Source organism: Coturnix japonica, chromosome 2, assembly GCF_001577835.2.
Source record: "Coturnix japonica isolate 7356 chromosome 2, Coturnix japonica 2.1, whole genome shotgun sequence".
Lineage (NCBI taxonomy): Eukaryota > Metazoa > Chordata > Aves > Galliformes > Phasianidae > Coturnix > Coturnix japonica.
Window position 1 is genome coordinate 60,813,958 of NC_029517.1, and position 72,089 is coordinate 60,886,046.

Sequence of the window (72,089 nt, forward strand, 5' to 3'; positions counted from 1 at the left end):
ATACCTATGTAAATCTTGTTATATTCTGCAAGGATTTACAAAAAAGACAAAACTCATCATTTGCAAATTAACAAAATGAACACATAATGAGGAAGAAATTGGGAGCCAACCATTTCCAAGAGCACTTATTTTTTGATGTTGAAAATTTACTTAAGCGTCTTATACATTATGCTTACCCAGGATCTTGACCACAGGCTGTAGCTGTGCTGTTTCAACCTCCAAAGTTCACTTGGTTGTGTTTAGAAGTTGGGTTTGATGTTAGCTACTTGCTGTCCTAGTTCCTGGATAACCTAGCAATGTCCTCAAAATGTGGAACGTGTGCTTTGTGAAGTTTTGCTACCCATTCTGTGCAGGATGGAGGTGGGTTCATCCCTGGGAGGGTCTGGGTGAACACCTGAGACTGGAACACTGAAAACAAGCATCCTAGACAATTGCATCAAGACGTTATGATACTCCTGTTATTTTAATGTGCAGCCAGCTGAGGCCAGCTAAAAAGTAAAGCACAGCTTTTAAATACCCTGAAGCACTGATTGGGCTGCTGGGCGCGTCCTCCAAGCTCCAGTGAAATGAAAAGAAACTACAGGTGCACAGTACCTCACGAATAAAGCCCTACTGAACAATTTGTACAGTCACTATTGTCACTGCAGAATCCCTGAAGGAAAGTTAATGCTCTGAATCCAAATTACACTGGTGTAAGAGATCGATTAACAGTACACAAAGGGCAGCACATCAGGCACTGGCTAAGGGACCAATAGCATCACATGCAAAAAACAAAATAGGCAGCTGATGAGAGCCAGTTGTGGTTTTGGAATCACACAAACACTTAATGTAGCTGTGGCATTTTTTCAGATTGTAATTTCCTCTTCACTGTTATTATAGTCCTTGAAAAGGGATGACAGCCCACTACCTTCAAAAAATGTTCTCTGTAAATAATAATTGCTTATTTGAATCTTTAACCTGCTGTGTTGCATAATTGCTGAAACACACTGAAAAAATTATTGAATATATTCCTGAGCAAATATAATACGGCCATCTTTTGAAGGAAAAAAAAATAAATCTTGCTAATATTACTAGCTGTATGCTTATAGTTTTGCCTGCCAAGATAATGAGGAAAATTGTACACAAGCTACTCTTCAATTACATATTGGGGAATAATTGATTTTTTTCCCTGTCTGTCATGATTTTGCCCAGAAGTAGAGTACAATTTACAGTCTTATTCTGTACTGTTTAGCTGTTGGTAGAAGTTTCAAAACTGTGTAGCAAGGCGTTTTGTTTCTTCTACATTTCTTTTTCCTTTGTGCTTTACTGTTGGTATTTTTAGTATAGGATCACAGAAAAAAGAGAGAGAAAAAAGCAAATGCTTTACTGCAACAATTAGAATGGTATGCCCAACCTGCACCACAAACTGACAACACCATTGTACCTGAGTAAATGTTGAAAAATGTTAAACTTGAGATATGGTTAGATTTTTCCCTATGAAAACTAATTCAAGCTTTAATAGAGAAAATAATAATTATGTATATATATATATTTTTTATATATATATATATAGTCATTAGCTTTACAGAGGTGGCTTTACTTGTCTTTGATGGTCTTTCCTTTTGAATGGCAAATGTCATTTTTTTAATGGGAAGTGTGTTATAACCAGCATTTAAAAGCAAAATTAGCTTGAATGAAATCAGGAAGTCATGTTGTCTTTTTCTGAACTTCATTTATCTCACACTTTTTCTCCTTTGAGGGTCAGAAGAACTGAAATCCTTTTGTTACAAATAAAAAACAGACTGAAAATCCAACCTACTACATGGGGCCTGTTATTCGCAGAGGCCCTTATATTTCCTAGCACAACGATTCTTGTTCTCTAAGCAGACTTCTGAGGCATCCATTGAAGCTGAAAAGAAGGTGTTCTGAACTGAGAATGCAGCCTCAAAATAATATGTAAACAATTTCTGTCTGAGATATTCAGTTAATCAGTCCTTCATATTTTGAATTGTATGTAGCTAATGTATTTATAACCAGTCCTCTCTTAGTCTTCCCAAAGTCCTTTGTAGAGAAAATAATCTTGCAAATATTTTTTCCTATAATTACTTTGAAAAACAAGCACTTGGAGGAAAATATCAGAATACTGTATTTTACTATAGTTTAACATTTGTGATAGTGATAATAAAGTGGTTGTAATGCTATTTAAAGACAACTTAAAAATTACCAGAATTTGCCCTTCAAATGATAACCAAATACATAACATAAATTTTCTGGATTAGTTAGATTAAAATGCAGCCACTGGCAGATATGTTTTCAATACTGTAAATGGGAGTGGGAGAGAATATTTTAAGAGAGTTATATTGTGAAAACTACTTAAATAATTTTAGAGAACATCTTTAAAAGAAGGTTGTACTTAAAGGTCACTGTTGTTACCTTATCAAAAGGTTATTTATTCCTAAATGTGCAAAACATTGCTGTGCTAGCTACGCTTCTCACATGTTGAACACTTGCTTTGATTAGCAGCTGTATATTGATAAGTAGTCCCTGAGGTAATGTGATGCCCTGAGGGATGAGATTTCAGAGAAACAGATTAAATCCAATTAAGAAACCATTTACCTGCCAGCTGTTAGTGCACAGCGGTTTCTGAGGCCGTGATCTGCCGTTAGCTTGGTGTGAATCAGTTTATTAGCTCGTTTGGATGTTTGGAGTCTCTTCTACCTGCTGTTTCTGAATATTTCCTCTGGTGGTATATTCTTAATCATGCTTATTTTCCAGTTCTCTTCCCCATATTGAAATAGCTAAGAGAAATTGAGTGAGGGCCAACTGAAAAAACTGCTACAAGTAATGAGGTATGTGTATGCTGTCCTGCCATCATGGTTAAAGTACAGCATATTCTTTGGCCACCTGCACTCTTCTTTGCCATGGAAGAACAACGTAAAAAATTATTGGTCCCTCCCCACCTCTTTGTAATAGTCAAAGAATGTTACTGCAGCAAATAAGTTCTCAGTGACTGATAGACTGCATGTGTTAGACTCATAAAGCCAGGAGAAAACTTTGACAAATATATAGATAAAAATGTTTATTCATTTGAAAATAATAAAAAAAAAAATTAACAGGCTATGCAGAAATATATATATATACATATATATATGTCTCTTTGATATGGAACAATTTAACTGGTTATGTTACAACTTAAAGTAGGAAGACAATTTCAAATAGAAGTGTTGTGGTTTAATCTGGAAGCCGCTCAGAACCACTTAGCCATTTGCACACTCCCCTCCACACTGGGGGGTGTGGGAGAGAATTGTAAGCGAACAAAGAAGTAAAACCTGTAGGTTTAGATTAAAACAAACAAAAAACACCCTATCTACTATGACAGAAAAGGAAGAGAAATAACAGTCACGATAATTACAGATTTACAAAACAAGGGATGCACAACACATTGCTCACCACCCACCAACCGATACCCAGCAAAGCTCTGAACAGCAGCCACCCCACAGCCAATTCCTTTCAATTTCATAGCTTTTTTACATGATGCTATGTGATATGGAATGGCAAGTTTAGGTCAGCTGTCCTTGTTCTGTCCCATCCCAGTTCCTTGTGCCCCTCAGCCCCTGTTACTAGCAGGACAGTGTGAGAAGTTGAAACATCCTTGGCTCTGTATAGCACTGTTCAGCAACAAGGAAAATGTCAGAGTGTTATAAACATTATTTTTTCTCTCATAGTCAAAAACAGCATAATACCAGACACTATGAAAAAAAACTAACTCTGTCCCAGCTGAAACCAGTACACTAATCTAGACATAATCTAATCAGATTTTCTCCCATTTCTCCTGAGTTATCAATATGATTATTAATGCTGATCTTCAAGTGTTACTTCTGTCTACTGCAGTTTCTCAACTGTCTTTGCCATGGGAGGATTGTATTTAACTTGTGCAAAATGCAGACTTCAGAGATGTTCAACAATCCATTTACAAAACACTGCGTGGGAGGTACAGAAAAACATTTCTTATTCATTTTGAGAATTTACAAGGCTATTATGTGTCTCTAAACTCTTCAGCAATTTTGTACCTTTTGCTGAAATTATATTTTCCTGCAACTGATGAACCAAAGTTGTGCCTTAAGAGGATCTTTTGTTAATACACTGAATTTGCATGTGACTAAAGCTTTGAGGAGATGACAACATAGCAGCCTTTTCCCTTGTTGGTTGCATGAAGTCACATATTCAACAGCTGAAAGGACTTTGTATTGCCCACAGGATGCAGGACCTGTTTTACACTCTGATAAAAGATCTGCTATGAGAGTACAGATGATGTACTGGAGGGTTGGGATTTGTATTAAACATCAGAATGAAACCAAAGAGTTGCAATTACCCATGCATTAGCAAATACTCCACAGGCTGTAAATCAGAATATTTATTACATCTGGCACCTGACCCCACTGTCTTTTCTGACAAGCAGTTTCTCGGTTCATGTTTCCTTTTAACCTTGTTTAATCTGTAAGCATTTAGATGACCTGTGACTCTATTGGTGGTGTCTGAAAATGAGCCCCCAGTCATTTTATTCCAAGTATGAAGACTAGAATTCTAAAGGGATCACAGTGAATACGTTGTCTTTTTTTCATTTCTTCTGCCTGTAGAACAGAATTTGGATTATTGTTAGGAGGGGAAGTAAAAAAGAAAAAAAACAAACCTCAGCATGATGAAAAGTTAAACCTTCTAATTTTATGATAGGAAAACAGAACACTAAAATGCCACACAGATAAGTAGTTCTTAATCACACAATCATCTAACATAAGTTATAAACGCTGTGCACAAGCTATGAAACAAGCATGTTTGTGCTGTGTTAAGAGACTTCAGTCAATCATGTTGGATACTTGTAGTGGTCTGAGCCTTCACTTCCAGAAACAGCTGTGTCTACAGAAAATGAACTTAGTATGATCATCTAAACTTATATGATTCATTTAGACATAGTTTTTTTTCTGGCAAGGTTATTTTGAATAAATTCAAGTGATGATCTGAAGGTGGCTTTTGTTTTGAGATGGGGTTGATTTAAGCCTCAAAAAGAAAAATATACATTATTTTTAGTCTAACATACCATTTCAGTGGTGTTTCTTCCCTCTAGACTTTTCATTTAAGAGATCAGGCACTCAATTTGTTAAATTTACTCATCTTTGAGGTCACTACAGTATTTTATTTTATTTTATTTTTTATGGCCAACGAGGGAGGAGGTTTGTCCTTTCTTCTCTCTTTTTTTTTTTTTCTTTTCATTTTGCTTTTTTAATATAGTTTGTGTATGACTTGAATACCAATTAAATGATTAAAGCAAAATAATTCTCTATCATCGCTGATGGCATCTGAATGAGCTGTTATTATGCAGGAAAGGGAGCCAGTCACTGCTCAAATGAGGTCAAGAAAAGCACATAGAACATTAGAAGCCGTTAGTAAAGGGACAGTGAGCAGAACTGAAAGTGGTATGCCACTGTATAAATAATGTTTTTCATGTCTTGAATATAATATGGCATTCTTGTTATTTCACGTCAGAAAGGAATTAATAGAATTTAAAAAACAAACAAACAAACAAAAAAAAACCCACAAAAAACACAAAAGCATAGATAAGAGCAGCAAAGATGATCAGAGTTGTAAGATGGATTTAACAGACTATTACACTTCATCGAGGAAAAGAGGGATATGGTAAAATGTAGTATGCTGGAAGTTGATAATGTGATATGTAACAAACAACTATCAAGCATCCTTCACAAGAGGCTGAGGGTACCAAAAGAAGTTATTGGACTTGAACTTGTCAGCTTTGAAACAAACAAACAAGCAAAACTCAGTGTGTAAAGTTGGAAAGTGTAAATGATGTGAAAGTTCAATGGCTAAAATCATGGTGAATGGAATCACTGAGTGGAATCAGATATGATGGTCTCCTTACAGCCTTGGGCTCCACAGTCTCTAAACTGATGATTTCCGCTAGATTTGACAACAACATAAAGGCAGAGCATATCTACTCTTTGTTATACACGTACTCGTGACCACTGTTAGACACAGGTTAATGGATCTTTTTATCTGCCTCAGTGGGGAAGAAACTTCTTATATTTCTCAGAATTTTAAACATTATCCCTTTAGGAATTGCCACTTGTGCCCTTAAATAAAATCACAGTTACTGCCAGCTGCTGTCTTTCAAATTGATAATGGGACTGTGATCACAGCCTTCCTTACTCCCTGAGTCCTTAACAGGAACTCTGACAATTGCCATTTGTATTTTATCTGAGATTGGACAGGTAGAGGTTGATGTGTACAAGTTTCCTTTTCCTCAAACTGACACGTATTTAATTTAGTTCTGGACTTTGTTCAGCTGCTTTGTTTTGCTGAAATGCTCTAGAGGGTGAGTCAACAGCCACAAATCTTTCCAGGTTTCTGTTCTATTTGCAAATCCTATATTTGTAAATGAAAAGGGGAAAAAAAAAAAAAAAAAGCCTTTTCTGTTCTCAGTGGGAGTGTTTGTCAGATCTTTTTTGGCAACAGCAGTAAGTAGTTTATGGTCAATTTTGTCTAACAGTGGCCTCCCATAAATAAAGATGTGGAACCTTTTACATTCACTGACTGGGGCCAAAGGGACTTATTCTTTTTGCACGCATTAACACTTCTATGTTTTAGACACTAAAAGAAAAAGATGACATTGACCAGAACTGGAGAAAGCCTGAACTATGACATGAATTTCTTTCATGCCCATTAGAAAACTTACCTCTGAGTTTGTTCTATACTTTGGCTGTCTGGTATACTCTCAGAGTCTGAGCAACTGAATGTCAGCTCAAGATTGCCTTATTTATAACACCTGTGTATTAGCAAAACCTCAGTACTGTTTAAATAGCTAATGAGATGCTAAGCTACCAAACTGAATTTATGCTCCAAGGGTTGTTTTTTGATTTTTCCACACAAAATTTTATGGTAGTCTTATATAGTATTTCTAGCCCCATCAAATGATGGATAATTATTTGTATCAGCTGCTTCTTGGAGACTTTCACATCTCAGTAGCTAGAAGAAAATATCCAATACTTTTTGTCATTTCGTTTGGATGCATAAATGAGATCTGGTCTGATGTAGTGAACAGTGTGGGTGAGTCTTGATTGTTCAGTCAAAGAACAAGAAACTGAATGTATCCGGGTTTGGTTTTTTTCTTGGAAGACCAGTAGAGGTAGAATAATCTGGCTTGTTGGAAACAATACTTAGTTGTTTCAGTCCTCTGTCCTACTGAGCTTAAACTTTGTATGGTGCAATGGATATTAATTATTTTAATGTATTGGGCACTTTTTCTGTCTCAATACATTTATTTACTTTTCTCCACCATTTTTATTTTATTTTTTTATCCAGTGGATTTCTCTGTAAGTTTAATTCCTTCTTCTTGAATGGTGAATGCTTTACCATTACTTCCTGTGGATATCCAAAAGGAACCAGTTACCACAACATTAAAAACAACCTTGTGCTTGCTTCACCCAGTGTTTTCTCAGACTATATCTTGAAAATTCTGGTTTGTTGCCTATTACTTGAATTTCTTTTGAACAGCATTTGATCAGCATCATCAGAATACTGGTAAGGATCTGGAGATGTCTTTAAGTTCTTCCTTTTACTATAAAGCTGAACCAGTTATAGTGGTGTCAGTCCTAAGAGATGCTTGTCTGTTTTGCCCTAAAATGTGGAGTACAGACCGAAAGGATGTAGAGAACAGAAGTTTTTTTACATATTTGAATCATTTTTAAGTAGTCTTTCATCCCAGATATTTTTAGTTTTATTTCCTAAATGTAATAGAACCAGGACCAATTTGTTTAACACATCATTTAGTTCCTTTAATTCCCGTTTTCACATTTCTGAATCCCTCTGATTTCCTCAATTAGATATACTTTAAGATGAGATTTATGAGTAGATGAAATACTTTAAGGCCATTTGATGCTGGATAATATTGATAGGTTGTATAAGTCTGATAGGTTATATTCAGTGTCTTTACAGAGTGTTACAATAACATGACATTGTTGATGGGAAGCAATCTGTAATAATTTTAATTCTGTTGTAACAATCTTCTTGTGATTCTGTTACAATTGATTTTCACTTGCTTGAGTTGTGTTGTAATCTCCTTTTACCCTCAAAAATGTAAATCAGATTTGCTAGAATCTTTCTGAATTCCAGACTCTATTCTGTACACTGCGTCCTATCTAGTTTGGTGCCATGAATAATATTTAATAAGCATATGCTATATTCAGTCATCAAGATTTTGAAAGTGTAGGTTGATACTATACCTGAAAAAGAGCCCTGTGAATGCACATCTTATGATGCCCTCAGTTTTGACATTGTTATTGATAACTACTTTGAGAATGATTTTTCTGACCAACTCAGAGCAGCTTGAGAGTATTTCTCTAGACGTCTTAGTACCTTCTGAGCTGGCTGATAAAAGTGTCATCTGAGGTAAATCCTTACTAAAGCCAAAATGTGTAACAGACTCCTGTGCCAAAACACAACACTCGTTTCTCTGTCAGAGAAGGAAAATTTGATTTGGCAGGGGGGTTGAACTCGATGATCTCTAGAGATCCCTTCCAACCCCTACAGTTCTGTGATTTGTTCAGTCTGTCATTAATTTCCCTATTGCTTTTTTCTACAAGGTGTTTTAAAATTTTGAATTAGCCTGAGTATTAAAATAGGAATTTAAATCAAACTTGATTCAACTTTCTTCCCTTATTTGTTTTTTTTTTTTTTAAGATATTTACTGTACTTTTCCTCATGTAGTCTTCCTGCATCTCACCCTGATCTCAGGGATCAACAATACATTCCACAGGTCCTAGGATATGCATGTGTCCTAGGACAATCTGTTCCAGTACTTATTACTCTCATGGTAAAATACTTCCAGCTTTTATCTGATCTCAACTTTCCAAGATGCAATTTATGGCTGTTGTCCCTTGTTATGTCATCTGACAGGGCTGAGCTATTGTTTGTTGGTTTAGAGAGCATTTTTCCTGCTAAAAGGATTTTTATGGGTGGAGTTTCTCTGCCCACCTTTCTTTTGGGTCTATAAGAATGTAAGTAGAGGATTTTTTCTTGATTTTTCAAAGAAGAAGATGATTTAGGAGAAAAATACCAACAACCCCTCAAATATGCGAAACTGCATGTCTATCAACTTTATTTTGTTGGATATCTGTACTGAGTGTTACTTGAACTACCAGAGGCACAAGGAATGCATTTAATGCCATGCTGTACGTCTTTGTAAGTTATTATGTTCTGAAAAATAATCCTGGTTTTATTGAGAACTTGTTCATAATTTCAGGATACAGAGGGGTTTTTTTTATGAGTGTTTTTGGTCTACCTTCATTTCTCTCAGCAATACAATTGATCCAAAGACAGCTGAGATATGTTTACTGAAGCTAAATAGGCTTTAATTTGATTTTTCACAAAGGTCTCACAAATCTTGATAAACTGGATTCATGTTGCTCTCTACTTTTCTGTATTCATCAGACAGAACCACGTAATTGAGATGTTACCCAGTTAAGTGGGAATTAAACAGTGGATAAGAAAAATACTTTCCTCCCATGATGATGGTCGTGCTAGTGCTGCCTGATTGGATCTTAGTGTTTTAAAGCATTAAAGCCCTGTTTCAGTGAAGTGCTTAAACTTGTGTATAACTTTAATCATTTGAGTAATTGCAATGATGCTCAACGTAAGAGGTGAAATTGGATTCATGTCCTGAGAGGTTTGTCTCATTTATGTACTGCTATTTGTTGTATGCAAACAGAGCTAAAATATCAGCTCAAGAGAAATCACTGTTTTGCTTGATTCCCAGCTTCCTCACATCATCAAATGGAAAGCAAATAACGAGATAGATTACAACTTGGAACTTCTTTTCATGTGCAAAGTTCACTGCCAGATCTGTAGTATTTCTGGAAAATCGCTGAGATGCTGAACTGTTTTTGGATTAAAGGGAATTTGTTTTTGAGTTCAAGCAAATATTTCTTACAGCTCTATGTATTACAATATGAGCAAGTCTTATTTCATGCAACACTAACTTGGAGATGCTTTCCTAAGTAGAACTGATTACAGTATTTGTTTTCCTTTATATAGTCAGTGTCAATAGTAAGTCATGCATAAAGTTTATTAAGCCCTGCTAATTTTTTGTCATTTTTAGGAGTTATATGTCTATGTATGTACTGTAGATGATTTGTAAAATTTTGTGCTGATAAATGAAAAAATGGATTTGAAAATATACAAAAAAATATCCAGGCGCTGTAAGGAAAGTTTTGAGTTGTGTGCAGATCTCATAGTTAAACTGTAAAAAATGACATCGGTCTTGAAATATCTGTATGTTCTACTCACAGTTTTTTATATTTGTTACATAAGCTTCAGAAATGGAGTCCTATGGGCAGTAAGGCATTGCAAGTAGTGTATAGAAGCCAGTAGCCCATGTGTAGAAGGAATATCTGTAGTTTCCTTCATCTCACATCTCTGACCTGATTCCATTTGCATTATGCAACACTGTAAGAGGAAAAAAATGGTAATCTTAAGGGCACGCTAACAGGTTTTAAAATGTTGCAAATTCAGGTGATTTTATCTTCAGAAAACCTTATTTTTTCCTAACTAATTTCCAGTTTCAGTGAAAATGAAAGAAACAGCATCAAAGTCCTTAGTGAAAAGCAAGTTTCACTCTCTATGAATTTTCAGATCCAGCAGCTATGTGAAGTATAGGATGTGTCATAAAACAACTCATCTGTCAGTCACAAACCCCATGTGTCAGAAATGCAGTTTCTTGTTCCTGTGCAAATCATGATAGACAATGGACAGTATGTGCACACTGTAAGAGGAATACAACATTTTTGTTGTTTTCTCTTATGTTCTGTCGGGGCATCTTAAGTGGCTAAGAGATAGGACTGCCAAAACTGTGATAGTTCTTAAAAAACTGAGACTAATGCAAATATTCTCTAATATCCCTCTATTTACTAACACTGGCCAGAAATGAATTTGTCACATGTTAGATGAATAAAGCAGTGACTGAAAAATAGTTTACCTGAAACATGTGGGAGAATAATAAGGTGAAGCTATCAAAATCAAGCTCTTCCAAAATGTGACCGTAAAGTTAAGGTTTCTTTCCTGACCAGAAAGTGAAGAGTTTCTGTTGAATTTACATTTAAGAAAAACCTCAGTAAAATAATAGGAAGTTTTGTATATCTACCAGCATAAAATGAAAATACCAGTACAGATCCTGGGGCTTTCACATGGAAATATGCTGCATTTTGAAGAAAAAGTTTCTGTTGTTGTTCTTGTGTCATCATCCTTTGAAGACACCACAGTTTCTGTTTCACTGGAAAGAGAAGTTCTAACGGGTCTTTAGCAAAGGTAAAATGTGAAGGACTAAGTGGGAGGAATGCAGAAAGACTACAGATGTAGGTATAAATCCAAGATGTATACAGAATCTGTGATATTCAGATACCTGATATCCAGTACACATTTAAAGAAGCAAGGCATATACAATAATCAGCTTAATCTAGAGAATTAAAACTATACATTTCTACATGCTAAGGGTGTATGAAGGAGAACCTAAAGGCAATGGGACAGATCTTCAGCTGTAGTAAATCAGGATTTCCATATGTAGATGTCATTGCTTCATGAAAGTCAGTGAAAGCAGTTAGAATCGTGATTAAGTTCTTAAACTGTAATGGTACTTACATAAAGTTAAGGTTGCCTCAGGAGCTTATGATGAAGTCAGCACATTGAAGGACCTGAGAATTAAAGGCAATTTTGATGAGCAATTTCTTCTTCACTAATGTTGTGTGCACATTGTGTACATAAAAAGACTATATATTGTACATTTTGCATAATATACATATTATCTCTACATATGTATGTTTATATTTCTCAAATCTTTTCTCTAATCCTGAGGAAGAACCAGAATTTAATTTTTTTTTCTAGTGGAATTGAAAGGTAGCTATCTATTTACTGTTAGCAGCGTTCTTCATTTTGTGGGGGGATGGATAACAAAGCCTCTCTCAGGGTAAAAAAGTCAATATTAAAATCTTGTTAATTATAGAATGAATATTTTCATAATGGTAATAGAGACATATTTATGTCATCAGCTTTTACTAAGAGAGACAAGCTTTGAAGAACATCCACAATCTTCCTCTATCTTAATCTACCAATTAAGAAGCTTATATTTGTATGCTAGTAAAATAGTTGTAGAGCTGTCCTGTGTCCTTATAGTCATTTTTTTGTTGATTTTCATGTTTTTCAGTATTGTCACTTAAAGGTTTTCCTACTTAACTTCTCCTGTTTCTTAGGAAACAGAGAATCTATTTTCTATATTCTATGGTTTTCATCCCTTTATGTGTGTATATATATATAGCCACTGTTCTTTTTTTCAAGATTTCTCTGCTGTCAAGAGCTAATAATAAACATGTCCAAGAATCAGGAAGTTCCATGTATGCCACCCAAAGTCTTATGTCTTTTTCTGCGTTGTCTCAATGTTAGGGCTAAATAGGATTTCCAGAGTTAAAAGCAATCATGGAAAGTATAAATATGAGATTTTCATACATTAGATTAATGATGCCTAATAATTAAGAGTCTGAGAGGCTCTGCAAAGGAGTATAAGCAGGGAAGAGGAGAGCAGAGGAAGGATGTTGCTTGTGCTTTCCTTACTTTGTCAGACCCAACTGTGTGGCCATAAATATTAGTCATCTTATGCTTACAGTCACTACTAGAGAACTTGAGAACCTTGAGACTGGTGTAGCTGTTAGGTTTTTTGGGGGTCTGCCTGTATCCAGAGCTAGATGGAAAACACTGTAACCATGAAAGGTAAGCAGATAACCTGGAAGGAATATCAGAATAAGGTTTTTGCAAGTACAGCATTGGAGCCTGTCAGGTTTCTTTAAAAGTACCAAGTTGTTTTTTAGACCTGAAACGATAGGTGCAAGCTTAGTCATTTCCACAGTTCATCTACTGGTCAGTATGTTCCAGTCTACTCATTAGTTCTGGGACTCTTGGTTTCAATGCCATACAATTCTCACTATTTATAGCCTTATCTTATTTTCTTTCTAATGAAAATATTCTGATTTAATAAAATATCTCTTTGGAAGTGGTTAATTCTTGCTAGATCTTGATTTTTTATAATTTTTTTCCTGTGAATGGGCATGTGTTGTCTGAATTTGTGTGCATATATATAAAAGCTGAAAGTCACTATCTTAAAGTTGAACCCAGTTTCACAACTTTTCCTGCCAAGTACAATGACAAAGATTGATGGGAAGAGATCAAACAGCCTTTGACTCCTCCATTATCGCTGACCCATCTGAAGTCAGACATTTATGGGATCTTGGAATCTCTACTCTCTTGGTGTATTTTGCAAAATGATCCTATTTGTCTTGCTATTTCTGTTAGGGCCTGCCTCTGATCCTTTAAAATATTAGTGTTCTCAAATATGCCAGGACTGATGTTCTCTGTGAGCAAAATGCACAAATGCCAGCACACGGCAGAACACGTGGCTGCTGTTGATGCTTTTTTGATAGTCAGGTTTGGAATGAGCAAAGCTAAGAGAATCAATGAGAAGAAAAGTATTTAAAAATAACTAGTAGCTATTTATTCATGATACCTGGTGGCGTCAGCAATCATCTGGAGGGGCCTTCACTTGGGATAGCTGATATACCTAGAGGAACTGAGGCTGACAGTAAGTTTTTTGATGACTTATGCTATTTCATGATGCACTTACCCTTGAAGATTCCACAGAGATGTTGATGAAACTCATTCTAAGTGCCAAATGTTGTCATTACGAAACATTTTTATTACAGCCATAGCTATTATGCACTAACATTACAAGTTAGCAGTATTTCAGTCTGTCTTCCGTAGAGGCTGAGGCCAAGAGATTCTCAGACCAAGGATCCTGGAGCAAGCTGTAACCCAATCATTCATGAGCCTTTCCTCTGCTATCCCATCCCTGACACTAACTACCTCTGCCATGCTGGAATATAGCTCAGACTAATGCCTTCTGTGGCATTTCAGTCTGATCTTGCCTTCTGCATTGTTAGTAATATATACTTCATTGACTGGGAGACAGCATAATTTCTCCCAGTCTGATTTCCAGAATACTACTGGCATTAACTTTCATTCAGTTGTCCTAATCTTCACCCTGATAACATGTGGTATTAAGAAGTATTGATATAGAATTAAAAAGAGGTGAAAATTCCAGATCTTTTTCCTTTTTAGTACTCGTTATTTTTCATTTATTTTTATTTCAATTCATTTAAAAATTCTAGCTCTTGACTTCCATGTGCTTTTTCCTGCTGCATTAAGCAGCTTTGTGCAAACCAGTATTTTTCCTTATTTAAAGTATTTGCACACTGTAATCAAACTGCCTTTCTGTCTTCTTTCTCAAATTGAACAGATTGAGATCTTTGTTTTTCACTGTAAGGCACTGTCTCCAAACTTAAACTAATTTGTCTGGTTTCTTTCTACAAATCCTTTCATTTTTCAGCAACTCCTAAGAAATGAGGATGCCAGAACTATATGCAGTACTCTTGTATAGGTTTTTACAAAAGCAATATACAAAGGTAAAATGATTTTCTGGATCCTACTCACTACCCCTTTGTTTTCTAAAAGGCCATCAACTTGGAACTCATTCCTACAGCTTTACAAAATTGCACTTTAGAATGATAGATTTTTATTTATGCAAAATGCTGTTTCAAGGTAATCAAAACTCCATGAGCTCAGATCAAATTTAGCAGCTGGATTCAGCCTAAAGGAGCAGTAAAATGTTTCAAGAGGCTGTACATTTCATTTTGACTCTTTTTTGTTTAATGGAAAATGTTTTGATTTCTCATTGGAAAACTGTCTTGAGTTTTTTAAATTATAGAAAGAAATGATTTTGAAATGTTTCTCTTGAACCATGTTTTTCTTTTAATGTAGATTCCACACATTTTCCTACACATACATTTCGTGTCCAATGCCAGACAGCACAAAATTAAACAGGCTGCAACTTTTTTCAGCTCTGCCAACCCAAATCAAGTAGGTGAGAAAATTAACTGCACAGAGTATTGGTGCAGGCTCAAGAGGAAATTTGCATCACGCTAGAAACACCGATGCTCTTAGCACATGATGCAAGGGCTACAATGCAAAAAGGCACCAAATTCCTGTTGGAACACTTGTGAGGAAAATATTCTGACTTGTTTCCAGGCCTAAACAGACAAAATGTTGTCAAAACACTTGTAAATAAAACAGCAAAAGATATTCAGGAAGCAGTCCAACCTCTAACTTGCTATTGCAACTTACTTATTCCTCTCATAGAGATGAAAGTCTAAAAACCAACAAATCAAATCAATGCATGCAATGACTTTTATAGAAGACTGTATTTTATAATAACACTCCTATGGGTAGGACATGCAGCAGCAGCATTGCTGTTGCAGGCAGTGAAGGAATTAAGGCTTTGATTATCTGAGGATGAATTTCTTTGCTTTGCGAAGACAGGTATGAGCATTAAGCAGGTGATTAACAGAACTAATAAGAACATGGGTTTTTTATTATAGATCACCTTCTGCTATCTTGTGATACTGGTAGAAAGTTAGTAGGCAAGGATGGAGAGGAAAAAGTCACCACAGGAGATCTGACTTCCTTTTCCTACCTGCTTCCCTTTACTACCCCCATTTCATCTTGGAGGGATTTCTCCTTTTCATCTTGTCATACTGCATGACGGTTAGTTTTCAGGAGCAGGAGAGGCTTGCAGAGAGGATAAAATACTCATCATATTAAAAAAATATATTTAGTTAGCGCTGTGTTTGTGTTTTTCCTACTTCAGATCCTTACTTATGAGAACTGTTTATGTTCATTACTAATGGCTTCAAAATTTAGCCCATCTTCTGAAAACTCTCTTATAGACAGGTGACCATGCTGAAGATGGTGTTCCTCTGGAACAGTGCAAAGAAGGTAAAAAAAACAGCCACTAACTTTAGAATTCTTACAATCCTTTTGTTCAACTGTAGCTTACATGCACCAGCAGACACATCATGACATGCAACTGTATAAAGCTGCCACACAGTACACTGGAGATAAGTGATGTTCCACTTGCTAGCTCTGAGGAGAGAGAAGGAGTTGGCAAAGCTGAGAGTCATTGGTAGTCTCACTGTCAGTGAGGAACAGTTGTCAAATGTGTATTTTGTGCTGCTTTAAGGCAAAGAGTCTTGGGGACTTTCTTCTCTCAAGCTTCACTCTCCTTACTCTTGGGTGTAACATTAATTTGATTTGTTTGACTTTGCCTTTGAATCCAATGGAAGAACTGAAAGCCCAGAATATTCAGTTTTCCCATACCTAACGGATACAACAAATACCCAGTTTACTAAAACAGCTTTACTATCCCTGCACAATTCTGTCCATCTCCTCCATATCTCATAGCAGAGTGCCTATTGAAGAAAGATAGCCACAGACCAGACCTAGTAATGCAAGCATTCTAGGAGGATCGCCCAGAATATTAAAACAAATGCAGGGTCATAGGGCATCCTAAGGTAAGGTTAACTAGAGGTAAGCAGCTAGATGTAAGTTTAACAAGCAAATTCAGCACTCATTTGTGTTAACTGATCAACAGTAATATAATGATGAATTCATTACAACGTGTTGTAATATGCTATTTAAAATGAAAATGTTCTGTGTCTATTATGAGCTAATTTATTATATTCTTCAAGAAACTGCTGCAAAATTAATGTTGTATCATTCTTTAGTATTATTATCAAGGAATATTAGTTTTAATGAACAAAGATAATGAAAGAAAGGAGGAAAATGCGGGAGGAAATAAAATAATTAAGCCAGTGAGTTTTAAAATTCATCACTTTTTAGTGTTCTGTGAATGAATAAATAAGTTGCAGAGTAGATTACTGTGCTTCTCCAGGAGCTAAAATCACAACAAAAACTAAGACTGAATTAAAAATTTCCACACACCTTTCCGGAAGCCTCAAAGCAGCAGCTGCCAGAAAAGGCAGAATAGCAGAGCAATCTATCTGCACCTTCCTGGGCCTTATCCTTCCTGAACTAACTGGAAGGTGATGTTTGCCCACATGGTGGATCTAGCTAAGATCTGTTTTTCTGGTGACCAGTCTTCACCAAGGTGTAAATTGATTGATTTGATCTCTGATCAAATTAATGTATAGCAGAATGCAGCCACACATCTATATCGGTATCCCTTTTATTGCCAAGGCAGCTCACTAGCTTTGTCTCAAGCAGAGTTAACTTCAGAGATAGAAGGGCCTATAATCAACTTCTGGAGGGTCTTTTTGATTTCTGGAGGCATTCTCATGTTAAATCCAGGTATCCACGTAAGCTCCAAATGTAACTAGGCTTTCTTTATTTCTTTGCCTAAGAAGAGCACAAAAAGGAAAGCAGCAGAGTATGCCCATGCAATTCATATGTTAAGCAGCAATAAATTATTCACTTCTTCACTCTGGCAGAATTTTCTGTTGCTAAGCCTGACATCTGGAGTGCTGCATGTTTTGCGAAAGGGAGCTGGGAAAGGTAAAAGGATGCTTTTATCCTAAATCAAGATGTGTGGATGTTGTTAGGTCCGATTATAAACAGACTTTTATCTCCTGCTCCAATCAATTAGCAGCTGATGTCTGCTGTGCTGTAAATGCCATGAAGCGGTAGATTTTTTAGTGATACTGAGGTACACTTAGTCATTAGTACATTCAGCACAGATTCTCCTCAAGACATCCTCTTTGCCTAGAGATGTTCCTTTTCCTATTGTGCTAAGTTATTTCTGCTCCCAAGCAGAGGTTCAGATCTTTTACTGATACAGTGATACAGCTGCCCTGAAGTTAATGGAGCAATGCTGAGCCACACCAGTTGAAGATTTGGCCAGTGGGAAACTTCGTGTTCCAGAGCTCTCTAAAAGGGAAAGATAAACTGGAGAACTCCATGAAAGGAGTATTTTAAAAAAGCAATTGTAATAATTTCCTCTATGATGCCAATCATCACACTATGTTAAAAGAGGAAAAAAAAAAAAAAAAAGGCAAGAGGTCTCTGAAATAAATCTTCTTTTTCCCCTGTGGCATTATCTTTGCTTAATCAAATGTGTCCTAAGCCTCTCTGTGAACAAAAGTTGCACACTTTGAAACTTGCTTCTTAATGCAAATCAGCTTGCTTGTTTTCAGCTTCATAATCCTTTCCACAGCAACAGCCTATCAGGATGTCACAGGCAGAAAATGATGACTTTTGATGAGTAATAAGCGGCAGGGACAAATGAATCCTTCAGGAAGGAGAGGGGAAAAAAATCCTCTTTAGATTAGATCTAACAAAAAGAGCTGAATTCATCAAGCATGTAATTTAAATCCAGTGATGATGTCTGCAAAGTTTACTTGGTCTTCAACTCCCTTTACATACTCTCTGTGCATGATGCAGCATAACTTCCTAATCTGCTGGGTCCCCATCAGCGCAGCAGCCAACAGCGAGAGTCCTGGAATTTGTCCCAAAAGAACATGAAAATATGGTAAAACATTCCTGATGAGTGAAACCTATGAAACAAAAGAGAAATGTTTCTATGGGGAGAATTAGGTGGAGTTTAATATCCACTCACCATGCTGAAGATTTTTGCTTGGTACCACTTATATATGGGAGGCTTTTGTCTCTTCTGTCAGAGCTGTCTACCACCTACTGTTTATTCAGAAGGTGTTTTTATAGGTAAGAGTGGCACAACGACCAACTAACTTGTATTTCTTGCTGCAGGGATTTTGTGTCTCTGGGGGAATAGTTGAGTGACTTAGGAATTTGACTTGCTTTTGGTTAGGGTTTATGCTTTTTGAAAGACTTTATACAGAAATATTGGGTTCCTGAGCCCTCCCTGAAGCAGTGAGTGACAGTTCTGGTGGAGTAGTATGTTGAAGAGTTCTGGTCTAATTAGAGCACTTACAGATAGCAGATCATGGATTTTGCCTACAGAGCAGAGTTATTAGTGCGACTTGGTAGCCTGTCATAGATATTAAGGTGGGGAGACAGATGAGTGAGCTCTTTAGCAGGCACAGGTGGAGACTGGATAATCTGTTGGCTTCCACAGAAATGAAGGGAGGGCAATTTCTCAGCCCATGAGGCTCATTAAGCAGAGGAGGAAATGCTCTTTAGCTTACAGTAAATTTACTTCTGTACCCTCATATACACAATAAAATAAATTTAACAACTGTCTCTGTGGTCTAGGAAACAAAGATTTAACTGAACCTTAAGTAATAGGCTTATTTTTATGTCTACTCTTTTCTCGCTCCTCCAGTCTTTTCATCTGTAGGTTGTATCAAATTGCACCAGGTGAAAGTTTGACCTTGAAGTGGACAATGACAACAGAGGCTCCTTAAAGTCTGTTACAGGCTTTGAGTTTCCCAGCAAATGTCCCCTTTCAACAGGGTCAGTGTTCAGATGATACCGAATGAGCACCTGTAGAGGCCTCTATGAGGCCAACTCAGCTTCTCCTAAATGTAATGGCAGAATTGCCATTAACTTATTTGGACACTGGATAAAAGCAGTGGGAGAAAATGCAAGTCAGCAATATTCCTTGTGGAGGCAGGCTGGTAAAACTCTGAATGACTCCTCAAAAATTAGTCTGTTTTTTTTTTGTTTTTTTTTTTTTTTTTAAAGGCTTAAGTAATTTTAAATAAGGGTATTTGGCCACTATATTGTGTTATTTTTAGCCATTAAAATATTTTATGGCAAATTTATACGTGTTTAGGAAATACCATATGAATTTTAAGTGAGAACAAATTATTCTTGTTTGTGTTCTGTAGGATTTTTCTTGTCTGTTACAGAAACAATTAACCATAATTTATGAAAAAATAGGCAAGCTTAGTTCACAATTTTAAGGATCTATTCCAGTAAATGATCCTTCAAACTGACTCAAGCGATGGAACACCTCCCATGAAAGGACAGACTAAGAGATCTGGGGCTGTTCAACCTGTGGAAGAGAAGGTTCTTGGGGAGACCAGATAGTGGCCTTCCAGTATCTAAAGGGGAGGATCTAAGAAAGAAGGGGACAGACTCTTTAGAAGGGTCTGCTGTGATAGGATGAGGGGAAATGGTTCCAAACTAAAAGAGGGGAAATTTCGATTGGATACAAGAAAAACATTTTTTATGATAAGGGTAGCAAAGCACTGGAACAGGCTGGACTCACAGTCAGGCTGGACTGAACTCTGATCCTGAGCTTGATCTCTGTGGCTGTCCCCGTTCATTGCAGGGGAGTTGGATTGGATGGTCTTTAAAGGTCTCTTCTATGATTCTATATTTACTCCAAATGTCAGCATTAACAGTAAGATGAAACACAAATTAAGATACAATTTGCACATATAATGATTGTGAACATATTGGTTCCAATGCATTTCTGTCAATTTGAAGGAATAGGATTTGGCAGGAGCCTGAAACACCCGAATTACATTCACAAATAGTAGGATCTGGGCTTGAGAGAAAACTCCAGGACTTCACAGACTGACTCTTTACAGTGTTACGCTGTTGGCTAATTTTAGTAGTTGCAGATAAACAGTTTATGTAATGTAAATAATCACTTTATACTTTGCATTTAATTGCTATTGAAATGTAATTAGAGACCATGGTTGTTTCCCCTAAATCAGGACAGTACTGGCTAGGATTCTGCATGATTATAGAACTGAAATAGAGCTAGCTGCTGTTCTCTGAGACTTTGAAGATCTACCAAGTTTCACATTGCACTAGTTTGTAAACAGCAAAATGAATCATGCATCAGTGCTACCAAAATTGTTAATATGCAGTTTGTTACCATTTGTTTACCTAAATAAAATAATTATTTGAGATTAGGTAAACAATTTTTTAAAAAAAATTATTTTTTTTAGAACTAATAATGTGTGATTCTTGTTTCTCACTATTTGGAAACTTGAAATACATGTGTAATGAACATTTTACAATTGAAAAACATCCAAAAGTACAAATAGATGTTGATGTCAATACAGCAAATTTATTTTAACTAAGCTGTATACGTCAAGTATTTTTAAGTTCTAAATTGCGTAAGATTCTGTTTAAATCAAAGCAATTTTTGGAATGACTGCATTTGCTTTAAATAGGAGCTTGGTAAATGTTAATGAAAACAGTGAAACTTGAAATGAAGCTGGCACACACAAGAGTTAATGTACAGAACTGTATTTTTGTATAAATTTTGTTTAAAGAACGCATGGTTTAATTTCTTTCTATTTATTCTAACGTTCAAACTAAGTGGAACTCCAGGGAATTATTAGAGAGAGAAATTAAAACAACAGATGGACTTGTAGTTACGTGCATAAGGACATCTTTTCAAAAGCCTCCTGACAATTTCAGATATTCCAAGTTATTCTTTTTAATTTCAAATGAAGAATCTTTCTTTTTGTGCAGAGCTGTCAATCTCAGCAAACCCATAAGAAAATGATTTAAAAACATCATAAAATATATTTTTCCACTTGTCTTTTTTGAAGTACTTTGACAATCAGCTTATAAAGTAGGTAGAAAAATGGATTCCATTTTTTTAACGAATGCAAAACATAAGCATTCAGATCTTTCAAACTACAGTGCTTATCCAGGAATGATTTCTTTGCAGTCAAGCGCATTGACATAGTCTTTGAAAACAAAATATCAAATTTTCCAGTGGTTTGTCTATGCTTAGAATTATAAAAAGAAGTTTTTGGAGGGTGGTCATTACTTTATCAGATGAAACCTCCCCAGGTGCCCGTAACATTGAATTTGCACCCTGATTGCGATGTTAGAGGATAATGAAATAATTCATGATTTCAGGGAAACAGAACTGCTATTGCTGTACCTTTTAATTGTTTGGCCTTCTGCCACTTGTTTTCAGCCATTGCTATTAATTCAGAGGGAAGAAAAGGTAGGAAAAAAAAACAAAAAAACAACAAAAAAAAACTGTTAGCTTTTCCTCAGTAGCATGACTTTCTACATGATGTACAGGGAAGTTTTGAAGCTTTGAGGCAGAGCTGTTTAAATATCACTCAGCTCATAGGAAATAGATGAACTAGAACCACAACTGCCACAGAACAGCTAATCACAGCAGGGTCAGTTACTTCTGTTTATCTACCTCCCTTGTGCTTGATAGAAAGGTTTAGAAAAATAGATAGGCAATACTTACAAACCTGTGAAACTAGCAAAAGGCAGTTCCAAAGCTGGCACAGCATTTCTGTTTTAATAGGTTGGAATGGAGTTAGTCAGTGTACAGAAAATATATTGCTGCAAGTCACCATATATTCTAAAATGTCCCTCTTTGATAACATCATAGCCAGATCAAAGTTCATTTGTGTTGCACTGTCACAGAGCATAGAGCAGTGCTTTCCAATTTATATAATGTCTTCTTGCATCTTTGCCTACAGGTAACTACTAGTACTGAAGAATTCCTCAATTAGCACTTTAAAAAGAGTTGGGTTTCATGCAAAGGGTACCCAAACTTCTTCAAGTTTCTTTGCAATATGCACATAGATAAATATGTATTCACTGATCTTTATGTTTTTTTGTTTGTCCAGTAAATGTAACAGACTGGCTTTCCAAGTTGTTATTGTTTTGAAATACTTCTGGGATGGAAATTCACCACTTTGTATTTAGGATCACACCAGTGAAAATTCAGATGAATTGAGTCTCTATAGATACAAATGTGTTCCTGTTCTTTGAGATTACCCAGAAAAAACGTAGAAAAGCTGGTTCTGGTTGTTAAGAATGTTGCTGCTTCAACACGTGATTTTTATGAAGGCAGAAGGTACTAGGACTGCAGAATCAAGGCAATAGGAAGGAAACGACTTTCTTCCATCTATTATTTCACCTAATTTATTGTAATGCAGTATTCAAATTTGAAGCATGATTTTGAATGGAGTGTTTATAAAGCAGAATTACAGCTACATAAGTTTTAAAAAAACAGTTTTGATTAATAAGTAGCATTTTCAAAATGTTATATTTGGTTACTGAAATCTTATCTGTTATCACCCAACGTTGACTGTGCTTTTCAAAGCAAATAATTTTTGAGAAACACAATGAAAAATTAAATGAAAAAGTTGCAAGTAGAATTTGAACAAAACTGTATTTTATTGCTAATAGATATTCAATTCATTTTTAAAGGCTTTCTCATGAGGGTTAGTACTCTGTAACAAGAAAATAAGTTAACGTTCTTTAAATCATAAATGAGGCTTCAAAAATTAGGTGGCATATCTAAAAGTTGTGTCAATTTACTACAACATTTAATATTTATAGTCACTTTTATTCTAATGGGATAGAGCTGTTTTATTTTTATTGTACATTTTCACAGCTTGGTGGTAGCATAGCTAATTGAGCATACAGGGCCAATGCATGGATCCATTCGCAAAATGGTTTTCTGAGATTTACAGCCAACACAATGCAGTGAAAATTTGCTGATTTACTTAAGAAACTTCCAGCACAAGAAAACATGAAATGGTTCAATTGATGTCTACTACTGATATCTTTATTTCTTCTTTCTTGTTGCCAAAGTGAAGTAAGTGACCAACGTATAGCAGCCCAGTTGATGTTGACAGTATGACCTTTGGAAACATTCTGCAAGTGATACTGTTTTGGCTTCCACTTTCCATTGTAACAAGTATATAAAATGCTCTGAGTCTTTTTTTTGCAAATTGCAGTCATACCAACATCATTGCCGATTTTTTTTTGGACTATGACCATGTTAAGTCTCATTCAGATCTTATATACCTATAGCTACAGCATTAGATCGTTTTTCAATAGTCTCTTGAAGTTTGTCCTAAATTAAGACCAAAGCCTTAATTCACATACAGTCATGCAACTAGAAAACTCCACCAGACTTCAGTAGATGTTTGCATTGGTCCCTTTATATCAATATGCTTTTGGAACTAGTATTGAAATTAACTGTGTATTGAAGTTGATTATATATCTGTTCAGCAATTCTGGGGGGAAAAAAATGTTCATTCTCATTAGAACTGTTGGAAGTTTTCTTATTAATGAGTTCAAAATTTGACGCTGGAGTTTGAAGAAATTTTTACGTGCTGTTCTGAGCTGTACCATTCATTCCTTCTGAGATAGGCAGACAGCCTTTTAGGACTTAATTGTTAAAGTGTGCCACATTTGTCCAGCCTCTCCTGTTTGAGAGAACAGCTCAAGTTTTGTGTTTCAGAGTAATCTTGTGTCTCACTGAGACCTCTGTGAGAAATGATTGATCTTTTCCAGTTCCAGATCTCCTCTGGCACAAATCATTAATCAGATCTGTAGGTCAGAGAAATCAGTCCTATCCCACTGTTCTATTGAAATGATCAGTAATTTAGCGGGATGGGCAACATAAACATACCTAGCAACATTAATAAAGCCGGAAAATGGGTTGTAATTGAGAAAAATGCACAGGCAGAAGCATGGTTGGAAAAGAGGAGTTCTGAGACTTTGTTCTCAAGGATGATGAAACTGTAAGCAGTTGTTGTAAAGGCACTCTAGAAACCTTTTGGTTTCTTTGTGATATAGAAATGAAGAGAGGGGGAAGTCTGGGTTTCTTTGATCACAGAAGCTGAAAATTGGTCTGCACAATTTATCTTGATAGTTGGGTAAAACTACCCGAACAACAAAGGATAGCATTTGAATTAAAAACATAGCCATGTAGTTAGTAAGGACAGTATCACAGATAGGAAGAAATTCTTGAGGGAAAAGAAGCAAGCCGAGTTCATAGCTGTTCACCAGCCAGAGTCTGGAATTGGAGTTCTTGAAATTAGAGGACTTCAGCTGCAAGGCACCACCAAGAGACAATTGTGAGAAGAACAAAGCTGGATCTCATTTTGGACTTTGCCCTGGGAGGATGGAAAGTTTTGGTAGTTTTAGTAACAGCCTATAACCTTCCACTGGGGAGAAGGGAACAGGCAGTTTCCACAACTCTATGCAAGGTTTTGCTTTGCATGTTGCACCGTGATAAGCAGCAAGATGCAAGCTCAAAGCTTAGTTCCGTATAAAGCAAGAACAATGCATAGCATTCCCATTGAGGTCAGTGATCCTACAGTACATGGAACACAGCACACAATCTTCAATTCTGTCTCCTCATTATAGTATTTCAACTATTTTGTAAGGTGTAAAGATGTACCAAATGAATTGCTGATTTATTTTTAAGACCCTAAAGCAGAATCAACAAAGTACAAAAAGAACTGAATCCAAATGCAGGCACTGATAGCTTAAAAAGATTGGTTTTGTAGTCCACACAGAATGCTGCAGCTGCCTGTAGGAAGGATGTGAGGAAAATATTTCTAAGTAGGTTGAGAACATTTGGGCTTAGTAGCAATTCATGAAAAAAGTCTGACAACAAATGCATGGCAATAAAATAGTCCATAGGCTTTTTTTCTAAATCATCTTTTGTGTATAATTTCTCGTGTAAAACATGATGAGCTTTCCTCTATAGAAAGGCTGTGCCAGCTAGATAATAGCTAGTCTCTCCTCCTTTTTCTCTCTGCAGAAGCCAAAACGCCCTGGAGTCTCACATATCAAGGCAGTATCACCTTTGTGGGGCCTGAGGATGAACAGACTAAGTCTCATTATTTTGCCAAGATATACACAATACTGCTGAAAAGTATATAATAACTTAGGAAACTATTAACACAAAGTTTATGGCAGTCATAGACTCAGACATTTCTAGGTCAGTGTAAGATTTCTGCTGTCAAGAGCTCCCAAGCCTGTAGATGATGCTGTAAAGAAAGATTCACTCACTGTACTTGAACAGAGAGTGAGAGAGTACTTTAGCCTATTTCTTTGCTTACTTGGTTCCTTATCTGTTTTCTGAAAGCTGTTGGAAAGCAACAGAGATTTAGCTGCCAGGTCTGAACTGCAGGGGTGGAATTGGCAGTAGTAAAAGCAAAAAGATTCAGCAAATAAAAGATAATATAGATCGTCTCCTGTTGTGCCTGTTTTCAAATTACTGTGTTTAAATGAACTTCTTGTTCTGCAAGCTGTCTTTAGTCTCTCGCTTGCTGGCCTCCAATGACCTTTCTCTGATTTTCCTTTATAGTCTCATGGCATTGCAAACTTTTATCTGTCTTTCTGTTAACTTAAATATGAATAAATTCGAAACATACTTTTAATCTTATGGGAACTCTAATCTCAATTTGTAGATGTTTAGGCAATGTAATACAGTGTAAGTAAATGCTTTGTGCAATAGACAACTACATGATTTTTGTGCTGTGTGTACGTGTAGGTTGCTCCAAAAGCAATGCTTCCTATTTATTTTGGTGGATACAACAACAGATACAAAGAACACAACATAACTATTTGATAGAGCAAATTCTCAGCTACAAAACTCTATTTTTCAACATAGTCATCATCATTAGATGCACATTTTTGCCAGCCAAGAACAAGAGCTGGCATGCTACATGGCTTGTCCTTCATGTTGCTGTCGCCACTGCTGAAATACACCATCCACAACCTCACTATGTTGACATCCACTGTTTGGTCTCTGAAAATGTCCAGCAAGCACAATGTTAATATCTTATCTCTCTTCATTACCTCAGTACTCTTTCTTCAGTAGTTATGTAAGGACTGCAAACAATTCCTGATCAGATTCAGTGGGAAAGATTATCTTTATTTTTCTTATTTCAGTACATAAAATTAGCCTAATGTAAACGTTTTTCACCTAAGTTTTGATGTTGTTCCATGAGATATTTTTCTCAGACTATTTTTTTTTTTGATTGAGGCAATCAAGAATAAAAAAAACAAAACAAAACAAAACAAGAGTAATGTGTAATGGAAGAAAAGTGCTCTGGAGTTTGGTGTTTTTGTGTTTTTGGTTTGTTTGTTTGTGGTTTTTTTTTGCCTTGCTTGCTTGGTTTTAGTTTAGTTTTTCTTCCCCCTCCACTTTTTCTCCTGTTTTCATTACTTAAAAGTTTCAGGGCAGCTCCTGAAGGTTTTTCAGAAGTGTGTGTACTGCTGGCAGAGTGGTGTGTTTGGGACTGTGTTCATCTTAATCTCTCTGTGCCAAAATGGGTGAGAAAGGGAGAACTGAATGTTGTGATCTCATCATGACATTTCCCTGCTCAAACAGCACTGGCAGTCTAATATTGTCTGCTAGAAGATAAAGGTTACCCAGGACTCCCTGGTTCCTTGCTGTTCTATTAAGTAATAGTCAGCATTGTTTCAGACAGGGGAGCAATACTAATAAATCAAAAGAGGATAGCAGGCTAAAATTGCAGAATGGCGATCTAGAACAACTAATTGATGAAAGGTAGAGCAAAGGACCAAGGGTCAAGAGCTTTGCATGTTAGCCTTTTTGTCACCATGTCATTAGGGAGGACTGTCAGAGGGTCCTAGTTAATGCCCCTTTAACTGACCCTATACTCATTGCCAGGGCATTGTAGAAGTACCTCAAAAACTTGTAATGCTTAATGTAATTATGCTCATAGCACTACCAGAGTTAAGATTATCATAAGCCCAGAGAGTACCTTGCCTGAAATACTTGAATATCTACAGCAAAATAATAAACTAAACACAGAATTCCCAAATCTGATGTCTCTGATCTAGACAAATAAGTATTCACAGTCTTTTCCACTTCTGGTTAAACTGCTTGTGCCAGGAATTTCAACTGCACCACTTATTGCAAGTGTAGTAATGAACTTCAAGTCAATAGTCAACACAAGTATTTAGAAGATGGGTGGCTCATCTCCCCTTCTTGCTTTTCATTTTTATGAGATGGACTTCACAAAACTGCCCTGTTCATCTGACTATGACCAACTGGGAGAACTATGTCTCGTGAAAGAGTTTGAGGCACATGGGTGAAAGGCACATTGCTAATTTTAAATGCAGTTATTTTATTGGAAAAGTGTACTTCTACTAGAAAAGAAATTTTTGAAAGATGAGAAAGTAATACAAAGTATGAAAACCTATGAATGTGTTTCTTCTCATTTTTAATATGAACAGCCTTGTATATTTGAGTAGTTTTGAAACCTGCTCTGGGTTTTCATCTTTAACAGTGTGCTTTCCATCAGGGGAGCATACATATTTTTCCTTTCACCTCCTCTTTCTCTGTGCTAGTGGGTCTCAGTGCTTTGCATTCATTTCTTTTTCTGTCCCAGTGTGAAATGTGAAGGGGAGAGAAGCGTACTTCTTACAAACTCTTATAAACTAGAAGTAATGCAGATTGTGTAATGTCCCAGGGAAAACTATAAAGGAAGGAATCTGAGTCCTCTGAGTCCATTATTACTGGTCTGTGGCATTGTTATTATTCAGCAAACAGAAAAGAAGAAGACTAGAAATTGCATGTGCAATAGCATTCAGGTGAACTTAATGCTAAGACTTTGTTTTCTCTTGATACTTAAGTTTCACAGCCATTTACTTTGTTTGTGCCTGTTTTTTGTGTTCTTGGTTTTTTGGTTTTTGTGTAGTTTTATTTTTTTTATTATTGTTGTTGTTAATATTATTATTGTATTCTGTCTTGTATTTCTCTCAAATAATATCAAAGCCCTGTATGTTCTTCAGCTCCCTATGTAGTTCTTTGAAAATATATCCTATCCAAAGAGAAAGTGGGTGGCACTAATTCTGAAGTTCACTATGTTAGGACAGGTAATAAAACCATTAGATAACCACAGAAGGTAACAATTAAACTTTTCCAGTTCTACATGGAGAGGGGCTTTCCAGAATGCAAAATGCTGCTGAGCAGCTTCTCAGAGGTGTTGCCTCCTATTGGAGTTAAGAGCTTTTGAAGCTCTTAACAGCAATCACCTTCTTCTAATTCCTCTCTTCTGAAAGACCTCAGTGCCTACAGGCATCCCAAGAGAAAACAAGTAGTGTGGTAGTAATACAGTTAGGCTATCTAGCCTTTATTTGCTGTAGTGTAGCAGAAATTTTTTTATAGGTCTGACTGTGGGTTCATAGTAGTTATTGCAGATAGATTGTACATAGAGACTTGTGAGAGCCATAGTTTCAAAAAGCCAAATAACTGAGGAGAAAATATGTATGGTTCAATGTAGCTGAGCAACACAGAAATCATTGCTTTGCACTAAATTTAGGATTTATTTCAGAAGAAAACCCTTTCTGACCAGCCTAAGGAAAAGCTAATTTTACAGAGAAAGTTGCATCCCAGCCGTTAATGATTGCTGAGCTGCACTTTCTGTAGATGAAAAGTCAGTCTTCTCTCTGTGATTGCGGACACATTTGCAAGTAACTGATTTGATCCAACACACAAACTTGTGTTTGTGTTCCCCAGTGATGGGACAAGGATGTTGTAGGGAGGATTTTGCCAGGGCACTGTACTCTGTGTGGTTTGTGTCCTTTTTATTAAGGATAACTGCTCACCAAAGACACCTGACTCTTTTGTACAGGTATCTTCAGCATACTGGATGTAACTTGAATTCTTGGAACTGCTCAGCTGATACAGCTAAAAAAAATACATTACTATACAACAGTGTTCATTACAGTTTTGAGTTAAGTAAGAAAACTGTGGTATGTTTTCTATATTTATGTTTCTTTGAAATGTTTCTTTGCTAATTTATGCCACCCACTGGGCAATCTGGCTCTCTGCCATCTTTCCTGTTGCCCTGCACAACTATGTTTGTAAGATTGGATCGCGTAACCTAACAATTTAGTGTTTTCAAGTGTTCAAACTTCTCTCAGGGAAATTATATATCTTTGGGTTGTTTTTCTCGGCTTTAACACATACACAGCACAGAAATTTTACAGGAAGGTTACTTTTTCCTTATTTCATAACACAATTCCGTAATTATTTTCTAATTTTTTCTAGATTTTTCTAAAGTTTATTAAAAGGAGCACCTCTGAAAATGCATGGGGGCCTGCATGTGCCTATGAGTAAAAGTGCAGCTGGGTCTCCTAACAGTGAGGTCAGTGGGCTGTAATTATTCCTTTACCCACCTTCTACACAGCCAATGAGGAGACGTCATCTGGACTCAGGCTGCCAAGCAACATGGCTCTGGTCCACCAAAACACTTAAGTATGTGCTTATATTAAAATAGGTATGGTGAACTATATCTTCAAAGAAACAGTCTGCATATTTAAGAGCTTTGTTGATTCAGTGCCTAAAGAATACAGCTTTTTTTAAAGAGGATGCCCTCTGTACCTCTGTTTCATCTTTTGTCCTTTGTCCCGTCCTTATAGAGCACAAGTGCTTGAGGCAGCAACCATTTGTTATCCTCCATGAGAGTATGTAAAGCATTTAGTGTTTGGGGATTTTTATCTGAACTGAAGCTTTTAATTGTCTTCAGTAGTTGTCGCTACTGTTCTGAGAGGAAGAAAGAGACAAACCGCGCTTTTCTTTGTAAATGCTTATTATTGTTCTTATTTCTTTCTCTTGCTCTCCTTTGCTTTTGTTAAGCATTCCAGTTGTGGCAGGCCTTCATATTTCAGACTGCCATTCAGGAATTTCCCATGTGTTTTTCGTGTATGTATGTATAAAATATATAAACATTATCTTTAAATTTTCACTTTCAATAAGATAATATTGCAAAGTGGGGAGAAAAAAGACATTTTCCTCAAGCTAATGAACTTGACTGCTGGGAACGTACTTAACAACTGAGTATCCCAATTTGGAAGGGACCCGGAAGGATCACCGAGTCCAACTTCTGGCTCTTCACAGCACCACCACAAATCCAAACCCTCTGTGTGAGACAGTTGTCCCTGTCCCTTATCCCCAGCTGCCCCTCCCCTGGCACAGCCCCATGCCATTCCCTCAGGTCCTGTCACTGTCACACAGAGCAGAGCTTAGCGCTTCCCCTCTGCTCCCTGTGAGGAGCTGCAGACACCATGAGGCTTCCCCTCAGCTCCTCTGCTCTGTGCTGAGCAAGCCAGGGGCCTCAGCCACTCTTCATACACCTTGTCCTCCAGACCCTTCCCAGTGTTCGTAGCCCTCCTCTGGAGAGTCTCTAATATCTTTATTTCCTCCTCATATTGTGGCACCCAAACCTTTACACCGTGCTGGAGGTTCAGCCACACAGCACAGAGCACAGTGGCCCTTTCCCTTGCCTGGAGCAGTGCCTGGTTCACCCCTGGGTACAGTTGGCCCTTTGGGCTGCAAGAAAGTCAAGACTACAACAAAATTTGGAGTATGAGCTATTTTCTTTAAATGCAATTTAGCATGAGCTAGTTTCAAGGTCCTTGTAAGGTCTGGTAAGAGGGACATCTTTCAAATGTGCAGCCAGAGAAGCAAAGACAGTGGTATTATTGCTTCCAGCAAGTCTGAATGAGAGGCTTGCAGTTTCTAGAGGTTCTGGAAGGTGATTGTCTTTTCACATGTTATCATAGGTAGTACATTTGTGGCTGTGGTTGATCAAAGGAGGTGGCCTGGATCCTTCTTTTGTACTTACTATCCATTTTATCTTTTTTGCCTGTGAGTTCCTGATGAAAGTTGTGCAGTTTAAAAGCAAGATGTGCTTTTATGAGTATGTCAGTCTTGAAAATATTGTTGCCTTCCAGGTCCTGCAAATGTTCAGTATTGTTTTAGAGTTCTTTTTGCTCGTTTTTCTCTATGCACTGAGTTAACAATTTGAAAGTAGGTGGGAAAACTTTTTAGTGCATCCAGATTAAACAGGATGCTTGTTAACTCTTCTAGTCCTTCAAATACCCTTATATTTTTACACTACAATACAGTATTTTCCCTCAACTGTTTTCTATACCATTGTTTTAATTTTAAAGTATGTCCTTTTTCTACATTTTTGCAGTATCTACTCTTCTAGACATGCATTCTGTGTTTTAGACCCTTTGTACATTCTCTTTTTCTGTCTCATTTGTCCTTGGACTACTTTATTCTTCTCTTACTTTTCATAGAATCATGGAATAGCCTGAATTGAAAAGGACCCAAAAAATTATCTAATTTCAACCTCCCTGTCCCCTGACACGGGCAGGGCTGCCAACCACCAGAGCCACATCCAGCCTGGCCTTGAATGCCTCCAGGGATGGGGCATCCACAACTTCCTTGGGCAGCCTGTTCCAGTGCGTCACCACCCTCTGAGTAAAAAACTTCCTCCTAATGCCTAGCCTAAAACTCCCCTGTTTTAAACTGAGGTTTAAAACCATTCCCCTTTGTCCTATCACTATCCTCCCTCATAAACAGCCATTCCCCCTCCTGTTTATACACTCCCTTCAAGTAATGGAAGGAAGGCCACAATGAAGTCTCCCCAGAGCCTTCTCTTGTCTAAGCTAAACAAACTAAACTCTTCGTAAGATAACCTGCAGTCCTCAGGATGCCTTAACTTTAGCAGAGTTTGGTAACAGTTATTGAAGTCAAAGTTATGCAAAATGAGTTTTATTTTGATTTTGTTGTCATTGTTCAGCCACTTAATTGAGATTTTTGGCCTTTCTTCTCATCATTTCAATTCTTACTTTGTAAAAATAAAGAAATGAAAATTTTAAAAAATGGTCAACTATAATGATATCTATCTGTAAACATGACTGTAGCAGAGTGAGAACTGTTAATTTGGTTTACAACATAAACACCGTTTCACCTGCTTATTCTTGTTTTCTTTCTAAACTCCTGAGATCCTGTGTTTTCCTAACATATGGCCTCTTTCTAACATCTTAATGGTTTTTTGTATTCTCCCTTCTTTCAAGATGAATCTTCCTCCCTGAACTCATTTCCACCACCTTCAGAAGAGCCATTCAGTGTTTGTACTGATTAAAGTCAGACTAAATTTGCATAAGCCAGTGGTTATCTAGCCAGTATTCCAGTTAGTTAGTCTTGATTATCTTTTTTTTCCTTTATCAGTCAAATATAAATAACAATTCTTTGGAGAAATCTAAGAAGCAAATGTACCTTCTGTGCTCCAAATACATTCACTTGTTTTGAAGGAACTAAAGCTCACGTCTTCTTCCTACAAATAGTCACTGCCTGACTTAGCTGTATCTTGATTGCCACTCTTTTTGCTTCAGCAGTATAGTGCTGATCGATATCTCCATGATGGCAATCCCTTGTACTTTGTTTTCTACATGTACACCAGCCCTTTACAGACATACTTACTGCGTTGCCCAATGGCTATTGGCATAAGGGAAAAGAAATCAAAACAGCCTGTAGATTGAAATAAATGACCCTTACTGCTAAACAAGGGGACTGTGGTCTGTCCAGAAGTGAAACTGTAATTTGAAAGGATGTGGTGGTCATACTGAGAGCTAACATATTCATTTTGGTGTGTAGTTACCCCTCTGCAATGATTGCATATCCTTTTTATTAAGGTATTAGACAGCTGGGACAGGTAAGCATCTTTCACTCACAGGCCATTAAAGGTGAAGCATTAAAAAGTGTCTTTGCTGTCTCTGTAATAATACACAATGGGATAATGAGGCTAGTTCACAATGAATAAAGCCTTGCTCTCCACTATATTTAAATGAGTGGTTTTATATGTGATAAATGCATCAAATGGTTACACAGAGCTTGATGGATAATTGGCAAATCACGTCACCTTTCAAGAGAAGGTCATCTCTTAAACTCTTATGTCTCAGCTATTTTAATTTCAGCTTTGCTGTTATTTAAATACTTTGATACTCTCAGAGTCGGCAGCTGATTTTCTCTCATTTAAGTGTCTTTCACCTCACAATGCATCAATGAAATACAATGCCATGTGTAACTTCTCCATGATGTTCTATTGAAGGAAAGACAGACTGTCACAAGCATGGTAATTCTTTCTTTTGGAATGCCTGTATCATCACTGAATTATTATTTTCCTTTTAAATGACTGTAGCTATTGTGTAAGTATATGCTGAATCATCAAATCTTCTCCTCTTTATTTAGTGCAAAATTCACTTTGATTATTTATCCCTTATAAGAAAATAGCTGTAGATAGAGATTTCTCTAATATTAATCAGCGAGATTACTGCAAGTGTTTGTGGCAATTACGGATTCCCTTTCCAGACAACAGAGGCCAGGTACTGCTAATAGTCTAGTGTTTAGATGTGTAAATGCTGGATGCTTTTGCTAAATAAAATGAAGAGCGCAGTTTTCCACCTTTGATTTCGAAATAGAAGTATCTGAAACTTTCCACCAGGTAACACTGAATGCCTACTGCATGCAGTTTGGGAGGCAGCCTCCCACCCCTCACCAGTGCTTTCAAGTTGAAGAACAGGTATCTGCTGAAAAAAGTCATACATGAAGTTCCTTTTCCATCACTTTGAGTTTTTAGTTATCCTATCAGTTTATGAATGTTATCATTAGAAAGAGAGGATACCAAAGAAGGTAGTTATACTTTAGAAAGTAGTTCCTTCCTGCCTTCTTCACTTCTCTAACTTTTAACAGGCTTTTAATATATTTTAAGGGATGGGTTTGTTGAAAGATGAGCTAATGGAAGATGAGACAAAATGTAAAAAATCTTGGCCACTGCTAAAGGGATGTTTTCCTTTTATGACAAGCACTTCAATGCAGGGCTGCTAAGGGAGGTTGATGCTTACTTTACTTGAGCAAACCTGTATATTTCCTTCATCTGCTAAATGACTCTGAACTGTTCTTAGAAAACAGTTTAGGATATAGGAGGTTCATTTGAAAATGCATCTTGATCTCTGCTTTTCCTACCACAGGGGTCAGACAAGAGGTAGAGCACTTGAACTCCTCTCTGATGCTTCTGTAAGCTGTAGTGTAAAGTATTATTAATGCTTACTGTATGGGAAACAAATGCCACAGTGTTCATCAGGTAATCACATGCCACTCACTTCTTACTGAAGAGATGTACAAACTAAGGCACAGGCAAATGGATTGCTTGCTTGGCTTGATGTCATGCATTTATGGCAGAATTTTTCGAATAAAAATATTCTTATTTATATTTTCAGATTTAAAACTGGACCTATTTTCACTAAGTTTCTTTGTGTACTCTGACAAGGGCACTTAAATCCCTGATTCTGTGATTAGTAAAAGAGAATGTGAAACCTCATTATCTGCCACAGTGGAACAGTACATGAAAATTACTAATGTATGTAGTTTGTTTCTTTGAAAAGCATATCATTTTTAGAGTAATTTTCTGCAAACTGGAATAAGAATGGTAAGGAAACTGGTTTACAGATAGTACCTTCTAAGCAATATATTGTGGAAACTGTATAGCCTTGCTTGCACTGTGATTTGATATGTCTTCTTGGACTCAAGACAGGTTAATGCTAGGCGACCTCACATGACCCAGCACCCAGAGCGCAACTTATTTGCAAATAGATTAACCTTCTTCTGAAAGACAAGTTGTCTTTAGGCCTGCAGTCACACAAATCAGGAAGCCTGAGAGCGGAAAGTCTTGTCTAGTAAAATACGAGTTGCTCTGGTCAGTTACAGCAAGTGTATGTAAATATAGAAACTATTGATAAGGCAACACACATTTTCTTTCAGGTAAGACCTGCAAAAAAAAAAAAAAAACAACAAACCAGCAGTGGTGACTGCTATCATCATCTCTGAATGACAACTTTCTAGCCTCTGGTTTACAATTGCTTGCACCTTTTCTGAAAGATACTTGTACTTGACTGAAACTTCATTATTCATCTGTGCTTGAACATAAATACTTTGTTTGTAGTGTTTGAGCTTACAAAACAGTTATTTCCTTGTAAGCTGAAGAAAACTATGAAGGAAAATATACTCTGTAATAGGAACAGGGTGTTTTAAATAAGGGAAATTGCTGAAATTTGAAAGCTGACATTTGTTCAGAAATTACCCTTTACTGAAGGGAATAGGAAGGAGATGAGTTTTAATTTGACCAATTTTAGCTGTTAAAAATTGATTTCTGAGAATGTACAATAGATTCCTCTTCTTCCCATTCACTGGTGAAGTGGAAAACCAACAGGGCTGATCTATAAGTTTGCATGACTACTACAATCCTAAGTTTTCCATTTAACTACCCAAGTACCTGGGCCACAAAGGAAACAGGAGGAGTTCCTTCGTCCTTGCAGAAACTGGAAGAAACTAATTTGCTCTGAAATTTTATAAAAGTTACTCTTCATTAAGAAGAATGGGCAGCTGTTCACATCTTCTCTTGTATGATCATAGAATCATAGAATCTTTTGAGTTGAAAGGGCCCATTAAAGGCCATCTGGTCCAACTCCCCTGCAATGAACAGGGACACCTGCAGCTACATCAGGTTGCTCAGAGCCCTGTCCAGACTGACCTTGAGTATCTCCAGGGACAGGGCATCCACCACCTCTCTGGGCAACCTGTTCCAGTGCCTTACCATCCTTTTTGTAAAAAACTTCTTGATCTATAAAATCATTATTTCTTAATAAGATGGAATTCTAATACTTGCAGCCATGTGAATGAAAAAAACATTAACAGAAGTTCAGCTTATTCAAGTTGTCTTGCATTGTCTGAAACTAACTTTTGTGCTCTAGCTGTATTATGCTTCATTGTATGAGAGCTATAGAACAGACACAAGATTTCTGTAAGACATTCTTTTCTTAACATGGATAACTGTACTTCTGTATTACTCAGTGTTGTGTTATGACCAGTGTTTAAATACAGACTAGCATGTTTGTACAGCAGTAGTAGCACAAAGAAGGTTCTTTAATAATTACTTCCTTCAGCTGTCTGCTGCTTTCCCTTGGAAGAAAATGAAGATCAAAGAAACCATACCACAATGATATGCTTGTAGCAGGCCCAAGTGGTTGCTGCTAGTTTTAAGTTTTTAAATCCTATTCAGTACCAACACAGTCCCTTGTGTTTGTATAAGAAATTGACAGCCATCTGATGTTGCATTGCTTCATGACAATGCAAACAGCATCCTTAAAAGTAAGAGAATCTTGCAGTTCAACAATCCATGAGCAGTTCCCGTGGATACAGATGTGAATCTGTGCTCACAGCTGTTCCGAGCTGTGTACCAGTGGAGAAGAGGCCTTGGAGAATCTTCTTTCCTTACTTGAGAGTTCAACTGTCTGATCTTGCTGTTCTATTACAGCCCATTTATTTTTTTTAAGCACTTCTGTTGCTATTCTGGTCACATTTAGACTGAAGGTAAATTTTGAGCTTTAGTTCCAGCATGAGCTCTGTTTTTAGTCTGCTGCCTCCCCCACCCTACTGGCAACTCTTCATGCAGCCCAGGCCTTCTGGGATACAAGCACATGCTGCTGTCCCATGTCCAGCTTCTCATGCACCAAAACCCCCAAGTCATTCTCCACAGGGTTGCTCTCAATGAGTTCTTCAAGTCTACTCATCTCTGGGATTGCCCCAACTCAAGCACAGCACCTTACACTTGGCCTTGTTTACACAGACCCATTTTTCAACCTTGCTCCACTCCCTTTGGATGGCAACCCTTCCTTCTGTTGTGTTAACTGAACTGCTCAACTTGGTGTCATCAGCTGTCTTGCTTTGATCGTAACCTTAGCTGGAGTCCAAGGGAGTTAAACTATTATTAAGATATTTGTCATGGTTTTGTAATTTTTCCTATTGCTATTCCACATCATAACATCATCTGGAGTACAGAGATGAACTGCACGTCCCAGAGGACCTCATGGTCGGAGAGGGAAATAAGTTAGGAAGTGATGCTGGCTCTCTCTCTCACTGCCTGCTAGAGGGTGTGGGTGTGCTTCCAAGCCATGGTGCCTTCAATTTCAAAGTAGGCTTCCTGGTCTTTGGAAACCTCTCTCTCTCTCTTATTTTACTTGATTTATTAGCCTCAATTTCAATTAGATTGTATTATATTGTGTAATCTTGTATTCCAATATCATAGTTAGTAAAATAAGTTTTCCTCCTTAGATCGTTGCTACTTCTCTGTTTGCTCCCATCTCCCTACCCCTTTCCCTTTTTCTCTTCCCATTTGTTGGAGGCTGGGGGCCCACAGGCCTACGGCCCCCACTGTCACAAACATAGATTGATCTAGATAACTTCATGGTACTATCTTACATCAGTTTTAGACACATTACAGACCCTCATCCTAATACAGCATTTATTCAAGTCGAAAGGACATGGAATTTGCAACACAAGGCATCAGTGAGGTCTATTAAAATGAGATTACAGAGATACTCTCTTGGATAGGTACCTACCAATGATATGTATTACAGAGCCTTCACTAAATGATTGGAGCTGGATTATTAGATTTTTTGAATAATTAAAGCTGTAGTAATTTCTTCTGTTTTCTCTAAGAACTCTGCATTTCTCTGCATTCATTTAAACTGGGAGTTAATTTTGCCTTGAAGCTTTTCAGTGTTAGTGGCCTATCAGTTAGCCATGCTCAAAATAAGTACATTTGGCCACATAAACCCCTGCAGCACAAAATCAATCCAATTTGAAAGCAGTTCTTCTGAGATATTCTTACTGTACTTTTATTTGGTCTTCTCTATTGGAATAACCACTATGACAATTAGTATCTTAGTTCCTCTTGCCTTATCCCTCCATTGTTCTTTACTATGACAGTGGTGCGGTGCTGGCACAAGCTGCCCAGAGAGGTTGTGGATGCCACATCCCTGGAGGTGTTCAAGGCCAGGTTGGATGGGGCCGTGGACAGCCTGGTCTAGTATTAAATGTGGAGGTTGGTGTCCTTGCCTGCAGCGGGGGGCTTAGGGATCCTTGAGGTCCCTTCCAACTCAGGTCATTCTGTGTAAAGGAAGAATTTCTGAGGATGCTGAGTACAATATGCATTGTTAGAAGGATTGTTTTCCTGCAATTTTGTCCATATCATTGAGCAGTTTATTCTTTATTTACACTTTGAAGCGCAGTTTGAGTAGAACATCTGCTGGAATGTGGTTGGGATTTAAGATTCTCATGATCTTTAACTTACAGTGCATTCCAATATTTTGTTGTTGCTGTTATGTTTTGGTTTTACCTACTTATTCTTACTGGTTTTGATTGAATGGATGGAAAATGAGACTTGTACTATCTTTGGGTACAATATATGGATTTGGATAAAGAGTACCTATCCTAGCTTTTTCTAAATTGGACTGTGAATCTTGGCAAGGATTCATCAGTGACGTTCAGAAATTACTTTTAAAAATTGTTGCCATGTAGCCTTAGTGCTTCTTTCCACATTGTTTGATTCTGTCTGTTTGCCAGAATAAAAGGCACAAAAGCTCTGCCTTTGCAAGTGTACTAAGATGTATGAATCATCTGAGTAGCATATCTCTTAAAAGGTCATGGCTAATCACGAAGAAAATGTACTTCATACAGAATAGCTACATGAGGAGTGAAAAAGCCCTAATTAATGCACTGTTACTATTCCCCACTTCATAATTTAGAATTGGGCAGATGCCCAATTGCTTTTTATCAGTGAACTATCTCCAAACTGATTATTTTTATAGAATTTTCTGGGGTCATGCTTCAGGTGAACTTCTTTTCCTGCCTCCAAGTTCTAGTGGCTTGATCTGTTGATCAGCAAGTCAGGCCTGGAATACTGCACACCACATCCCAGAAAACTGTGATCTCTTGATGTAATCTATAGAACTTTCAGATGTGGGAGATGGTTTTCCAGGGACTACAGGAGACTTTAAAATAGCACATGGATTCTGCAGCCCTTTACATTACTCTTCCTTGCCCAGCAATGCATCTGTGATAGTGCAGTTTGGCATGTCTATGGCAGTAACATGTGTAGCCTTCTTCATTGCTTTGTGACAACTGTGTGACTTGTTCTCTGTAAAAGAAGACAGACCAAAACTTGGTGCTTTATCCTGATGCCCCTTTGGGTGATAACTTCATTGCTACTCTGAGTTCTTCCCACTTGCAGATGACCCTGAGAGCTACATCTTTCTGTTGTTAGAAATGCTGTGCTTGAAGAGAATTATGTAACTGATTGCAGTGTTGCCTTCCTTGAAGGATATTGAAGGTCTTAACGCACATGAAGGGAAACACTAACCCTGCTGCTGAGATCAGAGCTGCTTCCTAACAAAATTGTTTGTTAATATTGACAGTGCTGCATGGCCTGTGGGCAGCATGGGCAGGGCAGGCTTCCAGCAGGTGAAATGCATTCAGTGGGAGATCCAGGGGCAGCAGAGAGGGGAATGCATATAAGCTGCCTTACATATCTATTCATGTGTAGATGCATGCTCCTAAATAAGCACATGAAAATTATTATTTGCAATTTGTAATTATTTGTAATTTCAGTCCCAGTCTGTGTGGAGGGTGAAAGGCTGAGCATAAGTTCTCACCACAGTCTGGTATTGCTATATAACTGCACCACTTCTCTACTATCTAGTTCATTTTTCAGAGTGCCTCGAACATACTTTTTTGTGTGTGGAGTGAAATCTCAGGACAGTTTTCATCTCAGTCTCCAGTCTTTGACTCCATATTCTTTTGTCAGCATTAAAACCCTGGAACACAGTGCTGGGTTTGGTTTTGAAGTGCTTTGTGACTTTGTGAGAACCTCTGAGGCTGCCTTTTTACCATGTAACCGCCAGTATCACGTTCCCAAGAGAGACTTACAAAACATCAGGTGACAGCTTGCTATTTATTTTAACTGACATTGTCTAGAAGATGCACTGTTAGTCATTTACTCCTCAAAAATGTACAAAAAATCTGGAAGTTAGTCATGAGTTTTTGTTCTGATCCTGAAAAGGAGGGTGTCTTCAGCCCTGTTCAGAAGGCAGAGCTGTCTGTCCAGCATGGTTCTCACATGCTACATAAGAACTTGTGGGGAAAGGTCCTGCCTATTTGTAACCCTTTTTTTTTTTTAATTCCATTAACTGAAGTGAGAAAATATAAATCAAATAAATCAAAATGAACTACAACATGGCTAGAACCATAACATTCCCTCTATTCAAAGTCTTGTGGTCAGCTGGAAGAGGTCCATCTAGTTTTAGCAAAGGAAGGGAATATGGGAACAATGTATATTTTGACCCAAAGTTCTGCAGGAACTCCTGGATTGTGATTTATACTTAAAGTATATATATACCTTAAAGATATATATACTTTATAAAGATATATATTCTTTAAGTATAAATCACAATCCAGGGGTTCCTGCAGAATATATATATATATATAGTTAGTTAGTTAATTGGTTAGTACATAGTGTGTTTTTGTTTATTTCCAAAGTATTTCTTGTTCAGAATAAAAATGTATCTGAAATCTTAATGTGGAATTGCATTTCTCCAGTAATGACAAAGAAAGCCTCTCATCTCCAAGGGCTCTTGACCCAGCCAGATTAGCAAATTAATATTGTGGGTTTCGCAGAGTGATCTTCTCCTGTGAAATTAACTCACTCCGCTCCCATTTAATAGACCTTAGTGTCTGGTAAACATGTTACCATGCAAATAATGGAAAACTGATCACCTAGCAAATAGACTCACAGAAGTGTAAAAGAAACAGCTCCCTTTCTGATGGATGGATTTTCTTCTGGCTTTAATAAATAAATAAATAAATAAATAAATAAAATAATTACATTTTGAACTTTATTTCCCCCTATTTTCATCTTATGTTTTACCAATGAGTCAAAAAGAAATATTCATTGAGATGTAATACCGTGTGCAGTGAGCGCATTGATTATGTGTGTGATACTGATTGTATCGTTAAGTGGAGCTGGGTGGTGGAAAAGGAAGGTGCTGTTTCTCAAGTCTTTAGAGATGCTGATTGCTGATCCGCCTCTGATCCATAGCCCTACGTGCTTCTGCCATATGTGTTTCTTTCCTATGAGTGCCAGTACCTTTTTCCTTCCCACATATCTCACATCTGTTTCAGACCTTGCCTCCATCAATAGGAAGAAAGCTTATCTATAAAGAGCATAGGGAACAGTGTGAATAACCAACACGAGGATCACTTAAATGGATTTGTAAAACTCAATTGTTCTAAGCTTGTCCAAACTAGGACTACAATTTGAATTAAACATAAGGTGACTTCTTCCATTGAATTGATAAGTGCAAATAACATAGCTTGCAACTGTGTTTTATTTCCTAAACAGAAATGGTTCTTAACAGCTTTCAGAAGGCTGTGGTTCAGCCACCTGCTGCTAAAGTTGTTTGCTGTTTCCTGGAAAATTTGGTCTTCTACAGCATTAAAGCAGACAAGTATGCATTCATCCTGCTTGTGGATATCTGGGGCTACAGTCTGTAGATGTTTGAAAAGCAGGTTTTCTAATGAACATTATAACTTTCTACAAACTTCCTTTTAGCAAATATGAACAATAGGGATGGGTGGCACTGCCAAAATTTTTTGCTCATCCTCACTCACCTTTTAGGTGGGACTAGATGTTTTGGAGACTAAGGCAGTCCTTCCTGTTATTGAGAAATGCACTTTCACTGCTTAGCTATGAACTCCTTCCTTGCTTCCTTAATACAGTTTTCACAGTAAGATCCTGTGCTCTTACTGTCCTTCTTTCAGATGTGTGCTCTGGTATTTGGCTTGCTACTGGGACCTTAAAGCATGCATTTTGCAGTACTTGTTTCCATTTTGCAAATATGTTCAAGCACATTGTAATACCAGTTGATTTTTACAGCTGGCATATGAATGGATCGTAGTCCCAACAGGAGAGTGATTGAAATGCAGACACTGAGAACAGCTGCTTACAGCGAAATCCTGTTTCCCAGTTGGTTTGCTTTGAACACAGAGGAGTCCCCTAGAAAAGACAGATAACCTCTACTTTTACTGTTGCTTAGAATATTTTCCTTCCAAAGGTATAAGCTTTGGATCAAGGTTCCACATTTACTATTTCCATAATATTCCTTCAGCAAAGCTAACCATGACCAAAATTTCCTCAGGATTTTTTTTTTCCTTTTCTGCTATTGCTTTTCCTTTCCTACTATTGCTTTCATCCTCTCTAGGCCATAAGGAATTATACTACCTCATGCCCTTCCTGTGGTGTCCTATGTTAGCATAATTGTTAGGTACCAACAGTGAGATGCAATAACCTCTGGTATTAGAGATCATTAGAATTTTATAGGATTTCCTTTCTGTTCCAGTGCTCTCATATACTATAGTTCACTCCCACTTTTCAATCTTTTTTTTTTTTTTTTTTTATTTTTTTTTTTTTTTTTTGCATACTTAGTCAATAATTAATTAGCTGGCAGATAAATGAAGGAGCGAAGGAATTTGGAAACTTTTATTTTGAAATACCCTTTCTGATTCTAACATACAGGATGAAAGAGAGAAAACCTTAGTTTGTATGAATCAGCATCCTCTTTGGACATTGATTTAAACTGAATGAGGATCTTGGGTCCCATATAGTTCCCAAATTTTAAGTTTGTGTCTTAAAGAACCTCTGCAGTTATGCATTAAAGCTGCTGTACGGACAGCAGGCAAACTGCATATATTAACATGTTGTTGTTGTTAAATCTAAACCATTTTTTTTTTTTCTGTAGGAGTGCTTAAGGGGAGAGAAAACATCCAAAACCTTGTCCAAATTGAGTCTTTATGACACAACAAAAATAAAAAGTAAAAGCCAGACGAACAGAACATGTTTTTTATTGCTATTAAGAAGAATATGAATCTGGTCTGACAGCTCGTAAAAGAAGATGCAATCTGATCTGATTTCAAATGACCAAAATGTTGTACTATCCTCAAAACAACCCACAGAAATCATCACAGTTTGTTAAATGATTAAATTCTCAGGAGCTTCATTTGCCTTTTTACTAAAAGGCAATTATGCTTCAGAAGAAAGTCCTGTATTTTCTTATGGTTACCTCGCGAAATAACTTCAAAAGAAAGCAAACTGTGTTTCAGCAGCCATGCAAACATGCACATGCTTGGGCAGCCTGGCTGTACTTTGTTCCCCATGCTCTCCACTGTTTGCTCCATCTTTTCCTGATACAGCACCCAACCCAGCCTTCTCTCCTACTGTACTTCTATCTCCATTTTTATTTCTCTTCAATTTCTGATATGGTTGACTGAGGACTTACCTGGCTATTGAGGAAGAGGTGAAATTTATCAAAGATACAATTATGTTTTCTCCTTAAACAACAGCCTTTTAAAAAAAAAATAAAAAATAAAAAATCCATTCCACTCCATCTAGTAGTGGTTTAATCAACAATAAGGGCAATAAAACGCATCTTCATTTACATTGGACTGACACTTTCTTAAGTATAACAAGACAGGTGCAAATTTGTAGATTATTTATAAAAGCCCAATGGACATTTATGACTCTCCTACTACTAATTATATGTGTTTATAAAATATCTTTTAACAGCGGTTGAAACATGCACACAAGTGATTGTAAAGCTAAGTGAGTAAGATGTGAAACAAAATTGACAGAATTATTCAGTTGGGAAAGTATAACCAGGGGAAAGAAGGCTGATTATTTATAATTAAAAAAAAAACCACAACACATCAATATGATGTTTATGTTGCCCTGACAAAGGAGCGAACTGCTATTTTTTCTCAGCAAATGATATCAGGCCTCCCTGCTGGTTCCCAATCCTGTATATGAGGATTGGACAGGAATCACTCAACTAGCAACTACTACCAAGCGAGTGAATAAATGTAGAGTATAATAAAGTGCTTAGTTTTTTTTTTTTTTACATAAAAGCAACATTTCCTTAAATACCATGTCTATCATTCCACAGAAATAAACACTATATTGCATAAGTATTATACTTTCTTTGCCTCAAATACTGGGCAAAGAATATTTCTGAAAGTATTCTTTAGTATTCCCTAAATAAAAATTGTTTATAAATTGGCAGTGTGGATGATACATCATTTAATTTTATCTGAAAAGTAAAAAGAACGCTGCTGTTAGATATGGAAGTAAAACAAAATAGCTGACAGCCACTTGCTGGCTCTCGGTGTTTTTTACTGTGCTGTACTCTGTGATAGATTGGAATATGCAACCATATACTCCTGGAAATTAAAAATAACTCCATAGATAATATGAAATTACCAGTGTTCACTCAAATGAGCGTGTATGCTTTCAGAAGGCTACAGCTAACATGTAACATTGATTCATTGAGAGGATGCCTGAGGGCGAAATTCACAATCCTGTGTGCAAAATGTAGATGTTCACTCAACAGCTACCCAAGTTCATTACCTTGCTGCTTGTTCCCTCAAGAAATGTCAATGTCTTCTAACTAGGTCCAGGTGTAATAGATGTCACAAACTGAAATGTTCAAATGTTAGGTGAAAGTTAAAATTTTCACTGTGATGCTGATCCTGTTTTAATGTATGCAAGAAAATCAACTCATAGAAGCTAGAGTATTTTAATCTCTGATTTTGTTGTTGTTGTTTGTTGTTGTTGTCATTGTTGTGGGTCCCTTCTCTTCCTTCTCTTGGTCCTTTTCCTCCTTTAAGGACTCGAATTTCAACAGATTCAAACTCAGGCCTAGTTTGTGCTGCTGAAGAATATGCATTACTCCTGTTTCAATGCAGTTCATAGGTTTCACCGTGAGGTTTTAGCTAACATCTTTCCAATATGCAAAAATGTACCACTCTCAGATGGAGGCAGAAAGAAGAGGAAGAGCAGAAGTATTGTGAAGTTCAAATGGCAAGAGGGTGCAAAACTGTTGGTGCAAAACTGTTGGTGCTACTATACAAAGTAAGGATGAGGTCAATACATGAACATCCAGAACTGAAATTCAGATTGTGAGCCAAATGGTCCATAAGTGTTTGCTGTATTTGAGGGTGAGAAAGACAGGAAAGAAGGGGCATCATTCCATGCATCACATATAATTTTATATTTATAAATGTACTGGATATAAAATATTAAGTAAGAAATTGTTTTCCCATAAGAAGGATGGAATCTGAACTTGAATACCTTCAGTAGACAAGTTTAATATTCCTAAGATACTAATTTATATCTACAAATATTACAGGCATTGAAACCATGAAGATAGATTGTGGTGGTAAAAAGGTAAAAATCTTTCACATTTGTATCTAATTCAGAAGTAGAATAAATTGATAGCTTTGTGCAAAACTTTCACTTCAAAATTGCCTCAGAAGTTCTTCTTACACCAAGGTAATCCTTCTAAAACAGAATACACAACACAGAGTGCTATATATTTGGATCTCATTTTAAAACAGGTTGAGCTTTGTCATCCTTAACTACACTTTAAACAAGAAGGCAAATAATGGATGTCTTGAGCTGCTTTGTGCTGGAGATAGCAGTGCGGATTTAACTTTTCTCATGTTAGGGAAGACCAGCATATGTGAAAGACAGTCCCTTTTTGGGATTCTGGTGGTAAAGCACAAAGCAATGGCCTACCTGACCTTTAATAACTTGCTTTCACACTGTGGAAGTCTGAATTCAGCAACACAAGCATTCTGTGTTTATACTTAAACCTGTGTTCTGGGCTTCTTTTTCAAAGGAATAGTTAAGACAAAATGAGCTTCTAAACTAGGACACAAAAGACAGCTCTTTACTGGAACATCTGTGGGTTACATGAGCAAAGGATGCTTTCTGGAAGGTACAAGGCAAAAAACTAGTTCATCATGAATGAGAGATTCTGTTCTTCATCTCTTGCATGATGAAGAAATTCTAAAGTTAAAGTTCAGAGCATTTGGAGATCAGGAAGACTTCTGCAAAGACAGTAGCATTCCCACCCCTTTCCATCACCAAGACCAAGAGCAAGAGGATAAAAGAATAGAATGCAAAATGACCCTAACTATGAACTGATCCTGTCTGAAAAGAGTAAGCAGTCCTCCATTTATCTTTTACCTTTTGAATGGCTTTTTTTCAGGCTGTGTCAGACACAAGAGTATCTGACTGGGTTTTCCCAAACAATAGAGTTAGAGTTGTAAACTGTTCCCTTCATGTCATCTCTCAGGATGCATGTCTGTGGTACAGTGCAGGCAGTCATCCACTCTGACCCTAGGTTAAATAGTTTCCAGACCAGAACTGGCACATTCTCTGCCAGTTCAGAGCACAGACAGCACTTGTGCATGTGTGACTCCTTGTGTTGCTCTCAATAGGCTTATCCTCCAATATGAATGATATTCTAGATGTCAAAAACATGAAACAAATTGCTGTTCATCAGAGCGTGTAGGAATAGTGACTAGGCACCATCCCAAAAGCAAGTAAATCACAGAAAGATACTTCATGCTGTACAGCAGAACTCCAGCTGGATATGATCCTGTTACATAAGGGAGTAAGACAAGATTTCAAATGACTTGTGCCTGGTGTTTGTTCTTTCTTTCTCTCCTAGTGTTTCCTTTTTTGTTCTTCTCAGCCCCTTTTCTTCTCGATAGAATGAAAGCCTCAGTGTTGTCTGTTGACTTGTCAGAAGTCCTTCTTGTCTCAGTTGTATAGATGAGACAGACTAGGAGCAAAAAATACCACCAAATGTTTTTAATGGCTGAGGTGCTTCAGGAATGAGCCCCCTCTCAGGTACAGTAGCTCATGAACAACTGCCTGTTCTGATATGTGTGGGGAAGAAGTTTTTCTTCCCCATGCATTTTTCTGCTCAGCACTTCTGGGTAGCCTCTTTTCCCAGAGAACTTTGTCAATGGCCATACACTGCTGTTGAAGTTTGGACTGTGGCTCCAGGGAAATGTAGAAAGTTAAAGCAGTAATTAAAATTTAAAAAAAATAAAATAATAATTAAAAAAGAGGCAAGCTAATACTTAGAGCCCTGTGAACAGACAACAGGCAGCACTGAGCTGATTCTTCTGGTTCATTTCTCCTTCCTACTTGTGCATTTATGCTGAGTCAGATAGATGAAACTATGCCTAGAGCAACACTTTTCAAATGCTTTTTCTCTGATGTGCAAAACACCTGTCCCGTCTCTCTCCTTTTGCATTTAAAACAGTATAAATCTCATAATGGCATTTCTGTCTCTTTGTCTAGAGAAATACATTCAAATTCATTGATATTTAACAACAGAAGCTCTTTAGTGGAGATGATAATTGGCTATTTGCTAAATAGAGGTACATTTAGTAGTTCTAAATTTCAATCTGATTCTGCTTGCTTTTTTAATAACAGCTCTCAAGCAGTGAATCAGCAAGATATACTCTGACCCAGTATAGCAGTTCTTATTGTCCAGATAACAAGATGGACAACAGTTTTTATTCTAAAGGGAAAAGCAAGAAACAAAGTCGTGGCCAATTTAGGAACAACTCGTTCATCAGGAAATTCTTTCTTAGCATTTGACATTTTCATGGTTAGGTTATGTCCTGTGGTGTATATTCTTGTATCTCCTTGTCAGATATGCTAATGCTATTGCAAAAAGATCTCATTATCCATGCAGTCATGTATAGCTTAAAAAAATCCCCAAAAAATTCTTTGCCCAAAAGATTTTTACAGCAATAATTTCTTGACCTAAGAGACCAAATTCTATCTTGTATTCAGTTTAACTTTTATGTTCTTCTGGAGGTATATCTGATTTATTTCTATGAACCATAAGTCATTATATATTACTTTATTACCCTTTTTCTTCTTAGATGTGCTGTCTTCACTTTCCTTCTACAAAAGTCTTTTTGTGCCTTTGGTACCCATGTCTCCACTTTTGAGGCACCTTATCTGAAAAATCTGCTTACCATAGTGGGTTACCACTGTGCACTGAAGTTTTCTGCATGTTGACTTTTGTTTTTTTGACATTGTCTGGATCGTCTTCCAGAACCACCACAATTAAATTAGAAGTCAACAACATGCACATGCACAAGTAGGTCAAATTCTGTCGCAAATTCTATATTCACACAGCTTTATTGGATTCCACTGGAGTGCCATACAGTCTCCCTCGTCTTAATTATCCTGTATAACTTTGTGGCATCTGCAGTTTTTTGCTGCCTTGCAACTCGTCTTTAGATCTCTCATGGATCATATGAATAAACCTACCGCACTGTGGGGTTTTGGGGCAGCCTCTGTTGGCACATTTTAAATTTGACCATTATTCTTCCTCTTTAACTTCTGCCTCACAGCCAGTTTCTATTCAGTGATGGACTTCAGTTGTTTTGTGTTTCCCACTGTACCTGAAAGACACAGAGAGGTATTCATTCCTTTAATGTCTCCCTGTATGGCAGCTAATTTTTCTCTTGCCATATAATCTATGGGTACCAGGCCACTTGCAGCTGTTCCCATCTCCTGCGAGGCAATAGACTTGGCTTCTTTCCCAAGTCAGAGCCTTCCCCTGAATTCCTAGGTCCCTTTAGGAAGCCCATGGGCAACACAAAGTTGCATAAAACAGTAAAAGTGAGCTGCTCTTCCCTGCAGAGAAGGAAGGCTTCCCTCCAGGGGATCCCAAAACCTAGCGAACAAAGCAGTTAGTTATCACAGGCGGTGTCATCATTTGAGGAGCGCAGTAGCATTACAGTAAAATCACCACACAAATAGAGATGTCTCACAGATCTCAACTTTCAAAGTAAGGGCCATTCATAATTCATTGCTGGCCGGTCTAACAGTAATGGTCATTATGATAAAGTAGTTTGGAGAAATCTGGAATCATAGAAAGCTGTAGTGACTTAATAAATATTAACAAGTTAGTATCATGCGGGGCATAAATCATCTTAGACACTTCTATCAGCTCTAAAACACAGTGTATGCCTGCCCTTGCATTTAGGAGCACAGGTAGCTGCATAGACTTTAAAGTTTACTTCTATTTCAGGCTGGCAAGGTTGATGAAAAACACTCACCAGAGGGCAGAGCCTGATTCTCGAACTGTAGTTATCACTTAGCCTATATTTAATTAATACTTACTGTTCCTTGAATGACAGTGAATTTTGAACACTCACAGGCATCCACTGCTCAAGAGCTCTCTGGATCAAGGATGTGTTCTCTTGTAACCAGAGGATTTTTCATCTTTGCAGAAGCAATTTTCGAATGCTCTTACTTTCATACTGTATCTAGCAGAGCACCAGGGATGCAAACAGTGCAGAAAACAAGATCTCCACTATCTAACCAAAAATATTGCTTCCTTTCCTTCATCCTGCTGGATGGGAATTAAAAAAATTGAGGGGAAGAGGAGGGGGGAAGTGACATTTATTTCTACCGATGTAACTATTTGCAGATCCATATATTCGTGAAACTTTAATTTCAGGCCTAAGTTGACCTGATATGACATGTCTTTGTAAGGAGCTTGCCCAAGGCCATGCAGTGACTCTGTGTCAGCCAGAATTAGACCCCAAGAATTGTTGCCTTTCAGTCCGCTAGACCAAGCTGCTTCTCATGCTGCCATCATTGTTCTCCAGGCCAGATCAGTTTGATCAATTTCTACATGCAGTTGATCTTTAAAAACTTGTATATCCTAATGGTTTTCTCAAACCATTAGGACAAACAAAATGATACATGTTTATACCTGTAGAAGGTATTACTTTTTGACTTCATTTTTCCATGGTAGAATTAAATCACATACGTGCCTTACACCTTAAAAGATCCAGGACTGCTGGTCTGCTGTGCATACTCATAAGTTAATACTGATACTTTACAGGGTTGCTCTAAGTTATATGACTGACACCATGAGTGAAGTCAGTGGAACTCAGTTAAAACTCAGGCATTGTTTCTTTATTACCATTTCTGGCATCCCTCACCTACAAAAGTTGTCATCCAGAGTTGATATTCTGTCCTCTCTCCTTTATCAAGGTCAGTGCAAACAAGCTGGTGTCTGCTCCCTACTATATCTTGTTCCTTAAGGTGCAGTGAAAATGTGTTTCCAGCTAAGGTCCAGCTCTGAAGTTTATCTCCTTCCTTAGTAGAACAGAGATTCTGAAGGTCTGACATTGAGAGAATTTACAAAGCAAGATAGATTATGAGGACTTCCCTTGGACTTTTCTGTTAAACTGGTGTTTATATAATTTTTTTCAAGACTCAAGCTCTTTACAACCCTCAGTGCACCGCCCTAAACTAAGTAGAGGGCCATCACAGATCCTTTATGAAGTTATAGAAACTCTGTTGGTCTTCAGATTTCAGTGATATACACTGTAGCTTTGGAACAATTTCTTGCTATCTGTAGGTAATAACAGTAATGTCTTGCAGTGCTACAGTGCCTTTTATCTGTGGATATCAACAGGCTCTCTAAACATTAACTTGTTAAGTGACACTGCTCCAGTGAGATACACACTTCTGACTTGTGTGGCTCAGGTGGCTGTTATTAATCTAAAAGCTCTGAAAAAGCTGTCAGCCCTGTTGCAATGCAGAGATAATGATAGGCAAGAACATGTGGTGGTTTTGGACCCTACACATTAGGATAGTTATGGTAAGAAGGAATACTTTAGTGCCATTTTTATGTATTTTGACTGTTCTTGAAAATATGTTATTGACATAAAATCTCGATAGGGATGGAAGAGGAAAGAAACGTATTTCTAAGAGTAGCTGAAAGTACTGATTTTTGTAGGGGAAGAAGTGTAAGTCCTGATGTTGAGTCAAGGTAAAGAAAACTTTTCAAACAACTCACATAACAAATACAAAACATTTGATGGGCTGTGAGCACCTGAAAGTTGTGATTGCTTTTGGAGCTTTATCATCCACCTGATAGATTTACTTTTTACTAAAGGAAGAAAAAAATTGTCCTTTCTGGAAAAAACAAAACAAAACAAAAACAAAAAACAAAAAACAACAACAAAAAAAAACCCCACAGTTCTATTCTTTGATGAGTTATTTATATTTTTATCTGAAAAATATGGTGACATCTTTTTGGCCACTTTAAGAGATATTGCCATTTTCACACTTAGGGGATGAGTTTGGTTACCGCCTGTACGCAAGCAGACAAGTTTTGTCCAGCCTCTCTCAGGACTGAGAGGATGAACTCTGTCCCTATGTAATTCAGCCTTTGCTGAAACCATCCTTTACAGGAGAAGGAACGCACATGTATCACTTCCAGAAGAGACCTATTGTTTGGCAGAGTCCAGTACAGGTAGCCCTGAAATGACCAAAATGTAAAAAGAAAATGCTTATACTTTGTGATATAGTTTTTCCTTTACTATGAACTGATGTATGCTGAAGTCAAAGCCCACAGGACTGAAACATTAGTGTTTCAGTAGTGACTTGCAAAGGCAGACATACGATGGTCTCTGATGCCTTCTTTTTGCAATGAGCTCTGCATAGGTAGGACCTCTCCTACCCAGCTAGGAACTATGCTCACTTCGTAGGCCAAGCAAGGTAAAGCTCATTGTGGATATGGTTTAGGACAGACTCACTATATCTTAGGAGTGCTTAAGATGTAGATAGTTCAAGATCTAAAAACAATGAACTATGAATAAGCTTGAAGAGCAGTGTTAGAATCCAGCCATGCTCAACAGTGAAGTATTCTGATGCTAAACCAGGTTATGTTAATTTGGATTAATAGACTTCCTGTACTTCCAAGAATGCAAAGAATGGCATTGACTTCAGCAGGATGGTTTGAATCCTTTATGTTTTGATCGTGTTAGTCTGTGGAAGTAAGGAGAGCAAATGTGTACCACTTCACTTTACCCATATCAGTACTGCATTAAAAATGAAAGAAACTGTGGATTCTACCTAGCTGCTACGTTCCTCTAAGGGAGAACCATCCCTGGATGTGTTTAAGAGCGGTTTGGACATGGTGCTCAGAGATATGATTTATCAGAGGGTTGTTAGAGTTAGGGTACTATGGTTAGAATGTGGTTGGACTTGATGATCTTCGATGTCTTTTCCAACCTGAGTAATTCTATGATTCTATGATTCTAATTACAAGTCCATTCTTAAAAAATAACAACAAATCCACAATTCCTTTATTGTGTGAGCCCATCACAAAGACATCTTTAACATCATAACGAACATCCAACACTTAACCCAAGTGAGGATGCATTCTAGCTGAAGTGAATGTATAATTATCAGTTCACTGTTTAATTGTTATTGTGGCCCAAGGACTTGTAGTGTTTCAGAGAAGACACAGGTGTAGATGCAAGATAAAATGCTTATTTGCTGTGATTTTTTTCACATCAATTTGTAAAATCAGTGTTAAATGTGTTCTGATATTACCAGCTAATGCATGGATCTTCTTTTAAAATACTCTTTGGAAAACTGTATCTGTTTCTGGCTGATCTTGCTAGGACTGGTATCTCTCTTTTTCTCTCTGGCCATACTGGAGCCCCTATGCTTAATGAGGAATCATCACCAACAGACGCCTTATGCAAAGTCCTAGTTCTGTGTCTCAGCAGCAACCAAAAGGCTTTGAGCATTCCTATGTGTCCTGTGCTCATCTAGCAGAGCTGCTCACCATTACTTTATTAAGCAGAGAGCAGAGGTAGTCATCAGTTGCAGAAGATCAAATCTAACCAGTCACCTTCAGTGGCTGACGCCAGAATCAGATGAAAATGTTGCCTTAATATTCTGGTTTAGTTTCTCTCAAGCTCTACCTCTTATCTCCTTCCCCCCCTTCATTCACTTTATTAATTACCATCCTCATTATGATGACAACAAGATGGAGGGAAGGAGAAGAAATGCTTTATGTAGAGGGTGTGTTTTCTATTTATGGCTTGTTCATCCAGATACATACAATGCTAATGAACATACAATTCTTGCTGTAACAGCAACATAGCTCATTTCTCATGAAAATTTATAGACTCTTTCAGTCTTTAAAGAGACTCTCAACAGCATCTTAAAATATGCCAGAAACATCACACTCTTGAAGGAGGAGAGAGTCTCAACAAATTTTTTGGTGGTACATTACTCTCCATCCCAAATGTTTGTTGGCTTTTGTTTTGTAAATGTTAAATCCTTATCATTTGTATGTCACCTGATAAACTAATACACTGTAGAGCAAGCTAGTCCTGTTTCAGTGCTGTAAACAGCCACTGATACTCTTATGGAATTACTCATGTTGATGGTTGATGAATGTTCTTTGTTCTCACGTTTTTCTTTGTATATTTTAGGGAAAAAAAAAAAAAAAGAAAGAAAAAAAAAAGAAGTGGAGCAACAATGAGATTAAATCAACTATTCCTTTACTCAATGTCCATATGCAAATTTCTTCTCCCACTCTGGATGTACAAAGGATTTGGGAAAGGGTTTTGAGTTTGGCCCAAGGACAAGCCTCAGGTGTTGCAGGGCCTCTAGCATAATCTGTCACTCAGCTCGTGTGATGCTAAGACACTGGCTCAGGCAGGTGATATGTGCATGCCTCCCATGCCCCTACGCAGGTGCTGCTGTGATGGGGTCAGGACAGCGGGGCACTGCCTTAGTGAGGTCTTGGAAAATGTACGTGTAAGAATCAGGTGTGCATGCAGCAGATCCCAGAGTTGCTCTAGCGGCTCCAGGTAGTTTGCAGTCTTTGTGAGTGTCTGTCAAATAATTTATTGCTGCTCTTTGTGGGTGGGAGGTTTCAAAAATGTGTTTTCAGAGTAGATTTGAGGTCAAATAATGACACACCAGTGACCTTCTGCAATGTTCTACAGTGCTGTCTGTGCTAAGTGATTCTGCCTCTAGATACAGGAACAAACAAGCAAACCAACCCTGCTACATACACACCCACAAACCATGATTTTGCTTAATGAGAGCAGTACTTGTGGTAGGAGCTCACTCTCAGCCACTTTCCTAAGTGCTGCCATCATTTAGTGTAAATTATTTCATAACAGCTTGAAACAAAAATGATTTCAAGTCAGAAATGTGTCATTCACAGCAAATGCAGAGAAGTTCAAGTGACTATCGCGTGTGAATCACTTTGAATTCAGCTGACTACAGGATATAATTACCTCTGTTTATTGTGTTTATGAACAATTCTTTGTGTGAAAAGGTGTTGTTTTCAGTTTTCTAAATACTTCTGGTGGACTCAGATTGAGACAAATTTCAGCTGAATTGAAGGAATACCTCTATTACCACAGTTAGTGTCATTAATTGCTTTAAGTAGCTCAGTACAAAGATGCTTTGTATTCCTGGAGTTTGTGTTTTAAGTAAATGCCAAAGACAAGATAAAGGGACACTGATTAACACTGATAAATTACAGGGAGCACTTTTTCTCTGAACAGTTTCAGCCATCTTATTTTCAGCCTGTGTTATGCATTGTTAAACAAGGAGCACACTTTTAAGATTATTGACTGAATAACCTTTTAGAGCTAAAGTTTGTCTTTAGAAACAGTGGAAAAAGTAAGTGCATCTCCTCACTGCCTCATTGCTTAGTAGTCCTTCTGCTTTCACATCCTTCATGCCTAAAGGCTCTGTTGGTGGGAAAAAAAAAAAAACAACTTTAGTATTCCTCACTTTCTGCCAGTGATGTTATTTCAAAGGTTAGAGAAAGGGAGAAGATTTGCATACAAGAACACTTGGAAAAGTAATGGAAAAAAGTGACTCACTGCCTTCCTCCATACAATCTAGCAATATTTGGATTTGAGAGTACTCAAAATGTGTTTCTCTGGCAGTGCAGCACAACACTTTGAGGAAACACAGTCTGCTGCAGACAAACATGGAGACAATGAAGCATATGAGCATCTGGCTGTTTGTTTTGTATAGTCAGTTTGAAAGAACTTTTTCCTATATCAGCCCTAGGGCTGCAGCTATACCAACGAGGGGCTTCCCATAGCATGTTAGCAGTGGACAATATTCACTCTTGGGTAGATGCCTGATGTTTGAAAGCAGTACATGTTCCTGTTTTCCAGAAGGCTTGGTTCAGAACTGCTCCAGAGAGTCCATACAAGATCAGGGTGGAAGATAAGATTTTCTTCCTGGAAATACAAAGATGGGCTGTTGTGGGATGTAGCAGTCATATTCTTTTAAGAGGAGGATTCCAGGGTATAACACCAAGTTAGATGCACCAAAGCTATCTGTGAATGTGTACAGTTGTGCTGTTCAGGAGCTTTAAATAAACCAGTTCTTTCCAATGAACTTTGCTATTGATCCAGGGCAGTAAATGTTGGAGTCCATGCTTACTTAATCACACACAAAGTCATTAACATTTTAAACATCTCCATTAACCAGGAACAGCCAGGAAATTCTGATTTCCAGATTGCCTGTGGGTAGCAGAGAAGCAAGCATATTGGTGATTACCACATTTCTGGCTACACTTTTCTCGCTCTCCATCAGTGGAAAGCATGATCAGAAATCTCTTTTGCCAGAATTTGTCCTTACACCTGCCTCTATCCATCATATGTATCACTTCATGCACACAAATTACAAATGAACAAATACTGTGTGTCCTGGTGTTTCAGTAAATGAGGGTAAAGGGAAGCACTGCCATGCTGTGACTTCCATAGAGTCTGGCTTTCCAGTTTCCATTTCCATCAGCTAGGATAAAGGTTATCATCCAGTTCCTGGGGTCCTCATTAATGGCTTCTGCGCTAGGCAGCGGGAGACAGTGAGGAAGCTAAAGAGAAAATGCTGCCTTCTACATTTTTGCTATCTAAGATGCTGTTTCTTAAACTTACATCAGCCACTTCAGGATGAACTCAGACCAGCACAGATACAGCTGGACTATTTTTCTTCATTTAAAAATACTGTTTATCTCCCTTGAAAAGCTTTTTCTTTGTGCACTGTGCCTCTAGACATTCAGCAGAGAAGCCAACTGTCCTCTGTGAGAAATGAAACAGCACTGTGGTATTGCTGCCCCTGCAAGGTCTGGTATTACAGATTCATAGCAGGGAGAGGGTGAAGAGTTAAAAAGAAAGGTCAGGAGATATAGAGGACAATAGCTCCTTGCCCTGCCTATGTGAAAAGATTTAGCCAGGATGGTTTGGCTGGCTCCCACAGGTCCAGATCCTACACCATCCTTATCACACAAGTCCTTCCATTTCATTAAGAGAGGGACAAGACCATGCAGGTATTCTGCTTCCTCCTGGAAGCTTTTTGGCTACCCTGATAGCTACTTACCATGAGACAAAAAGTACAAGGATTCTAACTGCAAGCTTAACATCAGGCCCATGTGGTATGCTGCAGCTCATAGATCCCATTCTCTGTTGGGGTCTGGTGCAGAGCTACTGCAACTTCTGAGTTGTCTACACTCCCTTGGCAAGTCAGGGCAGCCTGCTGCAGTGCACACCAGACTTGTTTGAGCTCACATTGAGCTTGCATTCAGGTATACTGCATTCAATTAGCTCTCAAGCAGACTGATTATCATTTTGGCCTTTACTGATAAATGTTGTTAATTCACTGGAATATGCTAATTAAATTATTTGCATCTTGTGCAGTTTATGGTGAAAAGGGGCTGAGCTGTGGTGATTGTGGTTAGGTGGAGATGTCCATCACTCAATGGATTTGTGAAATAGCGCTTGAGGGAGAGGCAGGTGAGCTGTGCAGGACAGCTCCTAAGTCCAAGGGACTATCCTTCCATGAATGTTTATGGAAGATAATGTAAATGTTTAGCCTTTTTCTTCTCACTTGCTCCTTTGCTATCCATTTCGTTAAGTTAAGCCTTTGTATTTATGTTCCTAATTAAGTTGACAAGTGAAGTGTGCCATTTAATTCAGCATATGATATCTCACTGTGGTGCGCACACTTCAATAATAAAGCAGCGTTATATAATGATTCTATTTTTCAAGCTTTGTGTCTCAATCAAATAGTGTGTGATATCTTTGAAGATGTTTTTATTGCTGTTCCTAGAAAATATGAATGTGTTTGTAATTTTCTTTGCATACTGAAAACCAACCCCCCTTGTTTGCTTTGCTTTGAGTTGGTTTCATTTGCTAGGAAGTATATGTATAATTATCTCTCTCCTTTTTTTCTGTCATTTTTGTTTCCTGGAGCCCCAGCAGAGCATGCTTCTACACAAAGCAGTCAATGAAAAGAATGGCATCTCTTGAAAGAGATTTTGCCTGTTGCTTAAAATTAATGCCTGTTTTCAAACAAAAATACATTCAGGCAGATTGACTGCTTTGAAAATGTTGGAAACATACTTCCATAACCTCAATTAGAATGCCTTGATTACAACTTTTGTGAGGTTAGAAAATGAATTAGCTGTGTAGAGATATATTGGAAAGTAAGCAGAAAACACAGTTCATACTGGAACTGTGAACTCTAAGCTTCTTCTATTCATTAAAAACCTACCTGTTGCTGCATGATTTACTATATGTTGTGTAAATAAATCACATCAATGTTAGAGGAGAAAGGGAGCCAGCTCAAAACTCTTGCAAAGCAATCTTTCATAGCTTCCTTTCTGTTGGTTGCATAGAATGTAAAATGATATAGATTATTTGAAATCTCCTGACTGAATAGACTGGAGGATATAGGGATTTGAATCAAAAAAGTAAAAAGGGAAGATTAGGGGATACAGCTTCTCACAGGATGGCATCAGGATCTCATGCACAGTATCAGTGGAAGGTATCATTCAGGTCTGGTTCACCTCTAGTATGTATGATGGGATTACAAGAGTTTTATTTCCATTAGTCGTGCTGGGGTTGGCACTTTACAAGTGAAACTGCATTTCTAGCAATGAAGGGTTTACATTTAGGTCAAGACTTCACTAGCCATTAAGTGAGTTCCTGTGAATTTGGGCTGGATTTGCTGATGGTATCTGGAGGTACAGCTAGGCTGTAACGAGGCTGGACTTGGAAATTTGTAAAAGGAGCAGAAGTACAAAGTATTAGACGGGAACAGTGTTTCTGTCAGCAGCATCTGACATCAGTCTCTGCACCAAATTAGAACTGAGTAGAAGAAAGTGCAACTCTACCAGTGTCAGTGCTTTCAAAGAGGTGTCCAGCTCTGTTGCTCTGTTGTAAATGCCCAGAGTAACTAGAAAAAGCCATGGAGTCTGACCCACTACATCTAAGTGCCTTCGGGTTTTGTTTGTGGGTTCCTCCCTCCCTCCCCCCCATTCCCCCCTCCCTTCCATCCCCCCCTCGCCCCGCTCCTTTCCTTCCTTTCCTTCCTCCTTCCTTCCTTCCTTCCTTCCCTCCCTTCCTTCCTTCCTTCTTCCTTCCTTCCTTCCTTCCTTCCTTCCTTCCTTCCTTCCTTCCTTCCTTCCCTCCTTCCTTCCCTCCTTCCTTCCCTCCTTCCTTCCTTCCCTCCTTCCCTCCTTCCCTCCTTCCCTCCTTCCCTCCTTCCCTCCTTCCCTCCTTCCCTCCTTCCCTCCTTCCCTCCTTCCTTCCTTCCTCTCTCTCTCTCTTTCTTTCTCATCTAACTTATTAATTTTTATAGCATATTTTGTCCTTGTATAATTTGGTGGCAATGAGAGTGAATATTAAAGGGTCTATTTCTTACTCAAATCTTTCTTTTCTTCTGGTTTCTAATAATAAATTCTACACAGCAGAGTTAGTAATTTTTCATATCTCCATTCTGATCAACACAACAACTGAATTTCTGACCAGGCCCTCCTTCAGTTTGGAACAGTTTTCTCATTGGCAGCATTAAGAATTACCCTGAAATCAATGAAAAGTGAGTTTGGATTATTATTCTCATCAGATTTACCTCTAGTGTTTAAGCATTGATTTTACTGCAAAGAGTAAATCTCAATGCCTTCAACTGATTAATGTCCTGTTCCTAATTTGCATGCAGGGATGCTGTCTACCCAGAGGTCAGAGCAAAGGAGTGAGGTGAGCTACATTAGTACTTCTTTCTCAATCATGAGTTTGGCAGCAAAGACGAAGAGGCTGAGAAGGAAAGCATGTGAAGATTCATGCCCAGGGGAAGAGATCAAAAAGGTCATTTTCAGCTCCATGACGTGCATGTTTCTTTTAATCAGTTACAATAACAATCAAACATACATAGCAAAAATGAAATCTTGACTACTGCTGCTTATTCAGCGTTTACCAGATTTAGTTCATCTCAAAGACTGTTTTGGTTTGGGTTTTTTTGTGTGGTTTTTTTTTCTTAATTTGCAATAGGGCTTTCTGGAGCTGTTTTCTGAAGCAGAGGAAGCAAGCACAGAGCAAGGGAAACCACAGGGAGTGATTCCCAGAAGGATGGTGTGGGGTTAGTAAAATGAGAAAGGAAGCTGGGCAAGAAGTGGAAAAAAGAAGTAAATTGACCTTAAGAGTCTAGTATTTCCAGCTACTAATTAATGAAGGAGGTAATTGCATAGTTGAAACATAATTTAGTAAAATTAAAAAAGCCCGTTTCTTGGAAATGATGGATGCAGAGAGGCCCACTAGTTGTTCAACTCTAAAAGACCAAACCATTATGCAATTTCTAGAGTAACCTCTCCTGGAAAGGAAAAAAATCAGAGAATATTCTGACTATTTTTCCATTGGCAGTGAAGAGACAGTCATGTAGTCCATGTAACAATTGTCTCATGCTCTGTGAGGTCTCTTTGCTGCCCTTCAGCCCTTCAGGACCACTTCAGCACTGCTCAAGCCTGGCTGAGGAACATGAGGCCTTCTGCCTTTGCCCCGTGGCCCTCGGAGCACCTGAGAATGGGGCTCCACACGCAATTGGAAACCCATGTGGAAGAGTAGCTGATAGTCACATGCAATCCGTGGCTGATGTTTATTGCTTGATTTTATGAAGTGTTTTAAGCAGTTTGAAGCTTAGGTACCAGTCTGGCAAGGACTTGCAGACTGTGGGAAGGACACCAGTCAGATTCATGGGGTCAATTTGCTGCATCTTTTTTGAAATGCCTGAGCAGCAGGTCTCCTCTCAGAGGATTTGTTCATAAGAACTAGGCAAGGGAGAGAGGCTTATACAGTATTTAAACTAGGGGAGGTCTGTCTGAGGGCGGAGTGTGTTTCAGCTTGTGGCTAATAGGGTATTAGAACAGCTTGAGAGACTGCTTGTCTGTGTCCTCCAAAAGAAAACAGGAAAGAAATTAATGAAACTGCAGTTTGTTTGTTCTCAAATGCTTTACAGGATTCTTCTATCTTTCATGATACTAATCTAGACCATCCAGTGCTAGAAATGCTGTATATTTTGTCTGTTTCATACTGGGGCTGTTCTAAGGCTCAGCTTTAGGCACCACTGTCTGGCCATATACTTGGACAGCTATGCAAGCTGAGGCACTCAGGTCCCACTGCAGCAGATGGAGCACAGGGGGCACATGCAGGAGTGGGTGGGGATCAACTCTCTCAAATGCAGCTCCTCAGGTAGTGGCTGGCATGGCAGGCATCTGTCCCTACCTCCACATCCCCTTTGCCCTCATCTCCCCATTCATTTTGGCAGGAGGGGCCTATTTGCAGCCTGGTCGCATCTCTCCATAATCCTATTGGCAGTAAAATACATTTGTTACATTCCTGAGAAGCTTCCAGCCAGCCCTGTCCAATATAGTTTGCGTTTTGCATATTTACAGTATCCTCTTACACTCCTAATGAGTACTGACATCTCTAGATGTAATGTATTCAGGATCAATAAATACCATTAAAATCTTTATGCATATTAAACTTAAGAGAGTGGGAGAGTTTGAACAAGTCTCAAGTTAAAAGAGCTTATAAAGTTGACAAATATGAATTTTAAACTGGTTGTGAAGGCCAGACTTCTACCACTGTTTAGTTACTCCTTCTTCTGAAACACCCATACTTCTACTTTCTGTCTATTCTTTTCTATTCTCGTCTACTACAGCATAAAATAATAGCTTATTGGAAGCAAGAAGTATTGCATTCTTCTCACCTATGTCGACTAAAATTATCCCTTTTAAGTTCACTTCAAAATCCTTAGGGTGATTTTGATCCCTTTCTCAGTCTTTTAATTTTTTTAATCCATCTAATTCTTAAAATGTTTCTCAGTCTATCCAGTTCTGATCTCTATTCGCCCTAAAATAAATATCATCTAGTTTTGATTAATGATATTTCAGTGCTCATCTAAGTAGTGTGAAATTGAAATAACAGTCCGAGGTAAATTTTTCAAAAATAGTGCTTCTGATAACATTTTCATATGAAATTTCAATTTTAAAAAATATAAGAGGACTAATTGAACAGTAATGCTAACTATTTTATGATGTCGGACCACATCAGAGACAGATGTTGGTGATATGGCAGCAGAGGCTGAACCTTCCCACAAATATTCTTTTACAGTTTGTTACTGTGCAACAGGTGGCAGCAGAGGGGCAGTCTGACAGAACAGTGTCTAACACAGAAGTGCATATAAAGGAAAGGAGTGGAACTGATTTCCTCCATGCAGAAAAAAAATTGGGACCCATTGACATTTGTCAACACTTGCTGAACACTTATGGAGACCAAACAGTGGGTGCAGGCACAGTGAGGCAGTGGGTGGTGCATTTCCGCGGCAGTAAAAGTAACAGTGGGGCACCTTCAATGGACAGCATGAGGACTGTTGTTCAAGGCCAGTGAAAATTCAGAGCTAATGGTGGTGTCTGTGTTGAAAAACAGAGTTCTGTAGATGAAAATTTGCTCTATCATATGATGTTATCATGCTCTTTGTATCAATTGTAGTTTCCATGGAAATAAATAGGGGGCATTACTTTCAGAGTCACCAAGTTTTATATGTGTATATATATGTATATATATATATTTGTATATACATATATTTATATATACATATATTCATATATATTTATTGCTTCCAGAACTTTTCCGTAATGAGGAGGAGGAAAATTTAAAGGAGAACCCTAAATTATCACCAGGACTTTCATGTCCATGAATGTGGCTAATATCTTTGAAAACAAAACCAAAAGTAATTTTGCCTCTCCCATGTGATGTTGTTACATGCCAGCCCAGGAATACCTTCATCTACAGTATTGGTATTCTTTCACAGAAGTAGCTTACTGACCCACACTAAGTAAAGGTCTCCACCACCATCACTTCGAGTCCTTAAAACTTTACACAGTGTGATGTGTGACATTCTTCTCTACATGTCTTCATGTATGTCTTCATGACATCTTCATGATGATGTCTTCATCACCCTGCATCCACTCAGTCTGAAATATACATATATATACATATATATAATTTTATTTTGCTGTGGGTGTAACTCCCTATTCCAGTGAAAATATTCTGAGATGTAGAGTTCAGTAGAAATTCACGTTAGACAAGTCTCAAACATGCACCTCCGTCTCAGCATCGCGCAGCGCATGCAGTAATTGCCAACACTAGCATTTACCACCTCGTTTCATCTTGACCCACACCTCCAGTTTGATGATGTCCATACCACACGCATACTACCTCAGTGCCCGTTGGGAGTAAAAAAGGAGCTGCTCCTTTTTATTAAAGATGTGTCTCACAGAATGATCCAATAATTTAACACTATCAAATTCTTGAAGCCACGTAGACTTTATGGTACCATAAAGTGTCCCACCTAACACAGAATGTAAGCACCTTGCAGTACCTACCTAATACTGAAGTGATAATTGCACCATTGCACTGTTTTATGAGGCAGTAATCCAGTTTCTGAGCAGATAAACTACAAGGTTGAAGGCTGAGTAGTTTGTCTTGATGAAGGAACTGTATTATTGCTGAGTAAAACACTACGACTGTACCACTGCTACTTTTCTACTCTTGGGAGAGGAGTGTTTTGCTTTATGTTTTGTCATTGTTTTAACTCCTTCAATGTGCCTTTATCCAGATACTACAACTAAACTAAAACCTCTATAGATTTGGGTTTAATTTCATTCTGTGTTTAACATAGCTCACAAGAAAAAGATACTTGCAGTCAATGCAATCATATATCGTGAATGTGCTATACTACTGTGTGTAGATAGGCACTGTTAAGGAATGAGGCCTGCAAAGCAGTGAGCTGCTGGACAGAACGCCTTTTGCTTAATAGTGGTTCAGTGTTAGGTCCTAATGATAATAGTAAGTGTGAAGCAGTTACAAGCTGTGATTTAGCATGAGATGTGTTTTCAACAAGGGAGAGGTTGCACACTCAGCAAGGAGATGCATTGCATGTGCTGGCACAGCCTTGGGGCATCTGCATATCAGCTGTAGGAGGTAATGCTGACTGTGGTTATCTGGATTCCTCATTCTTGGAAGATGAGTTTTGATGGGTACTTGTGAGTTGTCAGTGCTGAGGACTAGACACAACTCCCACTGGCTGCCTAGCTACCTGTCATCTCACAGGGAGGATCTGAGCGTCACAGGGATTGCTTACCCCTTCCACAGAATACATGTGTGCAAGGAGGTTTGTGCATGGAGTGAAATATTCCTCTTGCAGATGATAACCTTGTGCTTTTTTTGTGTTTCAACTGTTGTGCCTAAAGTGGCTTTTGATGACTTAGCCATCCTTCTTAAGCTGCTGTGTTTGTTACATGAAGCTTTTATGCTGAGCTGTACAAAATCAATAAATAACAATAAGAGGATCTTTCATCTCCTTTTCCTGCATGCTTCTATTCCTCTTTGCGTATGCAGGGAATGTTGAAAGGTAAAATTATTTCCAAATCAAATGATGAACAGTGCCCTTCGATAACTCTTGCTTATATAGGAGATTCTGAAGAGAAAACAAAAATGTTTCTCTCTCTTCATCATAACTTCTTTCCTCAGGCTTAATAGAAAAAGATAAAATGAGAACCATTACAAAGACACACGCCAATTTGCAGGCAGAATATATTGCAGGTGAGCATGCATTCACCTTCAGAGATAAAACTGAGTCAGACAGAAAGAATCCACGTTGCCCTTAGATGGAACGATCATTCACATTGCACTGGCTATTTTTATGCTGGCCGTTTGTCAGTCAAGCAGCAGACATCTTTTTGCTGTACTCTGGCCCCACAGTTCAAACAAAATGATGCCGTAATAGACGAAGCTGTCCAAGTCATGAGAGTTATTAAATGTATCTTCCTCTGTATATAAACCTTGCTTTTCTTCTCACAGGATTAATTTTAAAAATAAATAAATAAAGTTCACAGCTGTGTATTACTGAGGAAAAGTAGAAATTGCAAGGAAAGGGTAAGTTCAGATTAAGGGCCGCTTGTGTCATGGTTTATAAGTGGATACAAGACAATCCGCTGCTGGATTCTCTTTTTGTTCTCCTTGTCATCTACTGCAATCCTGGATAGCAGCCTAAGGAGGACGGCAATATCTGTGGGTCTCTCATCTCCCCTGCCTTCCCAGAGTGGTGGACAGGACTGGAGGTGAGTTTCTGTCTCTATGGTCAGCTCTGACAACAGGGCAGACATACACTGTCCCTGTTCAAGCTTCATTGCATGGTCTGCAGTCAGATTGAGGCTCTTATTTTTCTATGGATATGAACTCAGACATGCCTATTACTTCAGGATGCCCAGCTTGTGATAAGCTAAAAGAGCTAATTTTCAGAAGGTGCTGAACACACCTTTCTTTTTTCCTTCATTGCCTGTCTTCTATTGAACAGAACCCTTTCATAGCTCTGAAGTCAAGGACCTCCAGTGGCCAATTAGTTTATAAACGCTGTGGTTGCTCTATAGTTATTTCTGAAACACCATCCCTCTTATCTCTAGGCTACAGCTAGAAAGGTAATGCAGCACATAATTGCACAAGTGTCTCAGAAAATGGTGCAAATGCAAATTAAATTGTAGGATATTTCGCACTGTGCACATAACTTCTGGTGCCTGTTTTACAGGTAGCACAGTTTAGCAGTTTTTAAGATGTAGCGCTACAGTAGATACTAAATACAAGAAAACTAAATGTAAGTTCTCTGTTGAAATGCTCCTCTGGACCCACTCCAACAGCTCCACATCTTTCCTGTGCTGGAGGTCCCAGACCTGAATTTAGTATTCCAGATGGGGCCTTACAAGAGCAGAGTAAGGGGGAACACTCACTTCCCTCCTGGCCACCTCACTTCTGATGTAGCCCAGTATACTGCTTATTCACATCTACTTTTTAATCTACCAGGACACCCAAGTTTTTCCCCACAAGGCTGCTCTGAAAGAGTTCTTCTCCCTGTCTGTACTTGTGTATGTGATTACCCCAAACGAGGTGCAGAGGATACACTGCAGTGCTGACTCAAGAGGTGGCAAATAATGCTTTTTGATACATTGCCTAAACACAGTCCTGTGAGCAGTGAAAAATACACAGTGGTGCTTTCTGTTGTAAGAAAGGAATTTGAGAAAAAGTTTCAAGATTGGCAAAACCATTATCGTTTTTTGCCATAGTTGTGACTACATTTCCAGTCAGCATGAATATATTATCTGCATATTTTCAGATGGAATAGAATATATGGAGTTGCAATCAGATATTCAACTCAAAAATCCTATCATGTCTCACTACTTTTCTAAGCCCTGCCTTAGCAGAGAGACATATCTCTCATTTCACAATCATGCCTTCTTCTTGTCATTGCTTTTAGAAGTACACACATTTATAAAGAACTGTTTTCGAGGGTGAAGCACAGGAAAATAAAAATTCATCAAAAATCTCTGATAAATACTTTAAAAACTCACTAGGATTTTTAGCTACTTCCATCAAACTATACTGATACATTAGTTTCCCAAAAGCAAGATCAAATATCCCACTTGTTTTATGGTGGTTGTTTTTTTTTTCTTTCTTTTTTATGTTTTAATTAAAAATATTAAAAATTTAAATGTTTTGTTACTTATATACATTAACTATATTATATATTTTATGTGAGCCTCTCTGAAAGCAATACCTCCTGTTTTATGATGTTGGCCCACGACATCAGAGGCAGGTTATGGTGGTATGGGAATAGAGGTTGAACCTTCCTACCAACATCCCGTTACGTGTTGTTGCTGTGTGACAGGTGGCAGCAGAGGGGCAGTCTTACTAAATGGTATCTGACGTGGAAATGTGTATGAAGTAAAGGGGTGAAATTGAATTCCTCCACGTGGAAAAAATGGCACTCGCTGACATTCACTGATGCTTGCTGAATATTTATGGAATCCAAACAGTGGATGTGAGGCAGTGGGTGGTGTGTTTCAGCAGTGGTGACAGTGACAGTGGGTCACCTACACTGGTACAGATTTTTATGACTGCAGCATTCAGACTTTTGTTCATCGCTGGCAAAAATGCATAGTTAATGATGGTGACTGTGTTGAAAAACAGTGTTTTGTTACTGAGAATCTTCTCTATCAGTGTTATTGTTCTCTGTATCAGTCGTAGCTGCAATGAAAACAAATTGAGGTATTGCTTTCAGAGGAATCTAGTCCCAAGACAAACTTCACTAAATACAGCCCAAGCAAGCCAAAAGGTTGGGTGGTCATGTATTAGGTTCACAGTATTAGGTTCACATGGACTCACTTTGGTCCATTTGGATGGCATCCTTTCCTTCTGTCAAAAAAATATCTAGAAATGAATAAGACGTGTTCTGACCATGTGCCAGCTTTGCACTAGTAGCATGCCATGTGCAAGCAATTAACCATGTGCCACAAGCCAGATGCTATGGCCCACATGTCATAAGCCATGTGCCACAAGCTCTCTTGTATGAAAGAAAGAAAAGAAAGGCTGAGGAAACTAGAATAGAGAAGGCTGCAGGGTGATCTCATTGTGGCCAGTCATTGAAAGTAGTGCATAAACATGAAAAAGACCTACATTTTACATGGGCACATAGTGATAGGATTTGGATGAAGGGTTTTAAACTAAAAAAGGGGAGATTTAATTTAGATATTAGGAAGTGATTTTTTACTCAGAGTATGGTGTGGCACTGGAACAGGCTGCCAAGACAAGTTGTGGATGCCCCAACCCTGGAGGCATTCAAAGCCTTGGTAATTCAGTCCAGTAGGTGGTAAGCCTGCCTACAGCAGGGGGATGCAACTGGATGGTGTTTACGGTCTCTTACAACCCAAGCCATTCTATGATTCCCCGAGACCTCTCCCTTACTGAGCTCTCACAGCTTATCACGCCTTCATTCTTTCAGTGAGTCACACTGCAAAGTGCATTCTTTGTACATCCTCTTGCATCTTATGTTTTTAGATTGTACCTCAGCCACTGAGCCTTTAGGGACATGGTGTGCAGTATTAAGGCTGCCTTGCCTGCATTTCACCCTTCTTGGGAGCAACAGATTTATAATCAGACTATGACCAGCCAGCTCCTGGAATCTAACCACTTGGTCAGCTCTACTCAGTGGCCTCTCACAGCTATGAATTATGCTATTTTTACATAGCCAAACAACAACAATCAGGGAAAAAAATACTATTTATCTTTTAATATTGTTTGCTTTTCCTCTTAATTTTCCATACGTGAAAGAAAGGAATAAAAACATTAATCTCCATTGCACCAGCTCACTATAGAGCTGCTTTGGCTCAGTGGCAGAATTTTTGTGATGACAGGTTTGTGTTTCAGAGTACAGAAATCAGCAGACCGGCTATTTGTTTGGTTTGAATTTTTCATATGACCTAATCTCCTTCCAAGTAATGCCTCCCATCATCTCAGTTGATTCTATTCCTACATGTGCTGTTCGCAGTAGCGCTTTCAGCAGTGACATTTCAATATCAAGGAAAGCTAAAGGCAGAGATTTCATTGCAGAAGCCCCCTTTGGGCTTTTGGCAAGATGTAGTGAGATGCCAGTTGTTACTAGTCATTTTATTTGAACAATAATATGCTAGAGCATTTATCAGAGCAGAGTACATTCAACATTATTTCTTTCTGGTGCATACACTGTATTTTGTCATAAGTACTATGAAGGAGTCCAGTTGATCATGCAATCTTATTAGCTTTCCTAGCATCTTACAGACTAGTAGTTATTCAAAATGTAAGAACATTTTTAAGGCTACATGTTGTAATATTTTTTTCCTTCTCTCACCACCAACAAATATAAACAAAACCTGAAAGGTATTCAGACCTATGTTTATCATCACAAATGCTGATGCTATGAAACTGTTGTGTCTTTTTTTTTTTTTCTTTTTTTTTTTTTCAAATCTCCCAACTACATTCCTTCTTCTCGCATCCCGTCTGTGTCACTATTTTCAAGGCACTTATTTTGTGTCATTCAAGTATTTGGATGGAAGATAAAAAATAGTATTTCAGCACTTAAGACTACTGTGACCTTGGCTACTGTAACCTTGTCACACCCTAGCCCTATTTGATTTTAGTGTGAGACACTTACCTGCCTGTTAACATGCAGCTTTCTTCCAGAATTTCCTGGCCAGGGCAGAGCACTCCACCGAGGAAGGGTATGGTTTGTCCTGAACTCCCTAGTGAGCAAACAGCAGTAAGCCTTCATCTGTTGCTGCCTGAGAAAGATATAGAAATGTTGAGAGATGTTTGACAAAGGCAGAAAAAAGTTGGAAAATACCCAGGAGATGTTATTCTCATGCTCCTGACATCCTACTTTTTCCTGCTCATGGCCCCATTCTGCTTTCCTCCATGCTGACCAGTATTGGCAGGTTGCTTGCTGCTTCTGGTCAGCTCAGATCAGCACACTGCCTATCACTGGGCCAAAGTACCTGTGGAAGGCACTAATGGTCTTTCCACACTGAAATCAAAGTTATGAGGTTCTCGTATTCCAGCACAGATGAACAAAATGTTGTGCCTGTTCTTGGTTCTAGCACGAGTTAAACCAGGAAAAACACTGTCTCAGGTTGGCCATCAGAGCACTGAGGTTTGCACTGCTGTGACAACAGCCACTGATTGAATCTCTGATGTTGCCCTTGGTACACTGACATTTGCATTCAACCCAATCAAACTGATGGTAATTTGGACACATTGGCATGTGCACCATAGCACCTATAGCTACTTATACTAAGGAAAAAGAAGTGAATACTCGCACAGTTTAGTTTTGAAGATTGAGTTCAAGTAATGGAAGTAATTTAGCTACCCCAATGAGTACAATTCCCCTCACACAGCTCTTGGGGAGAAGTCTCTCTGAAAGGCAGCTGTCTGAAGATCAGCAACCCAGCAGAAGCATGGCATGCTCCCGTGCTGAGGCAGAAGGAGATCTTCCAGAGTTGATGGGTTTTAGGAGAGGAAAGCATGTTCTTTCTCATCAGCAGAAGCAACTTTGGAGATCAACTGGGCACTCCAAGTACTCTATTGCCACATTAGAAATGTGAAAGATGGTTACTGACCTCAAATGTCTTTACAAGTAGCAGTACATGTCTTTCCACTGCTCCACTGTTCATCATTGAGCTTCCTGCCCCAAATTAACCAGTTTGTTTTACAATAGATGGGTTTTTTAGCCAGAATGGGTTTTTTTCCTCTTCCACAGAAAGACAGTGTGGATCTGTAAATGTGCTCAGAGGACTGGCCTGGTTTTGTGATTTCTGCGTTGTTTATTTTTTCCCTAGAAACTGCATCACTTGTTTCCCTCTGGTGTTGTTTATTTTATCATGCTCTGATGGACACCAAGGTCACAGCTTTTTACATATTAGTTACTCAAAATGTTTCCAAGGGGTCATTTTGCCTGCCATCTTTCTGCCAGCTCTGTTTTTGTCAGGAGTTGCTTTAAAGGATTTCCATTTTGGTGGCCCACCCACATGCATGAAGTCTAAGTCATGGGTAGGTATTGATTTAAAATGAGCGAAAGAAGAAGAAATGTATGCAGCCTTTGTCCTATGAACTCTTCATTAATGAGCACAGAATTCACACTCTAGGTTCTGTAAACCTCATTTAGATGNAAGAGCCAGAACCATATTAAAGGCCTGAAACTGGAAAAATAATTAAGAAGACTCAGTGCCAATTACTTTTCATCTTCAATCTGCTGCTTACAGTTCATACCCAACAAATACTGAAGGGTCGTGAGTTTTGTTTTTTTTTCTTCTTTTTCTTATGAGCAGGCTATTTAGATTTATTCTTAGTGTTCTAAGAAGAAGACACCAATGTACTTCAAGCCAAACAGCCCATCTCTCATATTAAATGGAAGTCAGACAAGGACAGTCTATTTTTCTTTTTAATCACAGGTGCTATTCAGAACATTTCCTCCATTTTCCTTTACTTTTTTCCCTACTATTGCAGACAAGGTAGTGGAAATGTAATCATTTTTAATCAGGTTTAATTATGTACTTTATTCTCTTTCTTTATCTCTCCCGCTTGCTAAAATGGTGAGTTTCTGTTTCATTCTGCTTCTTTTGTTGGAGCACTGTAAAGCTATCAAACATCAATATGTGCCTGCATAGACATAGGTGCCTGCCTCAGAAGCTTGTCCTGACTCTGGCATCCCCATTTCAGCTACTATTGCCGTGAGGATTAATGTCAGGCATGTCTTGAACCGCTGTAAGTTTCTGCATAGCTGTGTGCCAGTGTGCCCTTGGAATTCCCCCACATCACAAATTCTGAAGCATCTCTCAAGCCAGTAATAGGTATGCGTTGTACCTATCGGATTCATCTCAGGGGTCTGGTGCTTCAAAGAAAATGCCAGGCTAATTCTCATAAATATTCCTCGGTTTATTAATGCTGAAAGGTGTCCCTCTCATCTTTTGATTTTTCAAAGTACAGTTCTGAGGGAAAAGAGTTACAGGCTTGGATTTTAAAAAATCCCATTGTTAAAAGTAAAACATTCTTACTGATGCTACCTTGAAAACTTTAGATTGCTTAAGTAATTATAAAAATTAATTTCATTTCATTTGTGCTTTTTCTGATTTACTTATTTTTCTTTGCTTTGTGTCAGCCTGTAAGGGTTGATGAATTAACCACGTATTATTTTCTATCATTTCTAACTCCAGGTTTTCATATACTTTAAAGCATTTGAATGATAAGTGCTACAGGCGAGGGTGCAGCGTATTTATTTATTCATTTTAATCACCATTGAAATAATGATCAAAAACACTTCAATGAAATATTTATATTTTATATATACTTGTGTTTAAGTTTGCAGATACTTGGAATGGGGAGGAGGTCTTTTTCCCCACTCTTTCTTTAAACTGTCCTTGGTGTGCGTCGGTCAAAGTTCAAGGATTCACAGTGCAAATCCTCACTCCCTTTCGTATCATTTTCTGGCTGCTGGTGTGCAGAGCAACATGCTGCTTCCATCTTTTTGTAACCTATTGCCATTCTAGTGACCTTTCCTTCTTTTCTCCAGTCTCCTTAAAAGTGAGCCACAGGCCAAAAAAAAAAATTAAAAAAAAAAAATGGGGAAGATGAAAATGGAAACAGAATTGGCACTTGCAGTTCCATCCAGCACATTTTTTTCTACTCAAAAGGGAAATTGTTGTAACCTTGTCCAAAATGTCGACATATTTTTAAACAAATGTTGACAGGGGTGGGCAAACTTCAGCAAGAGTGTTTATTCTAGAGCTCTGTTTCTTACTCACTAAGGCATCTTCTGTCATGATATATGCTAAGAAGGGTATATAGGCATTTTGCAGGTTGCAGTAAGGTTTTAGACATTCTGATAATTTGGCCATCATTCTCCCAGTCAAATCTGAGGGAAATGTGGGTTTGCTCCTAAGGTTGGTTTCTAACAACCCAATCGAGACTGGCTGTAGGCAAGGTCATTTAACAGCTGAATGGCCATCATTGCTTTCTGAGTGAGCAAAGTTATAGTAGACAGGAGGTGGAGTGAGTCACAGCTACTGAAAGCATAAAGTTAAAAAAGAGCTTTCAGACAGCTGTACAATCAGGAGAGGGGGAAAAAAGAGAAAAAAAAGGAAAAAAATACACCAAAAAACCCATACATATTGAGTTGCTGTTGCATAGATCTGGTGAGCCTGTTATTCATGGGCAGAAGGTCCACAGCAGGCTGTGCCAGGTTATTTTCATTAAGACTGGAGGAATCTAATGAATGTAGAGGCAGCGGAGCTTGTTTGTCAGGGACAGAGATGCTCGCTATTTGAAATGGGAACTTTGACAA